Source organism: Macaca nemestrina, chromosome 7 (genome assembly GCF_043159975.1).
Source record: "Macaca nemestrina isolate mMacNem1 chromosome 7, mMacNem.hap1, whole genome shotgun sequence".
NCBI lineage: Eukaryota > Metazoa > Chordata > Mammalia > Primates > Cercopithecidae > Macaca > Macaca nemestrina.
Window position 1 is genome coordinate 6,532,072 of NC_092131.1, and position 71,887 is coordinate 6,603,958.

Below are 71,887 nucleotides of genomic sequence, written 5' to 3' on the forward strand. Positions count from 1 at the left end.
TCTCCTGGTACAAAAAGCATTTTCAGTGGGGGCATTTATTGGAAATATTTATAGGCAAATGTTTAGCTTCATGGTAACCAAAGCAGAGGACAAGAGTTTGAGAAACAATAAGGTAGCCAACAAGTTTCAAATTAAAAAGCTGGGGAATGATATGTCTACAGGAGCTGCGAACCAACATCTTTCCGGGAATCTAGATGGCCACGTGCATGTTCAGGAAAGGCCTGAGCTCTCACTTCTACCTCTGGCTGGTCTTGAGGCTCTAAAGAAGTAAGAAGTAAAGGCTCAGCACTTTGAGAGGCCAAGGCCGGGGGATCACCTGAGGTCAACAGTTCGAGACCAGCTTGGCCAACATGGTGAAAACTCATCTCTACTAAACATAAAAGATTCTCTGGGCGTGGTAGCAGTAATCCCAGCTACTGGGGAGGCTGAGGCAGGAGAATTGCTTGAACCTGGGAGGCGGAGGTTGTAGTGAGCCAAGATCACACCAATGCACTCCAGCCTGGGAGACAGAGCGACAGTCTGTCTCAAAAAAAAGAAGTAAAGACTAAGGCAGAACTGCCTGGCTGGACATTTTAATACTAGAATGTGCTCTCTCAGTCTTTGCCAAGGAGCTCTGTGTGTGTGTGTGTGTGTGTGTGTGTGCTGTGTGTATGTGTGTATGTGTCCGTGTGTGTGCATGTGTGCGTGTGTGTGTGTGTTGAGGCACTCTGAAACTCATGGGATGCAGTTCAGCACTTAGAGGCAAACTTACGGTTATAAATGTTGATGTTAAAAAAGAAGGAGGGTCTTATGTCAATAACCTAAACTTCAATTTTAAGAAACTAGGTAAATGAAACCCAGAGCAAGAATAAGAAAGCACATCATCTAGATTAGAGGTGAAATTAATGAAACAGAGAATAGAAAAGTAAGAGAAAGTCAGTGAAGCCAAATATTGGTTCTTTGAAAGACTGACAACACTGACCAACTTTTAGCTAGACTCATCAAGGAAAAAAAAAGACTTAAGTTACTAAAATTGGAAACGGAAGAAGGGATATTAGTATCAATTTTACAAAAATAAGAAAGATAAGGAAATACAATAGTCATATGCCTGCAAATTTGGTAACCTAGAAAAAATGTACAAATTCCTATAAAGATGTGAACTACTGGCCAGGAGTGGTGGCTCACTCCTGTAATCCTGGCACTGTGGAAGTCCCAAGCCGGCAGATCACCTGACGTCAGTTCAAGACCAGCCTGGCCAACATAGTGAAACTCCGTCTCTACTAAAAATACAAAAATTAGCCGGGCGTAGTAGTGGGCACCTGTAATCCCAGCTACTTGGCAGGCTGAGGCAGGAGAATCGCTTGAACCCAGGAGGCAGAGGCTGCAGTGAGCCGAGATCACGCTATTACACTCCAGCTTGGGCGACACAGTGAGAGGCCATCTCAGAAAAAAAAAAAAAAAGACATGAGCTATTGAAACCGACTCAGTAACAATAAAAATGTTGAATAAATATATAATAAATAAAGAGATTAAATTCATAATAATAACAACAACATTATATTTGCCACAAAGAAAGGCCCAGGATCAGGTGGCTTCTTAAAGAAGCATTAACACCATTTACAAAGTCTTTTAAAAATAGAAGAACAAACATCTCCTAACTTATTTTATATTAATTATCCTTATACCATAGCCCGACAAAAACATCACAAGCCAATAAAACCACAGATCAATATCTCTTATGACAAAAATGCAAACATTCTCTACAAAACACTAGCAAAGCCATTCTAGAAACATAGAAAAATTTATATACATTATCAAAAAGTAAGATTCATCCCAGGACTACCAGGTTGCTTTAACATCCAAGAGTCGATCAATGTAATACACCATATTCATAGAATAAAGAATAAAAAATACATGATCATCTGGAGAGATACAAAAAAGAATGACAAAATTCTAACACCATTTCATAACCCCTTTATATGTTGTTTCACTTAATAAACTTGGAATACAAGACAACTTTCTCAAGCTAATAAATGGCATCTAGAAAAATCCCACAACAACTGTCATGTTTAATAGTGAAAAACCAAAAACTTTCTCTCTAGGGTCAGGAAGAAGACAAGGATGCCCACTATCTTCACTTCTACTCAACATTACACTAAAGGTTTTAGCCAGAGAAATTAAGCAAGAAATAGAAATAAAGGCATTCAGATTTTCAAGGAATAAAATCTCTATTTACAAATGATAAACTCTTATATATGGAAAATCCTACAGAACACACACACACATACACACGCACACAATTAGACCTAATAAATACATTTGGCGAGGTTGCAGGATACAAAATGAATATGCAGAAATCAATTTTATTTCTTTACAATAGCATTGAACAAACAAAAAATGAAATTAAGAAAATGATTCACTTGCAATAGTAGCAAAAAGGATAAAATGCATAGGAATGAATTTAACAAAAGAAGTATAAGGACAATACACAGAAAACTATAAAATATTGAAAGAAATGAATGAAGTCTTAAATAAATGGAAAACTACCCCAAGTTCAGAGACTGTAAGTGCTAATATTGTTAAAATGGCTACACTCCCCAAATAGATACAGATTCAATGCAATATCTACGAAAATCCCAGCTGGGTTTTGCAGACACTGACAGGCTGATCTTACGATCCATATGGAAATGCAAGCGCCCAGACTAGCCAAAGCAATTCTGAAAGAGAAAAAAAAAAGTTGAAAGACTTACACTTCCTGATTTCAAAATTTACTACAAAGCTACAGTAATCAAGAACGTGGCACTGTATAAAAATAGACATATAGATCAATAGAATGGATTTGAGAATATAGAAATTAGCCTTTACATTTATGACTTTTGGAAAGGGGACCAAAAAAATTCAATGGGACAAAAACTAGTCTTTTCAACAAATGGTGCTTACAGAACTGGATATACCTTTATAAGAGCTCCGGCATGCAGGTGAGAGTACCATCTTGATGGAGCACAGAAATGAGAAATAATGCATTGAAAAGGATAAAAGTAGTTTCACTTGACCTGCATCGCTTCTCTTGCAAGCTCACACAGTGCAGCACCAAGAGACAGCTTGTTGGTCTACAAGTTCTCCTGTGAGGAAAAGAGAGATCAAAGTGAGTGTCTGACTTCTCCAGCCTTCTCAGAGAATTTTAAAAGAAAAGTGACTTATTACATATAAGGGAATCTTCATAAAGCTATCAGCAGATTTCTCAGCAGAAACCTTGCAGCACGTAAGAGTGAAATGATTCAAAGTATTGAGGAAATAAAACTGCCAATCAAGAATACTATACCCAAAAACTGTCTGTTAAAAATTAAGGAAGATAAAGACTTTCCCAGATAAACACAAATTAAGGAATTTTGTCACTACTAGATCTGCTATATGAGCAGTGCTAAGATGAGAGTTCAGGTTGAAATAACAGGATGTTAAACAGCAACATGAAAGCATATGAAAGTGTGGATCTCACTGATAAAGGTAAATATGTAGACAAATACGGAATAATGTGATACTGTAATGGTGGTATGTAAAATCACTTTTAACTCTAGTACAAAAGTTAAAACATGAAGTATTATGAAAAACTATAACCATAAATATTTGTTAATGGAAACAAAATATAAAAAGAAGTGAGGCCGGGTGCGGTGGCTCAAGCCTGTAATCCCAGCACTTTGGGAGGCCGAGACGGGCGGATCACAAGGTCAGGAGATCGAGACCATCCTGGCGAACCCGGTGAAACCCTGTCTCTACTAAAAAATACAAAAAACTAGACGGGCGAGGTGGCGGGCGCCTGTACTCCCAGCTACTTGGGAGGCTGAGGCAGGAGAATGGTGTGAACCTGGGAGGCAGAGCTTGCAGTGAGCTGAGATCTGGCCACTGCACTCCAGCCTGGGTGACAGAGCGAGACCCCGTCTCAAAAAAAAAAAAAAAAAAAGAAGTGAATTCCTGCCGGGTGCAGTGGCTCACGCCTATAATCCTAGCACTTTGGGAAGCTGAAGCGGGTGTATCACTTAAGGTCAGGAGTTCAAAACCAGCCTGGCTAACATGGGGAAACCCCATCTCTAGTAAAAATACAAAAAATTAGTGGGGCATGGTGGTTCATGCCTGTAATCCCAACTACTCGTGAGGCTGAGGCAGAAGAATCACTTGAACCCAGGAGGCTGAGGTTGCAGTAAGCCGAGATTGTGCCACTGCACTCCAGCCCGGGCAACAGAGACAGACACTTTCTCAAAAAAAAAAAAAAAAAAAAAGTGAATTCCAACATCAATAACTTAAAGTGTATGCACACGTTGGAGGAGGAGTTTTTTTTTTTTTTTTTGAGACGGAGTCTCGCTCTGTCCCCCTGGCTGGAATGCAGTAGAGGAGGAGTTTTTCTACATGTAATTGAATTCAAGTTGTTATCAGCTTAAAATAGACTGTTACAACTATAAGAAGCTTCATGTAAGCCCCATGGTAAACACAAAGAAAAAAGCTTAGATGCAAAAAAAAAAAAAAGAAAAAAAGAGCAAAGTATATTACCATCAAACCATCAAATCAGAAAGCAACACAGCAAGATGAGAAAAGAGAAATGAAAGAACTACAAAACAGACAGAAAAAAATTAACAAGTGGCAATATTAGGTCCTTACCTAGCAACAATTATCTTACGTATAAATGGATTAAGCTCACTAGTCAAAATATGTAGCATGGCTGAATGAATAAAAAAACCCAATCCAACTATTACTGTCTATAAGACATTTACTTTAGATTTAAGGACACACAAATGCTGAAAGTGAAGGTATTGCAAAAAGATATTTCATGCAAATAGTAACCAAAACATAGCAGGGGTGGCCACACTTAGATCAGACAAAATAGAGTTTAAGTCAAAAACCACTACAAGAAACAAGGAAGGAAATTACAAAATGATAAAAGGGAGTATATATACATGTGTATATACATATATATGCACATACATATACATTATAAATGTGTATGCACCTAATATCAGAGCACCTAAATATATAAAGCAAACATTGACAATTTGAGAGGAGAAATAGAGAGCATAAAATAAGAGTAGGAGACTTTAATACCCTGATTTCGGTAGCAGATAGATCATCCAAACAGAGAATCAATAAAGAAACAGCAGTGTCGAACATTATAGGGTAAGAGGACCTAACACACACAGAACATTCTACCCAATAAAAGTAGAAGACACATTCTTCTCAAGCACACACAGGAAATTCTCCAGGAGAGATCACATTCTAGGTCACAAAAGAAGTCTTAACAAATTTAAGAAGATTGAAATCATTCCAAGTTCCTTTTCCAACCACAATGGAATGAGACCAGAAGTCAGTAACACAAGGAAAAAGGAAAAATTCCCAAATACACAGAAATTAAACAAAACACTCTTGAGCAACCATTGGGCCAAAGAAGAATTCAAAAGAGAAATTAGAAAGTATCCCAAAACAAATAAAAATGAAAATACAACGTAACAAAATGTATGGGATACAGCAAAGGCAATACTAAGAGGGAGGGTATAACAATAGATGCCTATATTAAAACAAAAGAAAGATCTCAAATAAACAACCTAACTTTACACTTCGAGGAATGAGAAAAACATGAACAAATTAAGTCCAAAGTTAGCAGAAAGAAGGAAATACCAAAGAGTAGAGAGGAAATAAATCAAATAGAGAATAGAAAAAATAGAAAAAATTCAACAATAAGAGTTAGTTTTGGAAAAGATAAACAAAATCAGCAAACACTTAGGCAGACTAAGAGAAAAGGAAAAAGACTCAAATAGATGAAATCAGAAATGAGAGGCAAGATATTACAATGATGTCACAGACATAAAGAAATTATGAGACTATCATGAACAATTATATGCCAACAAATTGGACAACCTAGAAGTGGATAAATTCCTATAAATATACAACCTACCAAGGCTGAATCAAGAAACAGGAAGCCTGAATAGGACAATAGCAAACAAGGAGATAAAATCAGTAATCAAAAACTTTCAAAGAAAAAAGAGTCCCAGGGCCAGGTTTCTTCACAGGTAAAATCTACCAAACATTTAAAGAAGAATTAATACCAATCCTTCTTAAACTCTTCTAAAAAAAAAAAAAAAAAAAAAAAAGCAAACAACTCCAAACTCATTTTATGAGGCCAGAGTCATCCTGACACAAAAACCAGACAAAGAGAACACTAGAAAACTATTGGCCAATAGCCCTGATGAAAATGAATATAAAAATCCTCAACAAAACATTAGCAAGCCAAATTTAACATCACATTAAAAGGATCATATACCATGATCAAGTGATATTTACCCTGGGATGAATGTATACTTCAACCCATGCAAATCAATCAATGGAATACAACACTTTAACAGAACAATCACATGATAAAAAGTACATGATATTCTTAATAGATGCAAAAAAGCATTTGACAAAATTCAAATCCTCTAGTAATAAAAACTCTCAACAAATTAGGTAAAGAAGGAACTTATTTCAGCACAATAAAGTCCATATGTGAAAATACCACTGCTAACATCATACTCAATGGTAAAAACCGGAAAGCTTTTCCTCCAAGATCTGGAACAAGACAAGAATGATTATTCTTGCCACTTCTATTCAACATAATGCTAGGAATCCTAGCCAGAGAAATTGGGCAAGAAGAAATGAAAGTCATCCAAATCATAAAGGAAGAAGTAAAATCATGGTCTTTTTGCAGATGACGTAATCTTATATGCAGAAAGCCCTAAAGACTCAACAAAATAACTAATAAATGAATTCAGTAAACTCAGGATGCAAAATCAGTATACGAAAATAAGTTGTTTTTATGCATTAACAATGATCTATTTAAGAAGGAAATGAAGAAACAATCCCATTTGTAAAAGCATCCAAAAAGAATAAAATACTTATTATTCATGGATTTATAGATCCATAAATGGATAGGAAGAATCACAGATAGGAAGAACCAATATTGTGAAAATGGCCATACGGTCCAAAGTAATTTATAGATTCAATACTATCCCCATCAAGCTACCACTGACTTTCTTCACAGAATTGGAAAAACACTACTTTAAATTTCCTGTGGAACCAAGAAAGAGCCCTCATAGCCAAGACAATCCTAAACAGAAAGAACAAAGCTGGAGGCATCATGCTACCTGACTTCAAACTATACTACAAGGCTATAGTAACCAAAACAGCATGATACTGGTACCAAAATAGATATACAGACCAATGGAACAGAACAGCAGCCTCAGAAATAATACCATACATCTACAACCATCTGATCTTTGACAAATCTGACAAAAACAAGCAATGGGGAAAGGGTACCCTATTTTATAAATGGTGTTGGGAAAACTGGCTAGCTATATGCAGAAAACTGAATCCAGATCCCTTCCTTATATCTTATACAAAAATTAACTCAAGATGGATTAGGACTTAAATGTAAGACCTAAAACTATAAAAATTCTAGAAGAAAATCTAGGCAATACAATTCAGGACATAGGCATGGGAAGACTTCATGACTAAAATGCCAAAAGCAATGGCACCAAAAGCCAAAATTGACAAAGGGGATCTAATTAAACTAAAGAGCTTCTGCACGGCAAAAAAAAATTATCAACAGAGTGAACAGGCAACCTACAGAATTGGAGAAAAATTTTGCAATTATTCTTGCCACTTTTATTCAATGTAGTGCTGGGAATCCTAGCCAGAGAAAATGGGCAAGAAGAAAAGAAAGGGCTGACAAACGGCTAATATCCACAATCTACAAAGAACTTAAACAAATTGACAAGAAAAAAACAACCTCGTCAAAAAGTGAGAGAAGGATATGAACAGACACTTCTCAAAGGAAGACATTTATGCAGCCAACAAACATATGAAAAAAAGGTCATCATCATTGGTCATTAGAGAAATGCAAATCAAAACCACAATGAGATACTATCTCATGCCAGTTAGAATGGCAATCATTAAACAGTCAGGAACCAACAGATGCTGGAGAGGATGGGGAGAAATAGGAATGCTTTTACACTGTTGGTGGGAGTGTAAATTAGTTCAACCATTGTGGAAGACAGTGTGGCTATTCCTCAAGGATCTAGAACCAGAAATACCATTTGACCCAGCAATCCCATTACTAAGTATATACCCAAGGGATTATAAATAATTCTACTATAAAAACACATGAACATGCATGTGTTCTGAAGCACTATTCACTATAGCAAAGACTTGGAACCAACCCAAATGCCCATCAATGATAGACTGGAAAAAGAAAATGTGGCACATATACACCATGGAATACTATGCAGCCATAAAAAAGGATGAGTTCATGTCCTCTGCAGGGACATGGATGAAGCTGGGAATCATCATTCTCAGCAAACTAACACAAGAACAGAAAACCAAACACCGCCTGTTCTCACTCATAAGTGGGAGCTGAACGATGAGAACACATGGACACAGAAAGGGGAACATCAACCACCAGGGCCTGCTGGGGGGTGGAGGGTTAGGGGAGGGATAGCATTAGGAGAAATACCTAATGTAGGTGACGGGTTGATGGGTGCAGTAAACCACCATGGCAAGTTTATACCTATGTAACAAAACTGCATGTTCCAGACATGTACCCCAGAACTTAAATTTTAAAAAAAAGAATGAAGTTAACCAAGGAGGTGAAAGACTTGTACACTAAAAACTAGAAAACATTGATGAAAGAAATTAAAGTGGACACAAATAAACATAAAGTCACCCTGTTTTCATGGACTGGAAAAAATATTATTGTCAAAATGCCCATAAAACCCAAGTAGTCTATAGATTCAAGGCAATTCTTATCAAAATCCCAATGGGATATTTTACAGAAATAGAAAAAACCCCTAAAATTCATATGAAGCCATAGAATACCCCATATAGCCAAAGTAATTTTGAGCAAGAAGATGAAAGCTAGAGACACCACACTTCCTTATTTCAAAATGCATTACAAAGCTACAGTAATCAAAACAGTATGTCAAGAATTTGCCCTTTTTCTAACTTTTTGTTCCACCTGGGTCCCAGCAATTGGATGGCACATGCCCACACTGAAGGCTGGTCTTTCCTACTCAGTCTACTGACTCACTGCCAATCTCCTGGCAACTCACGGCCAAGCTCTTCTGGAAATACCCTCACACACCCACCTGGGGCAGCCCAGTTGTTCTACTCAAATGCAAAACCACCTGCATTTCCCTTTCAGCAGAAGAGGGAAGGGCTCAGTGTCTACCAAAGCATTGGGAATAATTAATGCAAAAATCGAGGCTAAATAATGCTTTACTAGCTATCTGGGTATCCCTTAATCCAGTCAAGTTGACACCCCAAAATCTACCATCACATCACTTATATGGTGAGCATAAAAGGTAAAGTTCATAGAAGCAAAGGTGGAATGGTGGTTGCCAGGGGCTGGGGAAAGGAAAACACGGAGATATGAGTCAAACAGTACAAAGTTTCAGTTATGCAGAATGAATAAGTTCTAAGACATACTTTAGAGCATAGCACCTACAGTTAACAATACTGTATTGTATATTTAAAAGTTTGCTAAGTGGGTAAATTTTATGTTAGGTATTCTTATCTCACACACACACACATACACACACACACATAATAAATAAAGAAGACAAGAGGAAACTTTTGGAGGTAACGGATATGTTTACAGCATAGATTTGGGTGTATACTTACGAAGGTGTGTACTTACTTCCAAACTCATCAAGTCATAGACACAAAATATATACAGTTCTTTGTATGCAAACCATACCTCAGTAAAGTGGTTTTTAAAAAGAAGACCAACAACCCAATTTAAACATGTTTTGCATGGACATTTCTTCAAAGAAGGCATCAAAATGACCAACGAGCACCTGAAAACATGCTCAATGTCATTCACTATCAGGGAAATGCAAATCAACACCAAGGATCCCACTTCACATGCCCTAGGATGACTATAAGCAAAAGGACATAAAAGATCTCATTTTGGTGAGGGTGTGGAGATGTCAGAACCCTCACAGGGGTCTGGGTTTCCTTGGAAACCATTATCACTGCTGGGAATGCAAAATGGTGCCGCCTCTTTGGAAAACGGTTGGGTAGCTCCTCAAAGATTTCAACATGGAGTCACTACATGAGCCAGCAATTTCACTCCCAGGTATATACTTAAGGGAATTGAAAAACATATTCACACAAAAACCTGTACTCGAAGATTCATAGTAGCATTGTTCATAATAGCCAAAAAGTGGAAACCGCCCAAATGTCCATCAAAAGATGATTGAATAAGCAAAATGTAGTAAATCTCTATGATGGAATATTATTCAGCCATAAAAAGGAAGAACGTCTGACGTGTGCTACAGTGAGGATGATGGCGGGACAGATCATCCTGCCTGCAGGACCACATGGTCCAATGGAGGAGGCAGAGCAAAAACACCTGGGGCCGTTGGAGGTAGAGGGGAGCTCACGGGAGCTTGGAGGAGGTGAGGCAGAGCCATGTTCTACAGGCCTCATCTCAACAGTCAATGACAGAAGAGACAGAATTTACCCCAGAAAAGACACGTGTGTGCCCAAGCTGATGGGAACGTTCCCTAGGCACAGTGAGGATGCCAGGCCCCACGAGCTTGGCCTACAACCTGCCTGTGGCCAACTGCGGTGCTGATGGGGAGGCTCCATGGGCCTGGGTGGACATCATGCCTTCAACACATGAGATACCAGATTAGAGATAAAGCCTCCGTGGAGGACGTTGATTTTTAGGTACCTGGGTTGAGAAGTCACAGATACAGTTTGTTTGAAATGATCGTGAGGTTCCGAGAAAACCCAGACCTCTGTGAGGAAAGGCTGTCAGCGTGGCCGAGGCGGACCAGGACAGACGGAGGGAGGGGAGTTCCTGGCAGGCCCCCACTTCGATGACTGCTCAGTGGCCATGGGGTCAACTGGGCTGTCTCTGGCACAGCGGCATGGGCCCTGCCGGCACAGGGCTCCCAGAAGATGCCAGGCCCCCAGAACTGCCCCTGTCATCCGGGCTCCTCTCCCTGCACTTGTGGTCTCCAGCGGCGTTGCTCCCTGGTTCAGAGAAGATGCGCTTGGCTCTGACTGACGAGGCACTCCCGTCGGCTGAGCCTCCCCATGCTGGCGCTTTCTCCAGAAGCACCTTCTCAGAGGCGTGGTTCTGCGTCCCCAGCACCCGCCCGTAGGCCCTCGCCACATGCTCAAGCCTCCAGGCTTTCTGAAAGAACTCCCCAGCAGGGCCGGGTTGTGCCCCGCAGAATAATGTCCAAGATACTTATGCCCTTTCCCCCACCTGTACAGATGTGATCCTGCAGGGCGAAGGGACTTTGCAGGTGTGATTAAGCTGAGGATCTTTTGAGTTGGAGAGATGAGCCTGGATCACCTGGTGGGTTTGATGTCATCACAGGGTCCTCCTAAAATGACGAGTGAGGCAAGACTTTCAAGGTCAGAGCCACGTAGTGGGAAAGGCTTGACCAGTCAGTGCTAGCTTTGAAGATGGGGAAAGGGCCACTGGCCGAGGGATGTAGGTGGCCTCTAGGAACTGGAACAAGCAAGAAGTGAATTTCCCCTTCCAGCCTCCAGAAAGCTCAGCTGATGTCTTGACGCCAGCACATGCCATCCATTTCAGACCTCTCCTCCGCGCTGTAAGGCAAGACATTTGCGTTGTAAAGCCACTAAGTGTGTGGTCTTTTGTCACCGCAGCACAGGGAAACCAGTACACCACCCAAGGCTGAGCCCCCATCCCGTGTGAGCAGGGCAGAGTCCAGAACACTGGGACGGCATTGAGGATGGGGCCCGAGAAGTTGGTGACTCTCCCTCCCAGCTCGCATGAGGATCCTGAAGCCCTGGAGGAAGTGGCCGTCATCTAGGGCAGCAGCCAGGCCCACAGGCAGTCCTGGTGCAGCTCACCGCTTCTCCAAATCAAGGTCATATGTGTTGGGATGCAGTGGGGAAGCAGGATGCCAGGGTCACCTCCTCATGCCTCTTCTCAGTTTGGGCTCTTTGAAAGCACATGCCATCTTCCAGGCTCAGGAGGGTGTGCAGGTGGCCCATGCCCTCCAGGAAAGAGGTGCATTGGGTGGGACTATCTCTGAAGCGCAGAGAGGCAAGAGCAGGAACCATGTGCAGGGAATAAGTAGTGAGAAAACCTTGCCAACTCATGCCAGCTGGGTTTTGTTGGGAATCCAGAGAGAAACTCTCAGTGGTGGCTGGAGATACCAGTGGCCAAAGAGCCACAGCGAAGGCCAGGCTGGGACAGACATGAGGCATGCCTGGATCAAGGGTAAGTGAGGGCCCAGCAAGCAGGGTCCTGGCAGTGCCCAGGGGAGCTGGCTGCCGGAGGAGGTGGTCCAGTGCTTCCTTCATGCGACGGATCCAGGAAACTGGGATGGCATGAACAAAGGCCAAGAGTGGAAGATGCCAGAGGGAAGTCACTTGACTGGAGGCTGAGCTGTGTGGGGAGTCCTGAGGCCCCAGGCAAATCCCTGGAGGGCTGAGCATGAAACCCAGAAGCTTGGGCTTGTCCCGGGGGCACTGGGGAGCCAAGACAGTTCTCTAGGGCTGTCTTTGGAAGCCCCACATGGACAAGGATCCGGCAGGGATGAGACTGGAGACAGGCCAGGGAGGAAGCTGGAGTCTCACTCACCCAAGAGGGGACGGGCTCAGTCCACAGGGGGAGTGGGATGGAGAACGGGTGCCAGCCAAGACCCCTACCTGAGGTGGGCAGCTGGGGCAGGGCACTGGGGCTGCTCTTCCAAGAAAATGTCACTCACAATGCAACATTGAGGGAAGGAGCCGGAACACTCCCCAGGGCGGTTCCCATGTCCTGGAGGCCTGGCCCTGGCCCACTTCTCCCTGCTGCCCCATGAACGGAGCCCCCACTCCCCAGCCCGAACAGGGCTCTCTGTACCCCCTTGCTTCTCAGGGGTGTTTTGCTTCTGAAGAATCCCATCTGCATGGCTCCCTGGAGGACAGCGCACCTCCACCTACCCTGGGCTCCTCGATTCCATTCCCTCTAATGAGCCCATCTGAGCCTGGACAAGGCAATGAGGAGCGCCAGGCCTTCTCCGAACCGCTCGCACAGCCAGACAGGCAGGCGGCCCCAGCATGCCGCCCACTGCCTTGCCGCCTTGTAATGAGCGGGAGAAGTCCAGGAATTAATGAGAACAGGAAAATTAATCGCAGGTTGCTGGGCAGCACGCTTCGCCCTGGGAGGCCGGCTGCAGGCTTGGAGCTCGGACCCCAGGTCCAGGTTTGGGAGCGGGGAGAGGAGATCTGGGCTCCAGAATCATACCATAAACATGGAACCTTCCTTCGCCTGTCTCACACTAGGAAAGGAGGCCACCCGGGGCAGAGTTAGGGGAAGAGCAGGGGCCTTGAGGATGGAGTCTGAGTTCTGGCCCTGCCACCTGCTGTGTGACCTAGAGGTGTATGTGTAAGCTCTCTGAGCTCTGGAGTCTGCCACCTTTTTTTTTTTTTTTTTTTTTTGAGATGGAGTCTGACTCTGTTGCACGGGCTGGAGTGCAGTGGCTCGATCTTGGCTCACTGCGACCTCTGCCTTCTTGGTTCAAGTGATTCTCCTGCCTCGGCCTTCTGAGTAGCTGGGATTACAGGCGGGCAGCACCATGCCCGGCTAATTTTTGTATTTTCAGTAGAGACGGGGTTTCACCACATGGCCAGGCTGGTCTCGAACTCCTGACCTCAAGTGATCCGCCCACCTTGGCCTCCAAAAATGCTGGGATTACAGGTGTTAGCCACCGTGCCCGGCCGAGTCTGCCATCTCTTAAAGGAAGAAAATAACCTGTCACGACTCTCATGCTGATGAGGTGTCACACGTTTTACCAACCCCAAAGCACACAGTCAGGCTCCCCTCCCAAGGAACTCACAGTCTCACTGCCCAGAGGACTAAACAGATGTCCACATGGTGATGGCCCAAAGCAGTGTCCCTGGATACAGAGACCATGGACCCGGACTTCCGGGGCTGCTCTCAGCAGCCCACAGCCCTCCCAAACTGCTTCTCAGGAAAGGGGAAGTAGGGAGGGCAGGGAAGGCACAGCGATGGGAGAGCACAGCTGTGTTTCCTTTTCCAGTTTGTTGGGGCGACTTGAAGGGGAGAGAGGAGACACAAGCTGTGGATTCTGGTTGGGGCCAAATGAGGGTGGGTGCAGGTTACCAGGCTGAGAGTGCAGCTGTGTGTCCCGACATATATGGAGGGCAGGCATCGCTTCACTCTGTGCCCCCCACCCCCTGCCCCCTGCTCCCTGCCTGGCCACGGCCTGCTCTGGCCTGTGGTCAGCACTGGGGTTGGCTGTGGAGTGACATAAAGTCTAGTCCAGATATTGTCGGAAGGCACAAACAACACGGCCCATCCAGAAACAGCTGCCGGAGCATTTTTTATTCAGGACAAAGATTTTCAGATGTGTTTTCAATCCCCTTCTAAGAAAGTAAGTCTATACAAAAGCCATGTGGCCTTCTAGCCTCCTTTGCTTATAACAGACTCTTTGTTTACAGCTGGGTATGGTCAGTGCCTGAGAAGGGGGTGGCTCTGACTTACGATGGGTGCAGGCGGGCACAGGTGGGCACAGCTAATTTCGAGTGAGTGCAGGTGGGCTCAGCTCAGAGGTGGCCTACGGGAAATGCCATGAGCAGTGGGCTTGGAAGGAAGGGAGACGCAGTGTGGGGCCCTGAGGTCTCTCCCATGACTGGGAGCTGTGGCCAGGTCACCTCTAGGGTCCTCTGAGCTCCTGCCGCAAGCTGGCTCTCCGTGGGGAGCGAGGGCCACAGGGGTCAGGAGGGAAAAGCTCTCGTGGGCCCCAGGAGGCTTCCGAGGGGCTGGCTGAGTCAGTGCCTGCAGTCCCCCCAGCAGCGACTGTACCGACCCATCTGTCTGGGGGCACAGAGGAGCGGCCGGAGGAAGGGGACTCCTGACAGCAGGGCTCACACAGAACTAAGTGGGAGACTGAGGCTGCGGGACCCAGGCTGGGGCTGAGTCCAGGACTGAGCCTCTCGGCTATGGGGCCGTTGTGGTGCTCTCAGTATCCACCCGAGAAGACCCTCATGGAGGAGCCAGGCGTCCTTGCCTCAGCCCTGCCGGAGAGGCCTTGGTGGCTGGCTGGCTGCCCAGAGGCTGCAGAGGTGGGTTGCCATGCTGCTCCGGGCTGCTTTCAGCACAGGCCTGGGCATCCCTGCCCAGCTTAGGCCAAGACCCAGCAGGACCTGCCCACACCCCAGGTGTACAACCTGGGCACACAGGAAGTGCCACCCCAGGGACCCACAGGAAGGCCGCTTCCTGCCGCAGGTTCACGCAGCTTCCCTGAGGTCCTTCAAGGCTTCCGAGAGCAAAGACTCGAGCCTCATGGCGCCTGGTGAGCTCAGGACCACCTGCCCTCTGCTCACTGGCCTCATTCCTTCCTGCCCTCACTCTCCTCTCCTCCCCTCTGCTGCCCGGGAACTGCGCTCTCCCTCCAAGGTGACACCTCTCTTTCCTTGGCCTCAGTGAAGATGTGGCCCAGGGCCTGGGGGCTTACATGGAAGGGAGAGGGTGCTGGGGAAACCAGGTCTTCCACTGTGGGTGGGGAGAGAGCAGGATGGAGGAGGAGGCAGCTGAGGGAGAAGACAGAGGCCAAGCAGGAGCAAGCGCTGCACCCGGGTCTCCAGAGGGTAGAAGACCCCCTGGTCCAGCAAGGTCCTTGGCTGCAAACAGCAGAGACAGCCCCTCCTGCCTCAGGGGTAAAGGACATGTAGGGACACCCAGAGTGGGAAGGCATCAGCTAGGTGGAGCCCAGGTCACCGCCCATGGCCTGGCTTCCAGGAGGTTCCAGCGAACTCCCCCACCCAACTGTCTCTATTCCACCCTGGAGACCCAGCCAGGCTCTGTGGGCCCCGGAGATCCCTCTGTGCACTTATCTGTGCCCACCCATGCCAGTCTGCTCCTCATCAGCCCGGGAGCTTCCCCACGGAGGGAACAGCATCCCACTCCTCTCCCTGACACAGGGCCCAGCCCAAGGTGAGGCACAAAAGCAGACAGGCGGAGGTGGAGCCACTGGTAAAAAGCAAGTGAGCGCCAGAGGCCTGCACTCAACCCTTCCCGGCTGAGAGGCTGCGGTTTGGGCCAGGCCTCTACTTGACGTCTTGGCGCAGGAGTGGGTGGGCCAGTGAGGATGGGGGTGGGCCATGTTCCTGCTAATTGGGTAAGCCTGTTGGCCATGCCTCAGGAAAGGTTTTCCTGGTTGCTTTCATAATAAAATGTTTTATGACATCAAATATTCCTCGTCATTAACCCAAAAGGTCAGGGAACTGCACCTCTTTTGTTTCCTGGGCAATTTGGTCTGACCTTTAGTTAGTGAAAAAGGCCTGCTGCTGCCTCCAGTGGCTGGTGAGAGGGGCCCTGCCCTTCTGTTGTGCCTATGGCTCCCCAATTGCCTCTGGGCCATCCCAGCCTCAGTTTCCCCATGTCTGCCATGAGTTAAGTTGGACTCAGTGGAGGGGCAGTGCGAGGGCTCTTTGGCTTCCTTGGAACTGGGAATGAACGCTCAGTTTGTTTGGGAAGCCTCTTGGGAAAGGGTGGGCGTGGGTCTGTTCCCCTCACCCCAGCCTTATGTCTACCTGCTCCTGCCTTGGGTCCCCTAGAAGGCTGGCAGAAGAGGGGACTCTTTTACAGCCCTCATGCTTGGAGAGCTGTAGCTTGCTAAAGACGAGTTTGTCTCTTACTTACTTGTCCACCTGGTTTTAATAACGCTTTTCCCTGCAGAAATACTCACCCCTCAAGATTCTCACCCCTTGTGTGAGGCTCCAGCAACATAAGTAGAAATTAGAGCACTGGGAAGCTCCGTTTGTTGGAATAGCATGACAAACAGGAAAAGAACGAGTGGGCCTGCCTTTATGGGTGGCTCACCCCGTGCCAGACACTCATTTATCTGTGCTGAAATGTTCTGTGATGTGTGCTGTTATGATTCCCATTGTACAGATGACACAACGGAGATTCTGTGAGGTTACATGTGATCTCACAGTTTACATTTGATGGAGCTGGGCTTTGAACCTGGGGACCGCATCCTCTCACCCCTCCCCTTTTCTGCCACCTTGGCTGGGAAGTGGAGGAGTTCTGACTCACAGCCCAAAGTCCTGTCTACACCGGATGCCAGGAGAAGAAACCCAGCATAGAGCAGACGGTGAAGATGCAGGCTCAGCCGTGCCAGGGGGCGGGCAGTGGGGTGGGGGGAGCAGACCTCAGAGCCTCTGGGGTGGCTGGGCTCGGTAAACAGAGGAGGGGTGGAAAGGTGGTGGGGCCCCCAGTCTGCCCATGATAAATGTGGTGATTTGTGGACAGCCGTCAACATGGGCTAGAGAAACCTAACGAGCCCAAAAACGCCCTGCGCAAAAATCTCTTTGGAAAAATCAACGGGAAACCAAAGCCTGCCAAAGACTTAAGCTTCTACCACTCACTTCTTTGGAGCTCATCGGGCCCAGTTATTTAAGAACAACCACCCAAGATCAACTTTAGAGCCACTTTTCCTTGCAAGGAGAAGGCAGAAAGCTGAGAGGAACATAAGGAGGAGAAAAACACGGAACCTTCTTTGACGGGATCCGTGTGCCTCTTGCCAGGTTTACACTTTGAAATGAGAAGCAAATGTTGGGAAAACATGTCAGACGATCCAGGCTCCGAAACCAGTGAGAGGCTTGGAGGAAACTAAGGAGGGGCGGGAACAGCCTGCATGAGGCCAGCGGCTCCTGTCAAGGGGAAGGGACCTGAGCAGGAGAGCTCCCACGAGCCCCCAGATGGGTGGTGATACCGTCCGTCCACATCTGGGCACCTGGCTGAGGAACTTGGCCAGAGCAGGTGGCCACGCTGTCACACGGAGATGGGTCCCAGGACTGGAGATGGGTCAAAGCCTGGAGCCAGGAAGGCTGGGGTGTTGGGCTCAGGACGGGCATGAGAACTGCCCTCCCAGGTCTGCAAAGCTCCCAAGGGCCGAAGGAGCCAGAGAAGGTTCTGGAATTAGAGGGCATCTCCTTGTACTCAGCAAGGCACCCAGGACAGCATCCTGTTAGCACCTCTGACCTGGTCATCTTGTCTCCCACTTTCCTCTGGGAACAAGTTCCTGGGAGCTCCTGCAGGTTTTCCTAGCACATTGCCCTCTCCTGGGATCAGGCCAAAAGCCACTTTCTCCAGAAACAACAGAAGGATTCCACCTGTGCTCCTGCAGCTCCCAGGTTTGGGAGTGAACCGTGGGCTCAGGTTCCTGGGGGCGCTGGAGGTCATCCCCTTCCTAAGGGAGCCATCTTCTGGCTCTGGTGTTTTCTCTGTCCCTGTATGTAACCACACCTCCACAGAGCCACCCTCCCACAGGCCTGGGCACCCACCCACTACGTGGCACCAGGCAGCAGAGCACATGGGCAGGGGCTATGGACCAGCTCGCACCTCACCTTCAAATGGTCCATGCGCTTAGGGGCACCGGAGCTGGGAGCAAATGCCTCATCCCTGGAGGCTGCCATCTTGCAGGGCTGTGGGAAGAGAGGGTAGGAAAATTCAGATCCTCTCAACTCAAATATTTGCAATGCTCCGGCCGGCAGTGGGCTGGGAGGTCTGGAAGACCTGGCTTGGCCTTGCCTCTTCGTCACCTTCCTATGGGGCAGACTCGGGGATGAGACCACCCAGAGTCCAGCGTTCACGGGCATCAGAGGCGCTCCCGCCTCTCACTGCGGGGCTGGGTGGTGCTGGCTGTATCTAAGCGCACAGCCCCCAGCCTGGAACCCAGCTCTGGGTAGAGCAGCAGGTGAGGGCTACAGGGGCTCTGACCCCGGGAAAGCCTCTCTCTCCTCCCCTTCTGTGTCTCTCGCGGGCCTCCGGGGCAGAGGCTACTTGCATGGCTGCTGAGAGCACTCGGGCACCCCCACGCCGGCAGGTGTGCACTTTCCCACCTGCTTTGGGCACCCAGGGCCTTCTGGCAGCCAGTGCCACACTGACCGTGGCAGCCCCACGGCAGGGGGCCGAGAAGCTGGTGGGAATGCTAATGCCAGCAGCTGGATGCCAAGGTGACAGCGTTTATGTGCCCGGCCCCCTGCCAGGCCACATGGCTCAGCTGATAACCGCTCATTACTCCAGGCAGGCGCTCCACCCTCCTAACGAGCCTCTCGGGACTGCTTCCTGCAAGGAAAGTGCTTTCCTGTGCTTCAGTGGAGATGGAATAAGAGAAATAGGTGCGCGTTTGGGGCGGGATGACAAATCGTTCCGTGAGCTGGACTTTCTAAGGTGTTGTCAGAAGTGCCTGAACCCAAACAGGAACGCTTAGGGAGAGCAAGGTCTGCCGGCAGAAATCCAGGCCTGGGGCAGACAAGCCGGGGCAGTACATGCTCCTTTGCTGCCCACAAGCTGACTGTGGCCTCTCAGGACGTGCCCTGTCTCCTCTGCAGAGGACTGAGTGAGCCCCAGCCTGACGATGCGGTCCTGAGAATGAAACAAGAAACTGAGGCACGAACATCCTGCAGAGTCGAAAGTGCCCATGTGGCCCCAGAAGGACATGGTAACTCCCTTGGCAGAAGGCTCCATCCACACGCCCAGCTCCTCCAGCCCGTTAGCAGTGGGAGTGCAGGAGCAGGAGTCATGACTTGGTTCAGGCGTGATGAGACTCCGCGGGCACTCTGAAACCCCACCGGCCCCCAGCACTGAGCCCACTGCCCTCCTGGTGTCTTGCCCTCATAAACAGCAGCACTCACTGTGCATGCAGGCTGGCAGCGGCTCTCCTCCGGCCAGGTGCCAGGGGCCAGGGCTCCAGCAGGATTCGTACACCTAGGCCCAGGGCAGACAGGGCTTTCCAGACCATTTGTCTGCTCACCTCCAGGAGATGGGTAAATGAGGGCCAGCGTGGCCGTGGACCAGGCTGAAGGGAGAGGGCTGTGACCAGCCAGGGCACTCCTGCCTGCAGCTGCCATAGTTGGGGGAGACCGAAGGCCAAGGGGCTCTTCAAGGCAACATGACCTTTGCCTTTGGAACCTGGGGCTTGCTGCCTCAGAAACCAGCTGGGGACGGTGGTCACTACTTCTGTTCTGCATAGGAACAATGGCCACTGGTCCCTGGGGTGCCGAGGCTTCGATGAGACCTGTCTCACCCAAGGCCCAGGGTGTCAGCAGCCAGCTACCTCTGCCACAGGGGAAGCCATGTGACACAGCTGCCTGTGTCAGCCCCGAAACGGAGCTTTCCTAGCAGATGGGAAAAGGCGTCTTGCGGGGAGAAGGAGGCGTCCACTTCTCCCTGCAGTTCATTAAATCTAGACATGGGAATGCTTGTAGCAGTAGAAAGCTGAGTGATTTGTAATAACAGATGACAAACTAACACAAGTTGTTTTTTAACGACATTCTAGTAAAGTTGTGTCCCAGAGCCCTGGGCTGGGTTCGTCTGAATGACCCACTGGAGCCTTCTTCATGGGGAAAGGCACAGATAACTTTGGTATTGAGCAGAATTTCTGTTCTTACAGCAGCTCATGTGTCGCGGGGCCGAGGGAGCTGGGAGCCTGTGTGAGGACTGCCCCCCACAGCTGCCGGAAGCCGCTCGAGTTCCCTGGCTGGTCCCCCTGTGGGAGTGGATGGCCGAGTGGATGTGCTTGCTGGGTGAGGATGGAATGGCACGGCACCTCTCTCACCCCATGAAGACCCAGCTCAAAGACCATGTCCTCCAAGAAACTGTCCCCAGACCGTCTTGTCTTCCCCAGCCCCTGCCAGAAATGGCCATTCCTTCTCCTCCGTGGCTTCTTTGGACCTCTCTCAGATGGGTCACCCTTGTTCCTCAGCCTTTGTTCCACCCATGCTGTGCACCCTACGGAGTCCTCTGGGACAGGACAAGATTTAAGGTTGAAGGTTTCCATAGGAATCATCCACATCCCAGGAGGTCCCCTGGCAAAGCTCTCTGGTGCTTCCCCACCAAATTCCAGGAGAAACATGGTAACAGATGGCCTGGGAGCAGGACTCAAGCCTGCTTCCTGCCTTGTGGAGACTGCTGAGCTGGTAGCCAGTAGGGAGGCAGACAGATCATCTCTGGCTTCCAGAGAGGCACCGAATTAACAGGGTTCCTTGGGCAGCCGTGGGAACGAGATGGAACCGTAAGGCCTTTCAGTGAAATCACAGAGGAACTGTAGATCCATGACTGTGCCCAAGGATACAGCGTGGACCCTGAACAGAGTCTCAGCATCAGGCCCGCCCTGCCTTTTCCTGCCCCACGCTTTCCTCAGTCAGGTGGGGAAGACAGAAGACAGGTTTCCCAGCCTGGCAATGCCCAGACCTAGGAGGAGAATCTCATCTCACGGGTGACCTGTCAATGGTTTACGAGTGCACGATGTGGTCGTGGACTTGGCTGGTCCTCGATCTGTGTCGATCAGAATCTGCATCTGGGTAAACTGAAGTGAGGGGCTCCTGGACACTGGAGTGGGGAGGCAAGGTCCGCACTGGAAGAAATGTTCCTGTTCGCCTCAGCTGAAGCCCCATTTCCAGGTGACCAGGGGTGACATCCCTGCAGAAGCCACCCACCCACAGGCCACCCTGCTCTTGGGGACTGAGTCACATCCTACTTAGTAGCTTAGGGATGGTTTTACTTTGCAGTTAAGTAATCTTTAATAAGGTAATTAAAAAGGAAAAAGAGGAAAAACAAGGGCAAATGAGGTAACCACGCAGCAGCATTATTGCCAGGGAGGGGAAGCCCTTCCAGGTTTGGCCTCAACACCAGCTATGGCCCCTGGTGCTTCTGAAAGGTCTCTGATTGACACTGTTCCGGCCTCAGTTCATCTCTACTTGCCAAAGGTGGGGTTTGTCTGCTTTCCCCCCACAGATGCTGCCAGGGTCCCGAGAGTCAGCCTGGAGAGGGTGAGTAGACACAAGGGTTGGGAGGGGAAGGTGGATTCTGGGCCGGGGTTGCACTCAGGCTAGAGAAGCGGGTGGATCCACAAAGGCAGGCTCTGGGGCTTGGAGAGGATCCTGGGCCCCATCTGCATAATGAGTTCTTGACAGTGACAAATGGATACTGACAAATCACATCCGCTCTCTCGTTTCATCCTTGCAGTGGCTCCAGCATGGAGACAGTGTCGGCTCCACTTTAGGAGCAGGAAACTGAGGTCCAGGAAAGTTGGGTGACTTTCCAAGGGCATCCCCCATGGAGGGATGTGGTAAGGGCTGGCCCAGGCCTTCCAGCTTCATCCCTGCTGCTCCCACTCTACGGGAAGTCTTGTGGGACATATCCTGTGGCTGAACCTCTTCCCATCCAGCAGCATGGGAACCTCTTTCCATCTTCTTTCTCATGAAGAAAACCAAAAGCAAGGATTTCCACTTCTTGGAGCAAGTCTCTACCACCCTCTTCTAATCCACTGTGTCCTGGACCCCACCCGTATGGGGCCATCCTCCTGTGCCCAGCACCAACTCCGTCCCAGGGACCTTGGCTGCATTCACCTTCCTCTCTCACAATTCACAATTTTCTGGAATTTTTCCTGGTGCTGTTTCCACTGACTCCTCACCAAAGCTCATCTCTCTCATGCTTCCCAGCCCTTGATCTGGACATCATAAGGTTGTAGAAAAATCCCGGAATAGAGACTGAGAAAACTGAGTTCTAGAACTTTCCATCAACCAAAAGCATTATCTTTAACAATAAAAACATTTGCAGGTTTGAGGATGGCTTCAGAGAAAGCTTCAGGATTCCAAAGCAGAATGTAGTCTTTGGAAGCCCAGGTGAGTCTTCACCTGGTTGTGTCATGCTGCTTGCATCACATGGCTGCTCTGAGTCTTTATCTTCTCACCTAAAATTGATGTGGTTGTGATGAAGACTGAGCAAGGAAATGCAATACTGAATTAAGTGCTTGGCAGTGTCAGGTGGATTGGCAATACAAGCACCTGCCCTTCCTTCATGACAGGCAACCAGGACCCAAAACTTTCATCCATCTACCTTTCCATCCATCCACTCACGAGTCCACCCATCCATTCTCTTATCCATTCTGTCATCCATCCATCCATCCATCCATCCATCCATCCATCCATCCATCCATCCATCCATCCATTCCTCCACACATCCAATCATTCCTCCATGCATTCAACCATTTCTCCATCCATCCATGCATCTGTTCCACTCATCCACCCATCCATCTATCCACTCATCTATTCTTCCACCCATCCAACCATTTCTCTACTCACTCAACCTTCACTCCCTTCCCTTCTCCCTCCCTCCCTCCATCTAACCATCCATCCATCCATTCACCCATTTTCCTACCTATTCTCTCATTTATCCATCCATGCATCCATCCATCCATCTATCCACTCATCTATTCTTCCATCCATCCAACCATTTCTCTATTCACTCAACCTTCACTCCCTTCCCTTCTCCCTCCCTCCCTCCCTTACTCCTTCCCTCCATCTAACCATCCATCCACCCATTTTCCTACCTATTCTCTCATTTATCCATCCAAGGATCCATCCACTCACCCATCCACCCCTCCATTCTCCTATCCCTTCTCTCAACAAACCTTCCTTCCTTCCTTCCTTGCTTCCTTGCTTCCTTCCTTCCTTCCAATCCTTAGCCCTAGATTATGTCACAGCTCTGAATTTCTGTAGCATGAGTTCACTGCTCTTACAGTTCCTCACAGGGGCCTCTCAAATTCAACTTCCTCCTCCCAAACCAACACCTTTTCTGAGAACCCCCTCAGAAGGCCCTCTCCACTGTTCTTTGGCGAAAAGACTTTCCATGGAGAACTTCATGCTATTCTTCAAACTATGGTTTGTTCTTCCTGCCTCCCCCCGGGCCCTCCCTCCTTACATACCCACATTACTAAGCATGTTGCATTATGGGGCCAAGAAGTAGAAACAGAGTAATTACCCAACCTTTTTTACTTTGTTTCCTGAGAGACAATTGAACAAAAATAACCCATTGTCATGTGGTCCCTGTCACAGCTACAAAAGCTCTGGAGGTCTGGTGTTCTGGGTCATAGATGCTTGCTTGCTTGGCACCAACTGCCATTGAGAGGGACAAGTTTAGGGTTAGAAATGCACAAACAACCCAAGATGAGTTGGGAGTATTTTTCTTTTTTTCTTTTCCTTTTCTTTTTTTCAGTGGTGCTCAAGACTGAAGTTCTTTTCAATATGTCAGGCTTTTCAAAAAATGATTAAAATGCACCGGATTATTAAATAGAGCTGCTTCAGACTTAATTTAGCAAACTGTAACATTTTTATCATTTTTATAAAGCCCTTTTTAATGAAAACCGTCTGCAAGGAGACCAAATATCGAGGCTGAAATCATGTTTTCTCTATATTTGTTATCCCTGAAGATGTTGTTCCCAGATTTTACAGAAATAATAAATTTCATTTAGAAGTTTGGGCCTCCGCGGCCGTGCCACACATCTCTGAATTTTCCAATTTGCAGTGCGAGAAGCTAATCCCACTGTAATTTTTCAGACTTGCCAACTCCTGACCACAATTTCATACCTTCCTTGCCTCTTTGTAAATGTAGACCTTGCAGCAACATTCGACCCGATATGTTTATTTTACATGAGCCCAAAAAACGTTGTTCTAATAAGCACAAACATATCTTCTCAGTGACAAAGTGTTTTTGTCCTGTAGCTCCTAATTTCACAGGTCACTGCTTTGTGCTATTTCCCACAGGTCGTCCCCTCAGCCACCAGGAATTAGGCAGGAGGTGTCCGAGCTGGCTTTACACCATACAGGGTGTCATCTGTTTTGGTGTTGTGTGTGCCTGTCAGACATCCAAACCTGTTCTGGACACCCCTCCAGTGACACCTCATTAACAGAGGTGAGACTTCCAGTCCCAGAAATTATGTCTGCCATAAAACTACCTCGAAAGTGATTTCTCAGGTCCAAGGCCTGTGACCTGTCTTGGTGGCCGTCTGATGGCCTGTCTCCATGTTGGAAGCAGAGGTGGCTGGAGCCCGAGTTGCCCTGTGAAGTGGGCCAGGCCCTGTGGCCACAGCTGGCAAGGTCGTGACTGGCAAACAGCCAGTGAGAATTACTCCTGAGAGCTGAGGTAGTGGGGCGTGGCGGGGGTGGGAGTGCTCACCTGGTTTGGCCCCTCTGGCTTCTGGAGTCTGGCTACAGAAGCCAGGTGGGTCATGGGACCAGGTAGTTCCTCCCTGGCTCCTCCTGGAGGGCGTTCTGTTAACTCAGATCTTTGGAGAGCAGAACAGGGTTTGATGAGAACAGTGGAGCCCACAGCATAGAAAGGGCATCTGTCCATCGGATCCCCAACGCCAACATCCTAACACTAGTCAGAGTCTGTGGGCCAGTCCGGTTCTGTTCAGCAATTGGGCTTTGGCTGGATTCTGAGAGCACCCTCAGCCCCTCCTCTCTGAGGATCAAGTTGGGAGGCAAGCTGTGGCCAGGGGCACCCCTCTCTGCTGTGATTTCAGCCTCCAGGTGCTGCTGGTCCTGGGATGGGTTTGTGTCTCCTGCTTTGCACATGGATTGCAGGCATCACAGGTGCAATTGCTCTCAGTGCACTTTGGGGGCCCAGTTTTTTATCAAGGACTGGAAGTAGGGCCACCAACCATCCTGGCTTGCCTGGGACTGAGTTTTCTGGGATGCAAGACTTTCAGAGTTAAAATCAAGAGAGTTCCAGGCACACCAGGGAGGCAGATAAGCAGTGTTTACGCCAGTGCCTTTGGTGAAAAGTCATTTTCTGTTGGGTGCCCAAGTGGAACGTATCTCTCCTCCACCATGCTGCAGGAATGTGGACACCAGGGCACATCCTGTGTAACACCATAAGTGTTCCCCAGCTGCTTCCAAGTGCCAAGGGATGTTCTCTCCACTTCTTCTCCCCATCAGAGTTAGGCACACCAGCGCATTACTGTCTGGGGCCGTTCTCAGTCCTCAGCACCAGGGGACTGGCACCCAGGGGCTTGATTCCATGAGTAACTGGTCTTCCCAAGAGGCCAGTGCCCTCAACACACTTGGGAAGAGACCAAGGCCAGAGGGGACAAGACTGGCCGACTGTCACTCAGTGAGTTGGTGACACTGTGGGGATCTGGACAGACCCCAGGGCACTGACCTCCCAGCCCAGGGTTTTTTCTACCACGCACCATGCCCCAGCGTGGCTCCAGCAGACCCCCTATGCTCTCCTCCCAAGAAGTGAGGCCGACTTTCAGTTCAGCTGAGGTCACCCAGAACTCCCGGCAGCTTTTGTCACATCCATCCTTACGCTCCCATCAGTGCGAATGCCCCCAACTGGCCCTACCGCCAAACTAGCAATCTTCCGAACCCCATGCTGCGAAGAACAAAGGACCAATTCAGCCTCCCGGGCAGGGAAGGGGTCTCATTAAGGCCCTGGCAGCCAATGTGGGGGCTGAGGTATTGTTTTTAATGGAAAAACAAGAATTTGCTGTTATGTGTTACATTAAAGGCTTTGTCCTGGGGAATTAATCGGATTGTTACTGGCCTTGAGTCGGTAGCCTTTGACTTCCCATCCTCAGAGAAGTCACAGACCAGGTCCGTGAAATTGGTTCATTTCTCTTTCTGGTATTTAATGAAGCCCCAGACAGCCGTGGCACGGCATCTCCTCCCCAGGGCGGCTGTGAATTACCTCTCACCTGCACTGGCGACAGTCTCTGAGCACTCACCAGCTCACCCCCCTCCTCCGCTAATCCATCCAAGACACACTGCCAGATTCATCCTCGGAAAACACAGCTCTGGTCACGAACTGCTCAGAAACCTGGGTCTGCCCACCGCCTCCAGAATAATCTTCAAATTCTCCCATCCCCTGAGCTCCTGTTTCAACAAACTTCAACTTTTTATTGGAGTATAATACACAGGCGGAATAGTACATGGATTGGAGGGGCACATATTGAATTTTCACAGAGTAGCAGCGCATGCCTCTAGCCATCCCCCAGAACAAGAAACAGAACCACGCCAGCGCCCCGGAAAACCTCCCACCACACCTCCCTTCCAGTTGGCAGCCTTCTGTCCCAGGGGTGACAATTACCCTGCTTTCCACACTATTTTTAAGTGGTTTGTACATGTTTATACATGAAATTATACAGTACATTGTGTATGCTTTTGTGTTCAATATGTTTTAAAAAGGTGGCGTCTCCTTCCAGCTTTGCATACCCCACACAGCCGGGAAATAGTACACACCTCCCAGACAGGCCCCACCATGCGACCCTGCTCCCCTGGGCATCACTCATGCCTCAAATTCTTGACCTTCCAATCAGGAGCCTCCTCTTCCAGGAAGCCCCTTTGGATTCCCCTGCAGGCTGAGAGCTGCCTCCTATGGGTAGAAACTTCCCCCTTGTGAATCTCTGGTTAGACAGGGAGCTGCTCAGGGATGAGGACTCCTGGGGGTACCTGTCTAAGGACTTGCCTCCCCAGGGGAAGTTTGTCCATAAACAATGGTGCTTGCCACTCCATTGTGAGTTCCCGTTTCTTCCTCTATTGTAGTGTTTCCTGACCCAACGCATGAGTTTGCTTGTTGTTGTCATCATGGATTTCAGATGATGGTAAAGTCTCCTAGGAAAGAGCGGGAGGAACCGAGGAAGAAGCGGGAAAGAGAGGGAGGGAAAGAAGAGGGTGGCTAAATGTTTGAAGGCCTACTATGTGCAAACCCTTGTGGTCACTATGCTGCTATTGCCTGGTTCCATCGTCTCAACCATCTCCTGAGACGAGTTCAATTTCCCTACAAACTGTGTGGCCCTGCACCGTTTACTTGACATCTCTGAGCCTCTGTTTTCTCCTCTGTAAAGTGGGGATCATGGAACCACCTTGCAGGCTGCTGTGAGGACAGGTGATGGAGAAGCCAAGAGCTGGCCTGGAGCTGGGGGAATGGGAGGCCACCAAGTCACAGCTGTGATCACAATCTCGATGTCCTGTCTTTGCATATCACCTTGGAGGGAGGAGGAAAGCCTGAGAAGCTCTTTCCACCTCTGGAGGAAGCTGAGCAAGTGTCTGGAAAGCTGCCTGCAGCCCCAGCAGCCTCTGGTTCCCCTGAGGAAATCTCAGCACCTCTTTCCTCCTCTTGTGGACCCTGCTGGGTCCACAAGTGTGATCCAGTGTGATCCAGCTGAATAGCTCTGGAAGCCCCCGCAGCTAAGCAGGGGCCATTCCATTTCTTCCAATCTTGTCCAAGGTGAGGGTCTGGCCCAGTGGAGAGGACTGGGCCGTGGTGGCACCCCCATGCACCCCCAGCACCCCTTCCCTGAGGTCTGCATGTCTCCAAGAGGAGGGGACACACTGGAACTGCCTGAGAGCTGGCAAGAGCTTTATATCTCCGCGTGGCACAAGACACAGAGGTCCGGTTGCTGCTCAGCTGGGGTGAAAGCCAGGGTCGGTGGGACTTTGGGTGCAGATTCGAAGGAAACGTCTCCACCACACCTTCACTGTGAGTGACTAAGACCCCAGAGTTCCATCTTTCATTTGGCAGAAATCTGCGAAAGTTAGTTCCTATTTCATACCCAACAAATACCCTAAAAGGACTGAAGATGTAATAAAGGACAAATAGCTAGAGCATTAGAAAAGAGAAGAAAAATACTGGACCCTCAGATGGGGAAGGCTTTCCAAGCAAGATGCAAAATCCAGATGCCGTGAAGGAATATAATAACCAATGTAAGATCACAAGACCACTGAGTGTCGAAAGACACACACATGCACGCGCACGCACACACAAGCACACACACACGCACACACACGCACACACACATGCACACACACACTAACACACACAGACACGCACACACACACAAATGCACACACACACATACACACATACACTCACACACACAGACACGCACACACACGCACACACACACAAATGCACACACACACATACACACATACACTCACACACACAGACACGCACACACACGCACACACACACAAATGCACACACACACATACACACATACACTCACACACACAGACACGCACACACACGCACACAGAGATGCACACACACACAAATGCACACACACATACACTCACACACACAGACACGCACACACATGCACACAGAGATGCACACACACAGATGCACACACACATACACACACACACGCCACACACACAAACACGCACAGACTAAAATTAAAAGATAAATAACAAACCGAAGGAATGTAGTTGAACGTTTCTGATAGACAAAGGAGGAACACCCTTAAAAAACAAAAAAGTTATAAATTAATTGAAACAACTCTCAATAGAAAAATGGACAAAGGCTCCGAGGAGGCAATTCACAGAAGAGGAGTAAAAATAGCAAGAAACATCTGAACAGCTTCCTGACCACAGAATTTTACATTACAATATGAAACAATGCGATGTGGGGTTGCTTATGCTGCTGACATTGGCCCAAATGTTCCTGTTCGACAGTAGCCAGGGCTGACAAGGGTGTGAGCAGCGGGCACGAGCATGTGCATCCACGCTGTGTGCATGCCTGTCTCAGGAGTGTGCTTAGGAAGAATCTTCCGTGATGAAAAATGCAGCAACCCCCGGACGCAGCCATGGGTTGTAGGGATCTGGCATGACTTGCTGCAGTGTCTTTCTCTGTGTCTCAGCAGGACACGTCTTGTCCACTCATGCCTGTTCATCTTTAATGCTCTCACCTTAGAGCCCGTAAAACTGGGGCATCCCCCCATCACCCGTGTGAAGAGAGGTGGGGCCCAGGGCAGGGCCAGTGCACATGGGGGCACTCCTGCTGTGACCACTCCCTGCAAAGCCTCGTCCCCCACTGGGTCCACCTCATTCTGGAGGACACCCCCAGATCTCAGGCCGTGCATGTGTGTCCAGGCCTGGGTGCAGTCACAGCTCTCAGGGTGGTCGCAGTGGCAGCTGCTGGGTCTGGGGTTGGGGACCTTGGCAGGGCAGGCACTGTGAGGCTCTCCTGTGCATGAGCTGACTCACATGTATGCCTGTGGGGCCTGCCACACGGGTTCTGGGGATGGGGACCTGGGATGAGCGCCCTTCAGCCTTTCCACGGCACCCAGGGCCTGCCAAAGGTGGCAGATACTTCAGGCCTGTGGTGGGGTTGCTGTTGGCCTCCCAGCTGGTGGCAACCTCCTAGGAAAGGCCCTCGCTTTCCCTGCAGGTGACCAATGTGCTCCCCACCCACGTGTGTGGCCTGGGCGAGCTGGGCCAGAGGTCCCGGGCATCCCCGCCCCACAGTCCTAATGTGAAGGTTGCGATGCCCACCAGGTGGCCTGGCTCCAGGACTGGAAATTCGAGAAGACCCTTCCTGCCCAGGGTTTCTCTCCAAGCCCACAGCGCCTGGGGAAAAGCAGCCCCTCATCCGCAGCCGCAGCTCACGGTGCCCCCTAGCGGGATCCGGGCTGGCGGCGTCTGCACGAGCAGGGTTTTGGGGTGGGTGGGAGCAGCCTGGCTCTACTGTCCCTGCAGCCTGGGCCTGGCGCCTGGGGCCTGTTGTGCAGGGAGGAGATGCCCCTAGAAATGAATGGAAATGAGAAAGAGTGAGGAGGACCCCAGGACCAGAGATGCAGAGGAAGGAGGGAGAGGGAAAGGAAAAGGAAGAAAGGGAGTGGGGTTAAGGAAAGGGACAGAGACCCAGAGATCGAGAAGGGAGAGGATAGCAGAAGAGGGGAAGGGAAGAAGGAGCAGTGGGAGGGAGGGAAAGAGGAGAAGCAGGGGGGAGGGAAGCCCTGAACAAAGGCAGCGAGAAACGGAGCTGGGGAAGATGCCAACAGTGTTCCCCATCCCCGACTCTTCCATTCATCCTGCAACTGATTTGGACACAAATCTGCCTCACTCTCTGGAGGCAATGTTTTTCTTGTTTATGAATGAGTTTGAACACCTGACCCCTCCCTGCCCCACTGCATCTTGCAAGTCCCTTAAACTTGTGGGGAGATGCAGTTGCAGCCTCTGAGATGGTCTCTGAAGAGTTTGGCCTCCTGGTGTTCACACCCAGTGTAATCCCCTCCCCTTCAGTGGGAGCTTAGTGACGGCCTCTCATGAGTACCATAAGCAGACATGATGGCACATCACTTCTAAGATGAGGTTTTAAACACTGTGGCTTTCACCTTCGGGTCCCCCCTCCATTAGCTCTCTCACTCTTGGGGAAGGAAGCTGCCATGTTCTGAGGCTGCCCTGCAGGGAAGCCCCTGTGACCAGGGACCAGAGCCTGCCCATAGCACATGCATGGGCTTGGGAGTAGAGCATCCCCACACCAGTCGAGTCTCTGATGAGACCACAGCCTCAGTCAACAGGCTCACCGCAGTCTGTGACAGACCCTGGGACAAAGGCACCCAGCTGAGCCATCCAGGTATTCCTGGTGCTCAGAACCTGTGAGACAATGAATGTTTGTGATCCCCAGCTGGTAAGTTTTGGGGTTGTTACAAAGCCACAGACAGCTAATACAGGAGACCCCCAGGGAGAACAAAGGGCTCTGCCTCTGATGGAGTGTGGGCACTGGCCGGTCACTCTCTGGACACTCTCTGGCCTTGGGAGCTCTCTTGGTTCCAGCCTTGGAGTTCTAGATGAGGAAACTGAGGCCTGGAACAAGGTGGCATTTGCCTGAGGTCTCTCCTGCTTTGGCCAGGGGCTGGAGTACCTTCCTTGGCAGGCCTGACTTTGGGACTTGGAGACACTAGGTCCCCAAGGGCTCTGCTGGGGGAGACGTGCTGCAGCCTGCTGGTGCAGTCACATGAAAAGGTCCTTGGACCCTGGCAAGGGCAGGCACAGGGCAGGTGGTGACCAGGAGGGCAGCTTCCTTCGACCTCCCCTGGCCCCCCACTCTCCCTTCCTCATATTGGAAGTGATTTGGGGCAGGCACGGTTGGACGGAGTGGGGCCAGGCTCAGGGCAAGTGTTTGCACTGTTCTCTGTGATTTGGCTAAACGGTGGTCCCACAGGTGGCTTAGAAGGCTTAATTCCCCACCCACACCTCCCACTATAAGTGAGGAGCTGGGGCCCGGGAGGGAAGGAAGTGGCTCAAGCTCACAGCAGAAGCTCTGCACAGTGGTGAGCAGGGCCACTGAAGCCTCCAAACACAGGAGTCCTAGAAACAGCTCCCCACTTACCCCACAAACCCTCACTACATCTGGAGACCAGAGCTGGCCAAGAAGGAGAGGGAAGTGGGGAGCCCGACATGCCCACATCTGCACCTCAGGTCTGAGACTGATGGGTCTCCCCAATTCCCCACACATCCTCTTTGGGCCTCAGTTCTGAGCCATGGTGAGCACTCTGGGCATCCCACTCAAGAAAAATCATTTAGGCTCACCAGGTAAGACACAGGATCCCTGATTAAGTAGGAATCTCAGATAACCAATGAATAACTTTTACATATAAGTATATTCATGCAATATGTGGGATATACTTATACTAAAAAAGTATCTATTGTTTATCTGAAATTCAGACTTCATAAGGCATCCTTTTTCTCATTTGCAAAATCAGGCAATCCTATGACAAGGGCAGGCAGGCTCCATACAGATGGCTGTGAGCCTCTGGCTTTGGGCCAGGTCACACTATTCCTTTCTTGGGTATGGGAGTTGGGGACTTAGCAGGGAAGAGCCAGAAGTCTGATAAATAAACACCAGCACCCCTTGTTGATAACTAAACACCAGCACCCCTTGCTGATAACTAAACACCAGCACCCCTTGCCATCTTGGGCTGGATTTCAGCCCTCGCCTTTTCACACCCTGGGCCTTGAGCAGGCAACCAGTGACACAGCCCTTTGAGGGCAAGGTGAATTGGGATATCTTTTTTTTTTTTTTTTTTTTTTGAGATGGAGTCTCGCTCTGTAGCCCAGGCTGGAGTGCAGTGGCACGATCTCGGCTCACTGCAAGCTCCGCCTCCCGGGTTTATGGCATTCTCCTGCCTCAGCCTCCCGAGTAGCTGGGACTACAGGCGCCCGCCACCTCGCCCGGCTAGTTTTTTGTATTTTTTTAGTAGAGACGGGGTTTCACCGTGTTAGCCAGGATGGTCTCGATCTCCTGACTTCGTGATCCGCCCGTCTCAGCCTCCCAAAGTGCTGGGATTACAGGCTTGAGCCACCACGCCCAGCCGAATTGGGATATCTTGAAGGGTAATGAGCTCCCCGTCACAGGAGGTGTGTCAGGACTGAGAATGCGATAGCAGGAGAAGAGAGGAGAGCATAAGCCATTCAGCTCACCAATGGGTCTAGAAAGAAGTTACCAAGGACTCTCCTGGGAGTGGTGCCCTTGGAATAGATCTTGAGCGCTGAGTGGAGATGACCCAGAGGAGAGCAGGTAAGGGAGGTGCAGGCAAGGGAGCAGGCCCTGCAGGGGCTGGAGGAGGTGCAGAGAAGGTTGTGTGGCTGGGAGATGGTGACAAGAGGCTGGATGAGTTTCCTATCGCTACTGTAACAAATCACAACCAACTTAGCAGCTAGAAACAACACAAACTTTTCTGGAATCAGAAAATCAACATGGGGCTTATGGGGCTAAAATTGAGGTGTGCTCAAGGCTAGGTTCTAGAGCCTCCTCTGGAGGCTCCAGGAGAGAATTCACTCCTGAGGCTTTTCCAGCTGCTAGAGGAGCCTGCATTCCTTGGCTCATGGCGGCATCATTCTAATATCTTATCCATTGTCCCATCTCCTTCTCTGACCCGGAGCCTTTCCACCCACTGACCTCCTTCTTACCTTATAAGAACCCCACAATCTCACTGGGCTCGCCTACATAATCCAGCATCATTCCAGATCATCCCCCACCTCAAAATTCTGAGTCACATCTGTAAAGTCCTTCCGTTACACAGGGTGACAGATTCACAGGTCTCAAGGGCTGGGACATGGGCATCCTTCAAGGGCATCCTGTGATTTTCTCAACAAGGGCAACTGGCAAGCCCAGCAGGTGCTAGTCAGAGGCAGCCTTGGAGCCCAGCTTCAGGGATGCAGTCCTTGTCTTGAGGCCCTGGGGAGCCACTGGCAGGTTGTAAGCTGGGCCCCCTCCCCAGAACCCTGCACCTAATCTGAGTAGAGCCAATTTCAGGCCCTGCTGGTGGAAGCCGGTGTGGGTCAGGGGCAGCCCGACCCCCCTGTGACCCTGGTGTGGCCAGTGGAGGTGGGTGGCTGTGTGCTGGGACAGACCCCCATGAGCAGCAGCAGCAGAGCTAGGGCAGGGAGGGGGCGTGGGCAGCTTGCCTTCATGGGCGAGGCGTGTAAAACATGTGCTTCACATTACGGCTGCGAGAGTGTGATTCCCATCCCAACCTGGCACACCAGGGACGCCCGCTGCATGCAGTCCTGGCGGGGCTCAGCAGCTGCTGCAGAATTCCGAGGCTGTGAGCTCTGCCTGTGGAGAGCGAGGCCTTTGATGCTGACGAGGCAGTGGGGAGGGAGGAGGGGGCTGAGCCTGAAGTCCCCCGGTCCCCAGCCCCAGCCCCAGCAGGCAAGGTCTGCTTTCCACAGAGCCTGGCATTTGGGGCCCTGCTGGGGGAATGCAGCCCACACACACGAGCCCTGCTAGCTGGAAAGGTTGAGGTAAGGTCCTCAGCGAGGCATGACTGAGGCCTTCTCAGACACAGCACAGTGGGAGGCTCAGCCTGTTCGGGCCTCTGCCTCCTCTCCTCTACTTTTGCCTCATTTTGGCCTTCACCTTTCATCAGAGTGGGTTGGGTCTCTGTGGGGACTCCATGGGGAACCTGAGGATGCCCCTGTTTCTCTGAGTCTGAAGACAGTTCATCGAGGCCCTCATCAAGCCCCAGCGTGCTGACCATGGGGTCTCACTGTGGTCTAGAGGAGAGGTTCTGCTTCCCCCACCCCATCTAGACTGATTTTCTTTATCATTGTTATTATTATTTTAATTTTTTATTTTTTGAGACAGAGTCTCACTCTGTGTCCCAGGCTGGAGTGCAGTGGCACAGTCTCAGCTCACTGCAACCTCTGCCTCCCAAGTTCAAGAGCTTCTCCTTCCTCAGTCTCCTGAATAGCTGGGACTACAGGCGCCCGTCACTATGCCTGGCTAATTTTTGTATTTTTAGTAGAGACAGGGTTTCATCATGTTGACCAGACAGGTCTCAAACTCCTGACCTCAGGTGATCCACCTGCCTTGACCTCCCAAAGTGCTGGGATTACAGGCGTGAGTCACCGCGCCCGGCCTAGACTGATTTTCAAACCCTGTTCTGCCTCCTGTGCCCACTCTGGTCCTTGCTCTTGAATCATCCTCGAAGTTTCTCACCTCAGAGACTTTGTCTGTGCCATTCCTTCCCCACAAGAACATCTTGCCTCCAGCTCCACCCCAGAGCCCCGCTGGCCTTCACTGCCATGTGCTCATCTTATCTGAGTCTTTTCAGGAACCCATGTCTTCCTGCTGCCCAATCTAGTCTGTCCCATGATGTTCCGGGTTCTCAGAAGCCTGGGTCTCTAGCTTGGATGCGGCAGTGATCGCTCTTCATCTTGGAGGATGGCTGGGAATTTGCATGTCTGGGTCATTTTGGACATTGGTGACTCTGACATTGAATACTGTTGCTATGACACCCGCCCTTACAGTCCTGTTTCCTAGAACAGCCCCTGGTACCTGGAAGTGGCTCCCTCCAGCTACTGAATAAAACGAGGAGTCTGGAGATGAATAACGCTGAGAGGGGTGCCAGGGTCCCGGAGCCCTGCTGGGCCAGGGAGCAGTTCTGGATTTGTAGGTGCCTAGGGGAAAAAGCTGGGGAAGAGCTCATGCAGAAGGGGACATTGGAGCTGGGTTGTAAAGGCTGAGTAGGAGTCTATGAGCGGGAGAAGTGGAGAAATTCGTGCTAGAATGAACATTTGTGTCCCTGTGGACCCAGGGTCAGCACATGACAGCCCCGAGTCCACGTTCTGCCTGAGACCTCTGTTTGCATGGCCTGTGAGCTAAGAATGGCTTTACATGTGGGAAAGCTTGTTTTATAAAAAAGGCAAAGAAGAATATGCAGCAGAGACCATATGCAGCTCCAGTGCCTGAAATGTTTACTCCCTGGGCCTTTACAGAAAAGTTTTTTGAGCCCTTTCTGCACAGGGGGGAGGATGTACATGGGGCTGACCCTCTCCTAGGAGCTCCGGGAGGGCTGAGGATGGGAGCTTGAGCTGACTTGCACGTAGGGGAGAGAGCCATGAATGTGGATCCACCACCCATTACTGCACGAGCAAGGCAAGCCCCTACCCATCTCTGGCCTCAGTGGGTGATGGCCTGTTTCTCACAGGAAGGTGGGAGGGCTGGATGAGATCACTGCTGTCACAGAGTTGAGCAGGCCCGGCTGGGGGGCCCATCATCTCTGCAGCCAGATCCGTGACCCTCGGGCCTGGGAGGGAGAAGACTCCCACACTCCGTTTTGAATTAGCCGTATTTTCCACCGGCTGCCTGAGTCTGGAGGGACCCAGCAAGACGACGTTCCAAGCTTAGTAACGTTTCAGCTCTAATGAGCTGGAATTCTGGTGGTTTCTTTTAATCCCACTGTGTTTACCTCAATCAGCAATCGAAGGTTGGCCGGGATGGTTGTCATTTTTTTCTGTGATTAGGGCTCTGGCAGGCGGACCTGTTTTCCAGGAAAGGCCACTCTTTCCCATCTCCACGCGGACTCACAGTGTATTTGGAGGCCCCAGATTGCCAGACTGGGATGTGGGTCACAGCAGCGGACACCGGGTGGACACCAGGCTTCTCGCGCAACTCTGGTGCTTTGCATCAGCTCCTGTTGTATCCAGTTGTAACTGTTGGTTACACTTTCTGAAGACGGGGGCCGTTTCTGAGTTATTGTCTTAGTTTGGATTCCCCCAGAAGCAGAACTTGAGACAAGGTTTTCGTACAAGCAGTTTCTTTGGACGGCGATCCCAGTAAACACAAATAAGGGGCAAGATGCATTTCCAAGCAAGCTCCCACTGGGAGAAACTGAGACAATCCTCCTGGGGAGCCCCAGGGGTCAGTGTAGGGCATGTGCCCCAGAGCTACCCCATGCAGAAGTGGGGTCCTTGAATGACAGCACTGCTCCTAGAGATGTCAGCTTCCTAGTATTTTGGGCCAGCCATGCGTGCATGGAGTAGACATTAGCAACTTCAAAGAAAGCACCTCAGGCAGAGAGAGGCAGCAACTGGCAGCTGGACGGCGGCTGGCACGCTCTGAAATGTTAAATCCAAGGGGATGTAGCAGGCCCAGTGCATCTGCTACCATCATGTTTACATGTCCTACCATCCATGCCTATGCCACCACCACGTGCATGTCTGGTCCTTCAAAACTCTGCAGTACATCATGGCCAAGTGACTCCCCTAATGGACAGGGAAATGGACCAGAGTCCTGAGAATACATGCACATGACTGTTACCCGCCTGGATTTCTTAAATGCCTGCTCTGTACCAGGCCTGGGAATGCCTAGAGGACGTTGACACAGGCAGGCCCCTGGTTCCCCTGTGTCACCTCCAGGGCTCAGAGGGACACCACCCAGAGAACGTGTTCAGGAAGCATGTGCTGAGTTCCAAGGTGCGGAGCAATGCCCTGCATAAGGAGCATTCAGGAGGGCCAGGCTGGCGACCTTCAACAGCAGGCCAAGCAGATGGGAGCGGGGGCTTCTGATGTGCCACAGGGGCCAGGCAAGGTCTCTGACTTGGAGTGGGAAGGGGTTGGCCTATGTTGTAAAGCTCATACTGGCTGATGGGCTAGAGTCCTACGGGTGCTCATGACCCTAGGCACACACTGTGCAGCCCAGGGACCTGGCCTGAGGGGAGGTCCAGGTGGGTGAGGGAAACGCAGGCCATGTCACTTGCTGTACAGTGGCCCCAGTTACCGATGCTGAGGCAGCAGCATCCCTTCCCTCCCTAACGGCCTAAGTCTGGCTCAGGAGACACCCGCCCTTCTCTTATGGTCTTTGGTCTGCACAGCAACTGTGAAGATTCAGGCCCAAGAACTCCGCTTTGCGGGTGACACTGCCGAAGTGGCCTTGCTGGTGAGCGGCCCATCAGACCTCACTCCTGAAGATGTCCTGGCCCTTTCCCTTGCTGTCAGCTAGACTCTGCATTGCTTCATGCAACACACGTTTCTGTTCTCACAGTTCCTATGGGGCAGGAGTCCAGGCCTGGCTGACCTGGGGCCCCTGCTCAGCATCTCATGAGGCTGCAATCAGTGTTGGCTGGGTCGCATTCTCATCTGGAGGCTTAACTGGGGGGAAATTGGCTCCCAAGCTCACTGAGGTTGCTGGCAGAACTCACTTCCTTGTGGCTCTAGATCTCATGGAGGCCTGCTTCTTCAAGACCAGCAGAAGAGAGCCTCTGACCCTGAGGTCCAGACCCTCCTTTAAGGGCTTCCGCCTGAAGAACGCAAGCTCACCAAGTGTGATATTAACACTTCAAAATCCACCAGCCTAGATCTGCTATAACTCATCTCCTTTGCCATGTTCTGTTGCTTAGAATGCAGCCTCGGGTCTCGTATACTGAGGGACTACACAGGCATGGATAGTGTGGGGAGGGAGGGACGACTGGCGTCATCTTGGGGTCTGTCTGCCACACCATTCTTCATTCATTTGGCCAAAAAATGTCCCAAGATGCTGGCCTTAGCTCACACCAACTAGAATGGGCACTTGGTTTTGTCACCCATGGAATGAATATTGCTTCCTGCTGCCATCTGAGGTTCCTCTAGTGATGGTGCCTTGTCGGGGGCATGCAGCCCTGGGGAGGGGCTGGGTTCTGTGGGAGGGAGGTGCGGAGAGCCCTGAGTGAGCCTCACCTCTCACCTGCACGTATATTGCCTGACTCTGACCCAGGAGCCCACGTGGAGTGCAGACCTGGAGGCATGTCTTTAGCGAGGTACGCATCCTGCCCACACCTCCGGCCTCCTGCCCACACCTGCCAGGCAGAGCCTTCTGTTTGGATCTGCCCCACTACACCTGCTTTGTGACATGAGGGACATCACTCACCCTCTCTGCGCCCACGCTGGCCCTGCAGTGAAGTGGAAGTGGATGGACTGGGCAGGGCCCAGCGTCCTCACCTGTACAGGGGAGACAGTGCCAGCCAGGAGGGGACTCTCTCTGAGACTGTGGTCCTGGTGGCAGGGGAATCGAGGGAAGGACCGGCTGGGGCCCAGCAGAGGAGACTCAGCAGAAGCCAGCATCTCCACATCTGCCTTTCCTCTCTCTCCCAAAGCTCGTGCTGTTTTGTAAAAAAAAAAAAAAAAAAAAAAAAAAAAAATTGCCTTCTTTCTTTAAAACAACAGAGCGGCAATGAGCCTCCTGTGCCAGGGCCTGGAAGAGACCTGCGGGAAAGTGCAGGAAACAGAGCCCGAGGGGTCACTGTGAAATGCCAGCCCTGCCACCCTCACCACCGCGGGGAACACAGAAACCAGAGCCTGTGGTGGCAGAGGGGAGCTGTGGGCCGTGATGGCAAGCGCTTGAGCTCTCCGCTGGCCTCTCATGTCCCCGTGAGCCCTCACTCAGACATGCGCCAGCCCACGCATCAGCCATCGCCGGCCTCCACCTGCAGGCTGGCAAGGCAGCTGCCCGGTGTGTATTTTACATTTGCCTTTTCCAAAGCCAGCCCAGCGTGTGGCCTCCAGTGGCGCTGGCCTCCTGCCGCCTCCGTGCGGCTGACCGGCATTTTGGAAAAAAGGTGAAATTGGAGATGTTCTCTTTCCCTCTTCATGAGAGAGTCCTGGGGTGTGGGCTGGGGGGTGAGGGGAGCTTGAGCATTGGACTGGGGTGACACAGGCCAAGTGGGGTGCCAGCCATGTCCTGAGTCAGGCAGGAGCTCAGGAAAGCCCCTTGCCCTCTCTGGGCCTCGTCTGCGAACTACCCTGTGCCAGACTTCTTGGAACTCTTAGAACGGAGGCCCAGGGTGGGGATGGGGGAGGCTGCAGCTCAGAAGATGAGGTCCCTGCTTGGGGCATGCACATCTGCATGGGGAAGTGCTCCTTTTTTATAAGTGGACTCCAACTTATTAAATTTTACAGCAACAAGAAACTTGTAACCTCACTTAGTAATTACATGGGGCCTACAGTGAGCACATCCCATAAAATTCCATTGCCCGTGGGAATCTGGTGAGGGGAAGAGCTCCTGCCACCTCCTGTCTGCAGGGCAGGCGATGCCCAGGCCCTCAGGGGTATGGACATTGCAGGCATCTTGAGGCCCCATCAGAAGGGTGGCTCCGTGCCAGGAACCCCCAAGAGTCTGCTGGCAGGCTGGCCAATTCAGTTTTCTCTCGGAGGACTGAGGTCATGCAAGAGCCACATCACACATGGTGGTGAGCAGCAGTTGGGTGTGGGCAGCAGAATCATGACCCCTAAAGGTGTCCAGTACCCAGAACCTATGACTGTGTGACACTACCTGGCTCAAAGACTTTGCAGATTTAATTAAGGATTTGGAAATGGAAAGGCCTCTCTGGAGTATCTGCAGGGCCCAATGTAATTGCAAGGGTCCTTATAAAGGAAAGAGAAAAGCAAGAGGGTTGGAGTCAGAGGAGGAGAGGTGACCATGGAGCAGGTGTTGCAGTGATGAGACCACAAGCCGAGGAATGTGGGCAGCCTCTAGAGTTGAAAAAGACAAGGAAACAGCCTCCAGGTGGAAGGAAACCCAGCCCACACCTTGGTTTCAACCCCGTGTCAGACCTTTGGCCTCCAGCGTTGTAAGACCAATTTGTGTTATTTCAGATGCTACATTTATGGAAGTTGATTACGGGAGCAATAGGAAAAGAATCCACCAGTGCTATAGACTAAACGCATGTATCACCCACCTTAGCTGATGTGGTTTTGATATGGTTTGGCTCCATGTCCCCTCCCAAATCTCACCTTGAATTGTAATAATCCCCTTGTGTCAAGGGCAGGATCAGTGGGAGATACTTGAATCATGGGGGCAGTTTCCCCCAAACTGTTCTCATGGTCATGAGTAAGTCTCATGAGAGCTATGGTTTTATAAATGGGCATTCCCCTGCACAAGCTCTCTTGCCTTCCGCTATGTAAGACATGCCTTTTCGCCTTCCCCCATGATTGTGAGGCCTCCCCAGCCATGTGAAACTGTGAGTGCATTAAACCTCTTTCTTTATAAATTACCCAGTCTCGGCTATTTCTTCATAGCAGTATGACAATGGACTAATACAGATTTGAAGTTATGTCCCCTGCAAATCTATTAGATTGTAATCCCCAGTGTTGGAGGTGAAACCAGATGGGAGGTGATGGAATGAACCCTGGCGGTGGGTTTCTCATGAATGGTTTAGCACCATCTCCTTGGTGCTGTCCTCACAATCATACGTGAGTTCTTGCAGGACCTGGTTGTTTACAAGTGTGTGGCACCTACCCCACACCCTTGCTTCCTCTCTCACCAATTGATGTTCCTGCTCTCAGTTCACCATCCACGATCAGTAAAAGCCCCCCGAGGCCCCTCCAGAAGTGGAGCAGATGTCAGCACCTGCTTGTATAGCCTGCAGAACCACGAGCTAATTAAACTTCTTTTCTTTATAAATTACCTGACTCGAGTCTTGTCTTGTCTTTTCTTCTTTCCTTTTTCTTTCCTTTTTTTTCTACTCTTGTGACCCAGGCTGGAAAGCAGTAGCATCATCTTGGCTCATTGCAACCTCCACCTCCTGGGTTCAAGTGATTCTCCTGCCTCAGCCTCCCGACTAGCTGGGATTACAGGCACTTGCCACCATGCCCGGCTAATTTTTGTATTTTTACTAGAGATGGGGTTTCACCATGTTGGCCAGGCCGGTCTTGAACTCCTGGCTTCTGGTGATCCACCCACCTCAGCTTCCCAAAGTGCTAGGATTACAGGCGTGAGCCACCTCGCCCAGCCTTCGAGCATTTCTTTACAGAAACACAAGAACGGCCTAACACAAGAGTCATAGGCTGAAATCCTAATCCCCACGGCGAAGGCAATAGGAGGTGGGGCCTTGGAAAGGTGATCAGGTCATGGATATTTCACAAACGGGATTGATTAGTGCCCTTATAAAAGGGGCCCCAGAGAACACATTGGCCCCTCTGCCATATGTGAACACAGCAAGAAGGCACATCTGTGAACCAGGAGTGGACCTTCACCAGACATCAAATCTACCAGCGCCTAGATCTTGGACCTGCAACCTCCAGAACTGGGAGAGAAATTTCTGTTGTATCGAAACCTCCCAATCTACGGTAGTTTTGTTATCACAGCCTGAATAGACTAATACAGAAAATGGTAGCAAAAAACAGGGTGCTGCTGCACCAAAATCCTTAAAAATGTAGAACTGGGTCATGGACAGAGGACAGAAGGTGGGTGCTAGAAAAACAGATGCTGCTGGGAATGGACTGTTGAGCTTGCTTGGATCTATCATCTCTTCCTTCTTTCCTATTTCTTCCTTTTGCAATGGGAATGCCTATCCTATGCCTGTCCCACCATTGGGTCTTGGAAACACGTAACTCATTTGGCTTGGTCAGTTCACAGGTGGAGAGAGATTGGCCTCTGGGCAGTTGTACCTTGAGTTTCACCCATATCAGATTTAGATGCTGTTTAGATGAGACTTTAGATTTTAGACTTCAGAGTTGGTGCTGAAACAAATTAAGGCTTTGAGGGTTGTTAGGATATAATGAATGTATTTTGCATGTGAGAAGGACATGAACTTGTGCGGGGCACGGAAAGGATGCGATAGACTGAATGTTCATGTCCCTCCAAAATTCTGGTTGAAATCTCATCCTCGGAGTGATGGTATTAGGTGTTAACCTTTGGCAGGTGATTAGGTCAGGAGGGCAGAGCTCTCATGAATGAGATTAGAGCCTGATAAAGAGACCCCAGAGAGCTCTCTTGTCCCTTCTGCCATGTGAAGACAGAGAGAGAAGACAGCTGTCTATGCACCAGAAAGCAGAACCCCAGCAAATTCAGCATCTGCTGGTACCTTGATCTTAGATGTCCCAGCTGCTAGAACTGGGAGAAATCCATTTCTGCTGCGGATAAGCCACCCAGGTTATGGTATTCAGCCTGAAATAGACAAAGACAATCAGGTATGCAGTAGATGCTCAATAAATGTCTACCAAATGTGTTGAAGTGTGGGCACAGTCAAGGAAAACTTGAAGGATTTGTTCAAAGCCCTGATGCAGTCCAGAAAGCTAGAGTCAAGGGGACCCCAGGGGCAGCTAAGGAATGGCTGCTAGAGAAGAGTCTACAATCATGAGAAGGGTCTATCCAGGCAGAAATGACATCATGCACTATTGAGTGATGGCTATAGCCCTGCCACTGTGCTGGGCTCTTTTTTCATCCATTCGAAAAACATTTCTTGAGAACCCACTATTTGCCCTTACATTCTCATCTTTACATACATTTTTTAGCTGAATCATCACAGCTACCCCATAAGGTTTGTACGGCTCTTATCCCATTTTCACAGAGGAACAAACCCAGGTACAGAACAGTTAAGAAACTGCCCCAGCATTACTCAGCCAGTGAGTGGCAAGACCAGGAACTGAACCCAGCTCTTTGTCACCCATTTGGCCCCACTGAGAAGAGCTAGAGGTCAGCAACCAGAAGGAGAAGGAGCATCAGGTTCAAAACGCCAGCAACTGGAGGGAGGAGGTGAGGGGCACTGGAACATGGGCCAGGACTCACATTTTGCTCCTTAACCAAAACTGAGATCTCTGGGACTGGGCATGGAGCTTCAGGAGTTTGAAAATTCTCTGAGGACATTTTTGACGTATGTTTTCTTTTTAATAATAATCTGAAAAGATTTTTACTAGTTATACAGGGAAAACGCTTTGCGGTGATTTATTCAGTGTCTTCCATGCTGAGGACTGTAGTCCCTGAGAGCGTTCACTGATGTAATTTGGGAGATCTTTGAGAATTTTGTTTCCTTATTAAAGGGTTGGGGAAAAAATTAAAGGTAGAAACTTCCGGTTCCAGGCAAGATAAAGTGGCCCCCCTTCTTCTCTAGTTTCTTTTTTGATTAAAAATATCCCAACAATTCCGGACATAACAAACAAGCTTGGTAAGGTTCTGAAAGACGGGAAGAAGGAGATGGATGGCCCAGGGACCTCAAAACTATAGGAACAGCATGGCAGTGAGTGCCCAGCTTTTCTTTTTACCTCCTATATCTCCTGTACTGGGTGCTAGAGAAGCTGCCACCCCAAACACCAACAGGCACAGAACGAAAACAAAAAAAACAACAAAATAAAAAGCCATAAGAGAAGACTTTCCTGTAGCCAAAGATAAAATGGCAGCTTAGCAGAACAGAAAACCTTTTTTAAAATACCCATCCTGCTGCAGCCAAACCAATGAAACGATTGCCTCCCTGCCAGACGGACCAATCAGGAAGCTCAACCTCCATCCCCACCCACCCAGCAGCAGCAAGGCGGAGCAAGCAGCCCACGCACGTGCATTTTGGTTCCATCAGCCAGTGGTGTTGGTGAGGTCCGGCTGAGAGCTGAGTATATCCTCCCTACCCAGAACCCGTGAGGCAGCATAAGGCTGAATGAGGCAGTGCTAGCTGAAGCTTTGCCGGGATCCTGCTGATGTCAAGGGGTTTAACAGAGAGCCATACTTCCACTCCCACTCAGCAGCAAACAGGCAATGCAAGTTTAGTGCTCTGCTTTCAAGAGCAGGGTCAACTTTCAGCCTCGCCCTTCAGCAATGAGGTGGGATGAGTCAGGGAATTGCTGTAGCTGGGTTGTTGTTGTTGTTGTTGTTGTTGTTTTAGATGGAGTCTCGCTCTGTCGCCAGGCTGGAGTGCAGTGACATGATCTCGGCTCACTGCAAGCTCTGCCTCCCAGGTTCAATGGATCCTCCTGCCTCAGCCTCCCAAGTAGCTGGAACTACAGGCACGCACCACCACGCCCAGCTAATTTTTGTATTTTTAGTAGAGATGGGGTTTCACCATGTTGGCCAGGATGGTCTTGATCTCTTGACCTCGTGATCTGCCCACCTCAGTTTCCCAAAGTGCTGGGATTAACAGGCGTGAGCCACTGCACCTGGCCAGCTGGAATGGTTTTAAAAGAGCAAGGTGCAGAGTAAAACCTTCACCCAGGCCTGAACACTACACCTGAGCAGCATGACTGCCTGTTAAAGAGGAAGATTAAATAGGGTACAGAGTCTCCTGACACAGTACTCAAAATATCCAGAACACAATAAAAAAAGCCATATTGTACCAAGAACCGGTGCAATCACAGCTTGAATGAGGAAGTCAACAGATGCCAACATAGAGATGAATCAGATGTTGGAATTATCTGATAAGAATTATAAAGCAGCAATCTTAAGAATACTTTAGCAGCAATTGTGAACATGCTTGAAACAAATGGAAAAATAGAAAATCTCAGCAAAAAAATAGAAGATATTAAAAAAAAACACAGGGAAATTTCAGGGCTGAAAAAGTATAGTAATTAATTTAAAAAAAAAACTCACTAGATGGGTTCAGTAGTAAATTAGAGATGGCAGAGGAAAGAAGTGGTGAACTCAAAGATAGATCAATAGAATTCAAAGACAGACCAATCTGAGCCACAGAGAGAAAACAGACTGAAGAAAATGAACAGAGACTCTGGGACTATTACAAAGGTTCTGACATTCATATCACTGTAGTCCTAGAAGGAGAGTGAAAGTAAGGTGAGACTTTAAAAGGATCTGAGTAAATAAAGGCTGAAAATTTGCCAATTTTTTTTTTTTTTTGAGAGACAAGGAGTCTTGCTATGTTGCCCAGGCTGGTCTCGAACTCCTGGCCTCTAGTGGTCTTCCCACCTTGGCCTTAATAAGTTGTCAAAAGCATAAGATTATAGATCCAAGACATGAAGAGAACCCCAAACAGGATGAACTCAAAGAAATCCTTGCCAAGAAACATCATAATCAAATTTCTGACAATTAAAGACAAAGACAAAGAAAAATTCCTGAAGGCAGCCAGAGAAAAATAACATAGTCATGTGCTGCATATGATGTTTTAATCAACAAACTGCATACATGATGGTGATCTCATAAGATTATAATACCATATTTTTACTGCAGCTTTTCTACATTTAGATATATTTAGATACAAAAACCCTTACCAAAGTATTACAGTTGCCTACAATATTCAGTACAGTGTCATGCTATACAGTTGTGTAGTATGTGCTATACCAGACAGTCCATGTGTGTAGTAGGCTAGGTTTGTGTAAGCACACTCTAGGATATTTGCATGATGACAAAATTACCTACTGACTAATTTATCAAAATGTATCCTCACCATTAACTGATGCATGACTGTGTTGTGCTTAGGGGAACACCAATCCAAATGACAGCCGATTTTGCATCTGAAACCATGAGGGCCAGGAGGAAGTGGCACAACATTTTCCAAGTTCTGAACAAATGGAACTGTTAACTCTCAAATTCTATATCCTGAAAAAATAATTCTTCAGTAATAAAGGGGAAATATACTTTGATGAAATCTTTTTTTTTCTTCTTTTTTTTTTTCAAGACAGAGTCTCACTCTGTCACCCAGGCTGGAGTGCAACAGTGTGATCTCGGCTCACTGCAACCTCCACCTTCTGGGTTCAAGTGATTCTCCTGCCTCAGCCTCCCAAGTAGCTGGGACTGTAGGTACCCACCACCATGCCCAGCTAATTTTTGTATTTTTAGTAGAGACGGGTTTTCACCAGGTTGGCCAGGCTGGTCTCGAACTCCTGATCTCAGGTGATCCACTCGTCTCAGCCTCCCAAAGTGCTGGGACTACCGGCATGAGCCTCTGCATCTGGCTGAAATCTTTTAAAGACCTAAATAAATAGATATTCCATGTTTGTGGATTGGAAGATTCAATATTGTTAATCTATAGATTTAATGCAATCCCAATCAATTTGCCAGAAAATTATTTGTTGATATCAGCAAACTTATTTAAAGTTTATATGTAAAGAGAAAAGGCACAAAATAGCCAACACGATACTGAAGAAGAACAAAATTGAAGGACTCACACTACCTGATTTCAAGTATAGTAATCAGGCTATAATAATCAAGATAATGTGGTATTGGCAGAAAATAAACACAAAGGTCAGTGAAACAGAATACAGAATGCAGAATTGGACCTACACAATTCTACCTGATTGGTCTTTGACAACAGAGCAATGGCAGTCCAGTGGAGAAAGAGTAATCTTTTCAAAATATAGTGCTGGAATCATTGGACATCCATATGCAAACAAATGATTCTGAACACATACTTTACACCTTTCACAAAAATTAACTCAAAACAGGTCATAAACCTAAATGTAAAACGTAAAACTATAAAACTCCTAGAAGAAAACACAGAAGGAATTCTACTTGACTTTGGGTTTGCTGATAAATTTTTAGATACAACATCAACAGCATGATCCATGAAAGAAAATGATGATAAATTGGATGTTATTAAAAATTAGAATCCTGTGTACTGTAAAAGACAATAAGAGGAGAAAAATAAAAACCACATATTTGGGGTAAATATTTGCAAAATGCATACCTGTTAAAGAACTTGTATCCAAAAATTTTTTAAAGAATTATTAAAATTTAGCAGTAAGAAAACAAACAACCTAATTTAAAAATAGGGAAAAGATCTTCATGGACTCCTCATCCAAAGAAGATATATACATAGCAAATAAGTATATGGAAGGAGCTCAAAATCATTTGTCATTAGCAATGTGCAAATTAAAACAATAATGAGATACCAATACACACCTATTAGGTTGGTTAAAATCCAATACCAATTGCTGGTGAGGATGCAGAGCAACAGGAACTCTCACTCATTTCTGGTTGGAATACAAAATGGCACAGCCACTTTGGGAGACAGTTTGGCAGTTTCTTACAAAGCTAAATATAATCTTACCATATGATCCATCAATCATGCTCCTCAGTATTTACCCAACTGAGTTGAAAACTTATGTCCACACAAAAACCTGCATATAAATGTTTATATCAGCTTTATTCATAATTGCCAAAAACTGGAGATAACCAAGATGTCCTTCATAGAACGGATAAACAAACTGTGGTTCATCCATACAATGGAATATTATTCAGCAATTAAAAAAATGACCTATCAAGTCACAAAAAGACATGGATAAATATTACTCATTTCTAAGTGAAAGACTACTGTTAAGCATATTGCTAAATGAAAGAAACCAGTTTGAAAAGGCTACATTCTGTGAGCTTCCAATTATATGGCATTCTGAGAAAAGCAAAACTATTGAGACAATAAAAAACTATCATTTCCAGGGGACTGGGGGTACAATTGAATAGGTGAATCACAAGAGATATTTCAGGGCGGGAAAACTATCTTGTGTTACACTGTAATGCTGGCTACATGATACATACATTTGTCAAAATCAATGAAGTTTTACAGCACAACATTAACACATAATTTTTTTCCATATATGCAAATTTAAAAATCATTTAGGAGGTTGGGACAGCCCAGAATGGAATGCAGTTGGTGAAAAAATCATCTAAATGCATTACAGATGTATAAAACAGCCTAACTGAAGGGAATGGGAGGATAAGGTGCTCACTTAAGTAGCTTTGAACATAGTAGAGTCTGAACACTAAAGGCAAAAGAACTGTACCTAAACACTGCATTCTAGTTGATAAAGTTGTTCCCACAGAGTGTAGAGGTTGACATGAAACTGCTATAGATGTACACTGGAAGAAACAATTAAGTAAACAGATGACAGAGATGGGAGCCAAGTTTTTTATTGTTAAGTAGTAAATTACAGATAAGCCAGGAGTCTAAAATGATACATGTAGCAATGGATTAGAGTTGACATCAGTATAAATTCATATTTAGAATAATGTAAATACATATAGTTACATACAGAAATATGTAAAGATGTGTACATACATGATTTAGTATAAACAAACATATCACCTTGCTCCATCAGCTAAGAAGGCCTAGAAGCAATGACACTACAGTAGCAATAAGCACATCTTTCACCCAGATCTTGGTTTCTAACACCATTCTCCAATAAAAGGAACCAGGAATTCTTGGAACAATGATTGATTCTAGGACTGGGTCAGGAAAGTGCAAGATGGGCCTGGAGTATCTTGTAGTGCCAGGAAGAAACAAAGTGCAAAACAAAAACAAAATGAAAAAAAACCTCAAATAGGGAACTCACAGTGATATGAGATATGTCAATGGGTTAAAGGAACCAACTGAAAGAGCTTCTGACAGTCAAAGCTAAAACAATGAGTGATAAAATAAATGTAGTATTGGGTTATAGCCAAAAATATACAATAAATACTGATCTAAATAAATGATTGAATACATAAATAAATGACTACAATCTCCTGTGCAGAATTCTAAATAATGATGTGGGTATCGTGCCCTCAAGGAGGTAGAAGAGCGCTACCAACTCCTTCAGTGTAGGCTGCACATAGTGACTTTTTCCCAAAGATTACAATATGGAAAGGGAGATGAACATAGTCACTTTGCAGTGGAGAAACCTCACAAGCCCTACTTCAAATGAGGTGATCAAGGTCAACATGAGCAGTGGAAGTTACATTGGTAATACATACCCTTGACATGATATAACGAGAATAGCACTTTACTTCTGTGATCTTCCTCCCCCAAACACATTACCTCATTCTTATCATGACAAGAACATCAGATCAATCTCAATTGAAGGAAAGTCTACAAAATACCTCGTGTGTACTCCTCAAAACCCTCCAGGTTATCAAAAAATAAAAACAGAGCCTGAGAAACTGTTACAATCAAGAAGAGCCTAAGGAGACATGATGACTACATGAAACAGAATCCTGGGACAGGAAAAGGATATCAGGGAGAAAGTGAAGAAAGCTCACTTTTAAATAGAAAGCATACAAATAAACTACAGACTCGAATCAACAATAGCATATCAGGCCAGGTGCGGTGGCTCACGCCTGGAATCCCAGCACTTTAGGAGGCTGAGGCAGGTGGATCACCTGAAGTCAGAAGTTTGAGACCAGCTTGGCCAACATGGTGAAACCCTGTCTCTACTAAAAATACAAAATTAGCCAGGTGTGTTGGCGCACACCTGTAACCCCAGCTACTCGGGAGTCCGAGGCAGGAGAAACACTTGAACCTGGTAGCAGTGAGCTGAGATCACACCAATGCACTCCAGCCTGGGCAACAAGAGTGAAATTCTGTCTTTAAATAAACAAACAAACAAACAAACAAATAAATAAATAAATAAATAAAATAACATATCAATAGTGGTTCATTAATATCATACTAATATAAGATGTCAAAAACACGGGGAAATTGGGTGTGGGTATATGGCAACTCTCTGTACTATCTTTAGAATAATTCTGTAAATCTAAAACTGTTCTAAAATTAAAAGTTTATTGTTAGAAATTCAAAAATTTCAAAAAGAGAAGAGAAAGAAAGAAAGGAATGAACTGTTGGTACATACACCAACCAGAATGGATGTCCAGAGCATTGTATTTTATGTATAAAGTCAATCTCAAAATCTTCATACTATATGATTCCTTTTATGTAACACTTAACAATAACAAAGATATAGAAATGGAGAACTTGCTAGTGCTTCCCAGCAGACAGAAATGGAATGGGTTGTGCAAACTGCTTGAATAGTGAATAGTTACGTGAGTCGGTTGTATGAAAGGGGCAGCACAAGAGAGCTTCTTTGTATAATCGGTGATTACACAAATTTGTGTATGGAATCAAATTGCACAGAACTGCATACACATACATATACAAAAATAAATGCCTGTGAAAATTGAATAAGGTCTGTAGTCTAGTTAACAGCATTGCACCAATGTCAATCCCCTTGTTTTGATACTGTACTAGAGTTAGCACCATTAAGGGCAATTGGGAAAAGGGTATATTGGAGTCTGTGTTCTATTTTTGCAATTTCCTACAGACTCCTGTGAGTCTATAATTATTTTTTAAGTTAAAGTAAAAGTCTGAGTACTCCAATAATGGCAGAATAGCTTGTAACAGACTCTGTTTTCTCCTGACAATAATTACACTCTGGACAAAATATAAAAACAGCCATTTGAATGAACATTTAAGAACAACCTGAAACAGGCTGAAACTTAAGAGGACGTGACACCTAGAACAAGGAAACATTAGATGAGATGTATGTTTAAATGATGTTTCCCCGAGAGACACTATCCAGTGTGTATCACATGCAGGAATAAGCTCAAGCAGAGAGTGACAGTCTAAAGAGGCTGCTGAATCAGACGCCTGAGTTCAGAGAAACCACAGAAGCTGAAAGTGAGGGAAGAAAGGAGAGAGTCATGGGGTGGAAGGAAGTATCCCCAAATCTGCATACAAATGCCTCTTACAAAATCTTGGCTAACTCCTAAACTGCTTATGTATAAGTAAAAACTCTAAAAATCTCAGTGAAAAGCAGCACCTAGAAGTCTGAAACATCCAAGCAGAGATTTAATCAGCTGCCCAGTTCAGGAGAGATAGAACTTGAAGTTCCATTTTTGAAACGTTATCCCTTTAACTGAAGCCAAAGAAGAGCCACACCTTGTGTATAGGGACCGTGTTCCAGGACTAAGGACCACACTCTAGGACTAAGGGAAAAATGGGAAGGAACTTGCCCTTTGAAAATCTTAAAGCAAGCTTCTCCCAGACCAAAGTAATGACTGCCACTGATTTATTTGCCTGCCAGAAAAGAGGGAAACACTCTTTAAAGGAAAGTAATAGAATCCAGAGCTTCTATGATGTATCGCCTATAATGTCTATTGTATGGTCAAAAATTTTTTTTCTTTTTAATTAAACCAGTATTTATTAACAGCATGCCTGATTCTGTGGAAAGCAGACTTGAACCCTGGTCATTCCTACTCTCAGGGGCAGCATGTTAAGGATAGCAGCCTGCAAGTCTATCTCTTAAACTCCACTTGTGTGTACACCTTGGTGACGTCACTGTACTTGCCTTCACGGGGCTGGTAGTTAGGGATCGGTGGTGTGTAACATGGCCCTTCCCTCTCAAAGGGGAACAGGTTGGGATCCCGCTTGATGGCCTCAGCATGGAGCTTCGGGGACTCGAGTCGCAGTTCCTCCAGAGCTTCCTGCTGGGCTTCTAGCATGGCCCTGATGGTGTCCCTCTCCATCTTATGCTCTTGCTGCTTGTACAAGGACCACTTCTTCAGAAGCAGAGCTCTCCTCTCAGTCTCCTCAAAGGTGAGCTCCACCTGAGGCCGCTGTCTTGCTTTATCCAAGAACTTTAGAGGGGTAATAAAATCTTCAATAGGAATTAGCTCTTGACTAGCCTTTTCCAGTTTTCGGATCCTTCTTTTCAAGCGCTCCTTTGCTGCTTGGTCTTTTTTAGGATCTACCTTCTTCTTCTTTCGAAGAGGTTCTGATCTCATGGGAATGAGTTCCCAGAAAGACAACAATGATGCTCGCTGGTATTTCTAATCTGCATCTGCCAAGTTCCCAGAGGCCCGCTAGTCGGGCGCAGGGTTAGCGAGACACCTCTGTATGGTCAAAAATTAATAGTGTAAACCAAACATAAAATTCTATGTGTTCTCCAACCAACTGAATGGACTCCTCTCTTGGCCAAGGGGATCCCAAAGAAATCTGAAAAACTAGTTTAGGCCATGACAGCAAGTGGAGATCAGACATGGCCCATTATACCCTTCCCCCTTTGGAATTAAGGCACAATGGATCAGCATTAACATTACAATGGAGATCATAAGAAAAACAAAACAGACTCTTTGTACCCACTCCAACCTGACTCTGGTATAGCATCCCATGACAGATAATAGACCCTGAAGGAAACCAAAGTATTTTACCCCAAAATATATTTTCTTTAACATATTTTGAAATGCTCCTGCAAAGCCATCTTTTGTAGGGGAAATGTTCATTCTGTAGAGAATCTCTTTTCCTTACTAGGTCTTTTCCAGAGAGTCTGACCCCTTTTAAGGTCCTGTAGACACTTACCATCTATTCTCTCTGAAGCCTGTTACTTGGAGGCTTCACCTACATAACAAGAACCTTGGCTTCTGCAATCCCCCTTATCTTAACTCAAGCATTTCTTTATTCTGACTTCAACTCTTCAGGGAAAGTTTAACTTTTTCAACCAATCACCAATCAGGAAATCTTTTAATCCAGCTATGACCTGTGAGCTCCCCTACCCTTCTTCACTTCAAGAAGTCCTGCCTTTCCAGACTGAACCAATATATACTTTACATATACTGATGTGTGTCTTTGCCTATAACTTCTGTCTCCCCAAAATGTATAAAACCAAGCTGTAACCCAACCACCTTGGGCACATGTTCTTAGGACTTCCTGAGGCTGTGCCACAGGACATGGGCACTCAAATATGAGACTCAGAAGAAATCTCTTTAAATATTTTACAGAGTTTGGCTTTTTTGGGGTCAAAAGTAGGCATGCAAAGCAGCAGAAAAATGTGACTCATAATCAAAAGAAAAAAGCCAGTCAAAAGAAGCAAACTAACAGATGACCCAGATATTTGAGTTAGTTGACAAGAAGTTTAAGTAAATTTTTTACAGGAAAAAGATGGATATATTATGTATATTCTCACTGTAATGAGAAATATCAGAAGAGAAATAAAAAAGAAAAAACGAATCAAATAATACTTTGGAAACTGGGCAATCCAGTATCTGAAATGAATACCGTATTAGATGGCAGACTGGAGACTCCAGAAGAAAGCATCAGTGAACTTGAAAATAGGTCAATAGAAATTAATCAAATTGAAACCTAGAAAAGAAGTTAAAACTTCAAACAGAACTCAACGTGAGACAATGTTAAGAAATCTAATATATATGTGATTGGATTCCTAGAAGAAAAAAAAGAGAAAATGAAACAGAAAAATATGTGAAGTATTAATAGCCTCCCCAAAATCTAAATTTAAGTAAAAACACTAATACACAAATCTGAGAATCTCTGTGGGTCTAAACAAGACACATACAAAGAAAACCACACCTAGATATACCACAGTAAAATTGGGAAAACTGAAGATAAGAAAAATCTTAAAAGTAGTCAAAGAAAAATGGTGCATTACATACAAGGTAGACAATGATAATAATAAAAATGGACTTCTTGTTAGAAATAATAGAGGTCATAATGAAAGGTTCTTGTATCGGTTCCAACCTCCAGAGTGTACCAACAGACAATACGAGGTGGTGTGGAGCAACATGCTGTTTTAATGAGCCCCTGGGTTCAGGGAGGCTGAGGCCTAAAACAGCGTCAGCCCCAAATGAGGAAGGGGCAGGGATTTTATAGACCTCTGCAATCAGGAAGTGTCCCAGTCTCACGTGACTGCTAGGTAGTATCCAGACGGCCTCTTTCTCGATCTTCAGGGGTACCTGTCTTCCGGCCAGGGTAGGCGTCTTCAGGTGAGCTCTCTTTCTGCTTCTGCTATCTTGCTGACGTTCGCTGCTGGAGCAAGCGGCCTTGCGCCTTGGGACTGGGCCTGAAAAGGGGGGAGTTACTCATCCCTTCAAACTTTCAAGCCCGGGGGAGAATCCTTCACATAACAATAGAAAAACATCTTTAAAGTGCTAAAAGAAAAATATGACCTTCCAGAATTCTGTCTCCAGCAAAAATATCTTTCAAAAATAAAGGAGACTTTCAGTTTCTAGTCAGGCATGTAAGAAGCTTAGAAGTTGCCACTCTATCCCAACATGTAAAAAAACTGAAAAACTGCTTTCAAAACCAACAACTTGTTTGAAAATCAACAATCTTCTTACATCTGTACAAGAAGTGAGATACAGGGCCCTCCTCTTGCCCCCTGATTTGGAAAGATTGATAGGCAAATTCAGATATTCAAAACTTACTGGAACAGAAACCCATTCACTGAAACCTCATATGAACCAGTGCCAGCACAGAAAAACCTAAAGTAAAATAACTAAAATAAAAAAATTGCTGGAGCCTTAGTCTGGACAAATCTGAGAGTTAAAAATTCCAGAAAGACCCAGTTATGGGAGCAGGAGGGAACTATTTTGTGAGTTTTACCTCGAGAACCTCTATCAGGTCCTCATAGTGAATACTGGAGAAAAATTCCCTCCTGCTTCTGGTAAGGAAAGGGGAAAGGGAACCATTTTGACATATATACGAGAGCATTATATTTTTCTTAACAAGGTCTGCCCTCAGGAGAAACTGTTTGACCAGAGCTTAACTTGCTGGGGTTTTATCAGAGCCTAACTAACCTGGGGAAAGGGAAATACCTATTTTCATCCAGCTCTATCCTTCTACATGGAGGAAGGGAAATACCTAAGTCCAAAAACTGGTTCTTTGAGAAAAAAAAAAAAAAATCAATAGAATTGGTAAATCTCTAGCCTGGTTAACTAAGAAAGAAGACACAAATTACTAACATCAGAAATGAAACAGAAGTCATCACTACTGATCCCATGAAAATGAAAAGAACAAAAAAGGAATGCTATAACAACTCTATACCTATAAATTTAATAATCAAGAGGAAATGAACCAATTCCTTGAAAAATACTCTGCCAAAACTCACATAACAAGAAATAGATAACCTGATAGGCCTATATCTATTATGGAAATTGAATAAATAAATAATAACCCTCTAAAACGGAAAGCACTAGGTCCAGATGGGTTCACCTGTGAATTCTACCAGTCATTCAAAGGAGAACTTCTAACAGTTATCTACAGTCTCTTTCAGAAGATAGAAACAGTAAGAATACCTCCTAAATCATTCCGTGAGGCCAGCATTACTGCACTACCAATTCAAAGACATTGCAAGAAAAGAAAACTACAGACCAATATTGCTCATGAACAGAGATACAAAAACCCTAAACCATACTGGCAAATCAAATGCAACAATGTATAAAAAGAAGTATATACCACAACCAAGTGGCATTTATCCCAGGTATGCAAGGCTGATTCAACATTAAAAAATCAATCAAATGTAATCCATCATATTAACAGGTTAAAAAATTATGTGATCATATCAATAGATGCAGAAAAACCATTTGACAAAATTTAACACCTATTAGTGATTTTTAAAACTCTCAGTAAACTAGAAATAGAGAGGAACTTCCTTAATAAAGAATATCTGCAAAAACCCTACAGCTATCATATTTAATGGTGAGAAATTTGAAGCTTTCCTGCTAAGATTGGGAATAAGTCAAGGTTGTCCCTATCACCACTGCTTTTCAGCATCATGCTAGAAGTTCTAGCTAATACAACACAAGAAAATGAAATTAAAAGTGTAAAGTTTGGGAAGGAAGAAATAAAACTGTTTTTGTTTGCAAAAGACATGATTGTCTCTATGAAAAATCAAAAAGAATAGAAAAAAATCCTCCTAGGCATAATAAGCAATTATAGCAAGGTTGCAGGATACAAAGTTAATACCCCAAATCAGCTGCTTTCCAATACACCAGCAATAAACAAGTGAAATTTGAAATTTAACACCCTGAACATGAAATACTCAGGTATAAATCTCACAAAATATGTAGAAGATCTATATGAAGAAAATTACAAGACTCAGATGAAAGAAATCAAAGAATGGCCAGGCATGGTAGCTCACACCTATAATCCCAGCAATTTGAGAGGCTGAGGAAGGTGGATCATATGAGGTCAGGAGTTCAAGACCAGCCTGGTCAACATGGTGAAATACCATCTCTACTAAAAATACAAAAATTAGCTGGGCTTGTTGGCACATGCTTATAGTCTCAGCAATTTGAGAGGCTGAAGCAGGAGAATCACTTGAACCTGGGAGGCAGAAGTTGCAGTGAGCTGAGATTGCACCCCTGCACTCCAGCCTGAGTGACAGAGTGAGAATCTGTCTCAAAAAAATAATAATAAATAAAAAAATAATAACCCAATAATGGAGAGATATTCCATGTTCATGGATAGGGAGACTCAATATTGTCAGTTCTTCCCAAACTGATCTGTAGTTTTAATGTTATCCCATTAAAAATCCTAGCAGGTTATTTTGTCGGTATCAACAAATTGAATCTAAAGTTTATGTGGAAAAGCAACAGATCAAGATAGCCAACATGATGTTAAAGGAGAATAATGTAGTTGGAGGAATGATACTACCTGACTTCAAGATTTATTATAAAGCTATAGTAATCAAGACAGTGTGGCATTGGTAAAAGAATAGACAAGTCAATTAGTGAAACAGAATAGAGAGCCCAGAAGCAGACCCATACAAATGTAGTCAACTGATCTTTGAAATAAGCAAGAGCAATATAATGAAGAAAAATAATTCTTTCAACAAATGGTGCTGAAACATCCGAATTTCCACATGCAAAATAATGAATCGAGATACAAATCTACATCCTTCACAAAAATTAACTCAAAATGGTCACAGACTTAAGTGTAAAATGCAAAACTATAAAACTACTAGAAATGACACAGGAGAAAACTTCAATAACCTTAGGTTTGGTGATGACTTTTTAGATATGACCCCAAAAGCATGGCCCATGAGAGAAAAAATTCGTAAGTTGGACTTCGCTAAAATAAAAAAATTCCCAGCTTGGGCAACATAGTGAGACTACATCTCTTAAAATTTTTTAAATTAGCCAGGCATGGTGGTGTATGCGTGAAGTCCCAGGAGGCTAAGACAGGAGGATCACTTGAACCCAGGGGTTAAAGGCTGCAGTGAGCTATGAATGCAGCACTGCACTGCAGCCTGGATGACAGACTGAGACCCTGTCTCAAAAAAATAAAAATAAAAAATTTCTGCTTTGCAAAAGGCATTCTCAAGAGAATAAAAAGAAAAGCCACAGACTGGGAGAAAATATTTTCAAAAGATATATCTGATAAATGTCTTTTATTCAAAATATACAAAGAACTCTCAAAACTCAATAATAAGAAAATGAACAACTTTATTTTTTAAATGGGCCAAAGACCTTAATAGACACCTCACCAAAGAAGATATACAGTTGGCAAATAAGCATAATGAACTGATGCTCAACATCATACATTGTCAGATGAGTGCAGATTAAAACCACAACCAGATACTTCTACACGTCTATTAAAATGGCCGAAATCCAGAACACTGACAACAGCACGTGCTGGTGAGGATGTGGAGCAACAGTAACTCTCATTCATTGCTGCGGGAATGCAAAATGCTGCAGTCATTCTGGAAGACAGTCTGGCACTTTCTTACAATGCTAAACACACTCTTACCATACAATTCAGCAATCACGTTGAATTTACTCACAGAAGTTGAAAAGTTATGTCTATGCCAAACCTTCACATGGATGTTTATAGACTGTTTATTCATATTACTAAAACTCGAGAGCAGCTAAGATGTCCTTCAGGAGGTGAATGGATAAGTAAACTGTGGTATATTCAGACAATGGAATATTATTTAGTGCTAAAAAGAAATGAGCTATCATAAAAAGACATGGAGGAACCTTAAATGCATATTACTAAGTGAAAGAAGTAAATCCACTGAAAAGGCTACATACTGTGTGATTCTAACTGTATGACACCCTGGTAAGGGCAAACTATGGATACAGTATAAATAGCAGGGGTAGGAGAGAGGGAGATGAGTGGGTGAGGCACAGAGGATTTTTAGGGCAGTGAATGTTCAGTATGATACTATAGTGGTTATTATATACTATAGTGTTATTATAAATTTGCCCAAATGCATAGAATGTACAGCATCATGAGTGTACCATAATGTACACTACGGGTGGAATGATGTGTCACTGTAGGTTCATCAGCTGAAACAAGTGGACCGCTCCAGTGGGGGATGCTGATAATATGGGAGGCTGGGCACGTGAGGGGCGCTCAGGAGGTGTATGTACCATCTCTGTACCGTCTGCTCAATTTTCCTGTGAAACTAAAACTGCTCTAAAAAAAAAGTAAAGTCTAATAAACATGAGAGAGAAATAATGACATTCTTGGGGAAATGAAACACGAGAAGATTCTTTGCCAACAGACTTGCACTACAAGAAATGCTAAAGGAATTTCTTCAGTCCGCAGGGACATGATAATGAGTGAAAGTTGTGCTGTGCAGGGAGGAATGCAGAGCGTTGGAAATCGTTACTACGTGCATCAATGGAAAATTGTATTTTTCTAATTCCTTAAAAGACCATTGATTGTTCAATGGGTGAACAATAGGGCTTGTAACTTATTGAAGTAAAATTTATGGCAGCAATAATTCAGAGGATGGGAGGGAAGAAATGGAATTATACTGCTGCATCTTAGCTTATACATGAGATGGTATAACATTCATTCCCATTGGACTGTTATGTGTTAAGAATGCATATTGTAATCCTGTAGAAACAAGTAAAACTAATACAAAGAAATATAGCTGAAAACTCATAAAAGGAAATAAAATGGAATACAAAAAAAAACCAATTAACTCAAAAGAAGGTATGGAAGAAGAAAGGAAAGAATAAATAAAAGGAGGTAAATAGAAAACAAGCAGTGAGATAGCACACTTGAACCCAACCGTATCAATAATTTTACTAACTGCAAGTAGACTAAACCCCCTAATTAAAAGGAAATATTTCCAATCCAGATACTAAAAGAAAGGTGTAGGATTTCTGCTTTCAGGCCTGGTGAGGCAATACCCTACTGAAAGACTCCCACCCCTACACTCACCCTACAGAAAACAATTGTAAAACCTGGACATAATAAAGAATTTTAAAGGTACTGGGGAATAAAAACAAGCACAAATATTTGGAGGAAGTGCTCAGAAATCATGGCCATGTGGTGCAGAATGTTGATAATGGGCAGGGAGATTATGTGTGTGGGGGCCGGGGGTATATGGGAACTCAGAGCTTCCAACTCAATTTTGCAATGAGTCTAAAACGGCTCTAAAAAATAAAATCTATGAAAAAAAAAATGAGCACATGCCAAAAAAACAGGAACCAGATGAAAGGAGCTACCACTGGCCAAATTCAGGATAATTAGAGCACAAAAATAAATAATGATAGTAATGGGTTTCAACCCATTGAATATAAGAGAAATCCACATGTATGCTGAAATGAATAAAGAAATAAATGTGGGGAAGGGAAAGTTCTTCCTTCAGAAGAATTAAAACTAATAAATATGGAAGGAAAGATGAAGTTAGAAAATTATCAAAAACTATCCATGAGGAAAGACATTTAGAAATTAACAGTTTCTAAATGTTTGTGTGTATTTATCTGTTCTCACACTGCTAATAAAGACGCACCTGCGACTGGGTAATTTATAAAGGAAAGAGGCTTAATGGACTCAGAGTTCCACGTGGCTGGGGAGACCTCACAATCACAGCAGAAGGTGGAAGAGGAGCAAAGTCACATCTTACATGGCAGCAGGCAAGAAAGTGTGTGCAGGGAATGCCCTTTTATAAAACCATCAGCTCTCGTGAGACTTATTCACTATCACAAGAACAGCATGGGAAAACTCCACCCTCACAATTCAATTACCTCCCTCTGCATCCCTCCCGTGACATGTGGGGATTATGGGAGCTTCAATTCAAGATGAGATTTTGGTGGAGACAGAGCCAAACCATATCACTCTGTTATGAACTAAATTGCATCCCTCCAAAACTCACATGTTAAAGCCCAATCCCCAGTATCTTAGAATGTGACAGTATTTGGAAATAGGACCTTTGGTGATTAAGGTTAGGTGATTAAGGTTAAATGAGATTGTATGGGGGAGTCCTAATCCTATATGACTGGAAACCTTACAGGAAGAGGAAGAGACAGCAGGGGTATGTGCACACACCGACAAGTGCTGTGAGGATGCAGCGAAAGGCAGCCATCCACAAGCCGAGCCAAGGAGGGAGCCCTTTGGAGAAACCTCTTACTTGGTGAAAGCTGTCAGACACACAGAAAATGATTCTGTTCTTGTGAAGGTCTAGGGCAGGCAAAGGCAACCCATGGCGATTGAGTCAGAGCAGCGTCGGCCTCTAGAGGGGAGGGGTGCATTGACTGGAGATGGGGTGGGCTTTCTAGGGTGACGGACACGTTCTGTGTCTTGATTTGTGGGCTAAGGACATGGGTGCCTGCATTTTCAAAACTCATCAAGCTGTTTATTTGAGATCTATTTTGTTGTATATTGATTCTACTTCCATTGTAAAAATTGCAAAAAAAAAAAAAAAAAAAGAAGAAGAAGAAGGAAGAGGACTGGGGTTTCCATATTAAAATAATATATTAAATTAATTAAAATAAAGAGTCTGAATCTTACTGACTTGAGACACCAGGGTGTCAGAGGCAGTAGGCAGGGACCCAGAGGGGTGACCCCCTCCCCAGCATGGGTCCCACAGGCCCTGGAAAGGGAGTTGGCCCATCTGCAAGGCTGAGTTCCCACCTCACATTCCCTGGAATAGGAAGAAAGACCTCACATGTAAAAGTTATCTGAGCTCTTCCTCTGCTCTGATAGGGTGCGGGGGAGGCTGCACACCTCACATCCGGGTTAGCCAAGCATCTTCTCCCACAGAGCGAAGCAGGAATCTGCCATTATGTTCAGCACTAGGCTTGTCCCAAGGCAATGTCTCTAGGATTCCCCAGCAGAGAGGAAGGAGAAGGGAAGACTCCTGAAAGGGCCTCGTGGCCAGGTGCACACAGCAGCAGGAAGTGCCCCCAGGGCACTGAAGAACCAGACCCCACCAAGGTCAATGTGAGCTCTGGGTCTGGGGTAAGAAGGACAATGGGGCAGCAAAGTGGGCCTGGAGGGAGGCCTAGGGGAAGGGCTCAGGGGGCAGTTCTAGACCTGGCGAGAGGGTTGGGAGCCCAGGAACCCTGAGTGTCTGAGGGCTGCTGACCAATGGACTTGGAGATTTTTCTGGAAGTGCCTGAGCGAGGACGGTCAGGGTGTGGGCTGGAACTGGGAGGGGGCTGAAGGTTTGTGCCCAGGCCAGAGTCCCAGAGCTCAGGGAAAGGTCATCCCCCTGAGAATGGGACAGCTCAGCCAAGTGGTCTTGGAGGCCAGAGCTAGGGCCAGGGGTGGGGCTGATGTAAGAGCATTGACCTGGCTTTGCCCCTGTTCAACCCCGAGCAAGTCACTGTCCCTTTCTGGGCCTCAGTTTCTCCATCTTTGAAATGAGGAGGATTAAACCGATGCTATGCAAAATCTCCACCAGCTTAACAGAAAAAGCCTGTGACTGTCCTGTGTGAAGTGCAGAGAGGCAAATTTGGCTTAATCTAAGGAAGAACATTCCAATATTCATAAGCGGCTCCTGAGATGACTGTGGGGTGAGCCACGCTCCCCTACATTGCTCACGAGGTTGTCCGGGGGCGGAGGTGAGGTCCTAGGTCAGGTCTCTGAGGCCCTCACATACCCCTGATTCTCCTGGTGCACCCATGAGATGCATCCCAGGCTGGCCGCTGCCTCTCTAGGAATCAAGCCCCGGGAGACCAGCCTTTCACTTCCTCGGAGGTGTCTGCAAATGGCACCTGTGAATTCCATCACTCGGCCTAAGATTCTTCCTTTTCCCAATGAGGACATCCAAGTCATTTTGAAATGCAGTTCCAGATACCACACCTTGATGACAGCACGTTCATAACTAACCCCCGTTTCTCCTTGCCTTGGGGTCCACCCCAAGACCTGCTCCTCTCTCCCTCCAGCAGTGAGGCTACGGAGGGGGAGCCTTGGAACAACCCAGGGTCACTTAAGTTCGGAAGGACTTGGCCCGGCACGCCGCCCCTGGCACCGCGCTATGAACATAGCTGCACTGCCCGAGGTTTGCTTTGCTGAGGAGCTTTGCTAAGCGGCGAGAACTCGCCAAAGCAGATTTCCAGGTTCCAACTGGCTTTCAGAAAAAAAAAAAAAAAGTGGGGGGGAAGATTTTTTGGGGGGTGCTGGCAAAGACACTAGCCGTGTTCACGCCTGCTGGTGGCAACCTATTCAGGGGCCACAACTTCCGCGGTCATTTATTTGCTGTTTCTTTGAAAGCCCACCTCCCTGGCAGTCTCAGCGAAGCTTTGAATCCCACCGCTCCGATCCATTTGGAAGGCGTGGAGAGGTCCAAGGCGGGAGGGCCGTCTGGGCACAGGCTCCACTCCATCCCCACTGCCCCTGGTGATGGACGCCATGGGAAATGGTGAGCAAGGCAGGGAGGTGGAGGGAGGTGGGGCGGAAGAGGGGGAGCTGCAGGAGGGAGTGAGGGAGTGGGCACTGGGAGGGAGGCAGAGACCCCGAGTGGGAGCGGGACCTCAGCTTCTTGCCCCTCAGCCAGGAGTCCAGGGCAGCAAGCCCAGGAGTGTTCAGGCAAGAGCCCACACTCCGACCTCACCCGGTGAGGTGGGTGGCGCTGCCATGACTCACTCTGCCCCACTCCAGCCCAGTCTGGCCTCCCCTCCATCAGAATCCCTTGCCAAGGACTCAAAGGAAGCAGCGTGGTCAGTCCCAAGTCCTCCCCGCGCTGGCCTCAGGTGATACACAGTGGGTGTCAGGTTGCTGTTAGGCTGAAACCCTTCTCAGTCCCTGCCTTCCTACTGCCTGCTCTTCCCCTGGGACTGCAGCAACCCTTTCCCTATGGCAAGATGGGTGAGCATTTGCAGCCCAGGCTCTCAGGAATCCCAGGTCTGCAGCGGCCTCCCTGAGCGCCTGGGGCAATTCCATGTCTACAGTTCTTCAATTCCACGGTGGTGTCAAAGCCCAGGGTTCATGGGGACCCAGTACTTTCCTCTGGCAGAGACCAATTGGGACTCCCAGGTGGAGGTGCTGCAGTCAGCCATGGAGGCAGGAAAGGGAAGGTAAGTGGAGAATTGAGGTGAATGACACAGGAGAAGAGGAGAATTAAAATCAGTCTCCCTCAGTTGCAGGTAAAACTCCTGACAATGGAGACAGAGAGGGAGAGGCAGAGAAAGAAAGGACAGGGGGAGGATAACTCCTTACAACAGAGACAGAGAGGGAGAGGCACAGAGAGAAAAAGAAGGGAGGGAGGGAAGAGGGAATGAAGAGAAGGGAAGGGGAGGGGAGGGGAGAAGAGAGGAGGGGGAAGGAGGGAAAGAGGGTGGGAAGAAGGGAAGGAGGGAGGAAGGGAGGGAGGGAAGAAGGGAGGGAGGGAAGGAAGGAAGAAATAGGGCAGGGCAGGGCAGGACAGGGAAGGGGTAGGGGGTAAGAGAGGGACAGCAGTATCTTTGGTGCAGGGATTATTTCCATTTTATAACCTTGAGGCTCAGCCATGCAACCAGAAACTCTCCAATGATTCCAGACTTATTGTGACCCAGTTTAACTCTAGGTCAGATGCTGGGCAGGAGACCCCAGACTTGGAATGTCACAGACAGAAGGCAACTTGGAGGGCAACAGGGTCACCCACCCACTCGCCTCAGGGAGACTGAAGCCCCAGACAGAGGGGAAGTGACTTGTCCAAGACCACACCAGTGTTGAGCTTGCTCTCTTCATAGACCTTGCTCCCTCTGGAGTTTGTGCCTCAGTGTGCAGTTCTGTGACCTAACTGGATCGATCCAGATGACTCAAAGTTCCTCCAAGCTGAGATAACTGCTTTTGCTCATGGCTTATTCCTGAGAAGCCCTGGAAAGGGTAGCTGCAGCTGGAGCTGGCCCCCTCCTCCTAGGTACTCCAAGACCAAGGGACCTCTCCCTCCTGACGCAGGAGACACCCATGGAGACAGAACGGGGGGATTTGCCCACACCTGCAGCAGAGAGCAGGAGAAGGCAGTGGTTCACCTGGGAATGGCTCACCTGCAGCCTGAGTGGCCCTGCTGGGGCCTCGGAGGGTCTTGTGAGCTCCTTGGATCCAGATGGGAGCAGCCTCGATGCAGAGCTCAGACAGTATCTTCCCTGGGGAAGTTTAGACAACCACGCTGGTAAGCAAACTTCTAGATTTGATTAAAAGAAGCTTGACCCTTGCAGGTTCTGCTGCTGGCAACCAAGAGCCAACTTGGCTCCTGCTCAGCAAGGTGGGGGCCACCGAGGCATCCTTTCTTTTAAGAAGAAAAAACAAGAATACCATGGTGACAGTGAGGGTGTGGAGCGATTGAGATACTCTTTTTCATTTTTGCTGATTGGAATGCAAAATATTACAACTGCTTTGAAAACAAGATTGCAATTGCAGTTTCTTATCGCTTTAGACACACTTACCCCACAACCCAGCAATCCTCCTTCAAGGTATTTACCCAGGGAAAGTGAAAAGAAGTTATGTTCACACAAACACTTAAATGTATAAGTTTGCGGTGGTTTTATTCATAATCACCAAAAATTGGAAATAACACAAATTTTATTTAACCAATGAAATGCGTAAACAGACTGAAGTAGATCCATAAAATGGACTTGTACTCGAAAATATAAACAAACTACGGATATGTGGAACGTGATGAAACTGCAAAGTGTTGTGCTGAACATGACGTGACTAGGAAATTCCATAAACCCGCTCTCCCCCAAAAGCAGCAAAAATACTTGCAAAACAATAACGTTTGACCATTTTAGAATTCTGGAAATTAACTACACACAAGGACAAGCTGAAAAACACCAATTACCAATTACTGAACCTTAATACCCGTGGGTCTGTGGCATATTTAACTTGGGGCTATTCTCACACTCTCTCACGCTCCAGCTCAGAGGTGCAGTGGTGGTGAAAAGCCAACATTCTCGCAGCCAAAAGAGGACTGACCGCTTTAAAACCCTGTAGCTGGAAGAGAGGATATTGAATGTTCCCAACACAGAGAAACAATAAATGTTTGAGATGATGGCTATTCTAATTACCATGATCTGATCATTAACATTGCATGCATTGAAACATCTGTATATGTATATACACACACACACACACAATCACTATGTGTCAGTTAAAAGTAATTTTTATTTTGTCAGGCACAGTGGATCACCCCTGCAATCCCAGTACTTTGGGAGACTGAGGCAGAAAGATCACTTGAGCCTAGGAGTTTGGGACTAGCCCTGGCAACATAGCAAGATCCTGTCTCTACAAAAAAGTTTTTAAGAATTAGCTAGGCATGGTGAAATGCACCTGTGATCCCACTTACTCAGGAGGCTGAGGTGGGAGGATCACTTGAGCCCAGGAGGTCGAGGCTGCAGTGAGCCATGATCGGGCCACTGCACTCCAGCCTGGGCAACAGAGTGAGACCCTGCCTCAAAAAAAATTTTTTTAAAAAGGGCCTGTACTCAGAGAACAGTCAGTAGTTTAACTCAACCAGAAGCTGCCTAGAAAATCTCTATTCCTGTGATGTTGTTGCTATGTGACTTGTCTGTGAACTCAGCTCTGCAAATAAAACTTCATGCCCAGGGCACTACTGAAAACAGTAAGAATCTGCTGGCAACATTGCTGTGGCCTAAGGCTGTGATTTCAGTTGGGGCTAACGAGAGCCTGGCCAAAAATTGAAAAGGAAGACCTATAGAACTAGAAAGCCACAGGGAACTTGAAGAGCTCTGTATTCCTACGTGCGCAGGGCTACATACATGGCCAAGAAAGACCTGGGGAAGGAGGAGGCCCTGTCACTCACTGCTGACCTTGAGGCCCTACAGAAGCAGGAAGTGGAAACGAGAGGGTTTTTAAACTACTTGAAGTTTGAAAGTATGTACATTCCCACACAGGTAACTTCGGCAAAGGATGGAGAACCGATGCTCAAGGCAGTTAAGAAAATCTGATCGATCGCTTGCTGAGCAATAAATTGTATTGACAGAGGACTGAACCCTAGGAGGCCAGGCTTAAAGATATAAACAAACTGAGAAAAAGGTGGGGACCAAGGAATTTAGTGGCTGCATAGTACAGGAAACAGAGTTATGCCAGGAAAGCCACTAAACAAACAGGCAGCAAAAATAAAAACAAAAGCAAGCAAAAAGAGAAAAGAAAGACCCATCCAGAACAATTCCTGGAAGGGGAGAAACTAATGACAGATTGTTACAGTGTGTTATCTAAAATGTCCAGTTTTCAACAAGCAATTATGGCATATGCAAAAAAAATGGAAACACAGAGCCCATTCAAAGGAAAAAGACCAACCAACAGAAAATGTCCCTAAAGGCACCCAGATGTTAGATTTGGGAGACAAATAATTTAAATAAATGCATACATTTGGGAGCTTAAAAGTACAACACCTAAAATAAAAAATTCACTAGAGAGATCGAGAATGAATTTGAACTCACATAAGAACGAATCAGAGTCCAAACATTTTTAAAGAATGAATACCAATTCTTCACAAACTCTTCCAAGAAGTAGAAGAGGAGGAAACACTTCAAAAATTATGAATATTCTGAGACCAGTATTACCCTGATACCAAAACCAAAGAAGGACATCACAAGAAGAGAAAACTACAGACCAGTATCTCTTATTACTATGCATGTAAAATCCTCAACAAAATAGTGGCAAACTATATCCAGCAACATATAAAAATAATTCTACGCCATGACCAAGTGAGATTTATCCCAAGAATACAAAGTTGGTTTAACATACAAAAATCAGTTAATACAACACACTATATCAATAGAATTAAAAAACAAAAACTACCTGACCATCTCTATGCAGAAAAACATGACAAAACCCAATAAACATTGTGATGAAAACACGCAAAAAGCTAGGAATGTAAGATATTTTTTTCCGAAACTGACAAAGGGCATCTTAGAAACACTTACAGCTAACATCGTATTTAATGGTGAAAGACTGGATTCTTTCTCTATAAGATCAAGACCAAGACGAGAATGTCTGCTCTCCTTATTTCTATTCAGCATCGTATTGGGGTTTCCAACCAGAGCAATTAGCAAGGAAAGAAAACGAAAGACATTTAGATTGGGGGAAAAAAGGTAAAACCATCTCTATTTGCATATGTCATGATCTTGTGTGTGTGTGTGTATATATAGTATATATACAATGTATATACAACAGATAGATAGATAGATAGATTATGAATAACCCACTTTAAAAAACTATTAGAACTTGTAAACAAATTCAGTAAGGTTTTAGGATATAAGACCAATACATAAAAATTACTTGTATTTCTATACACTTGCAATAAACAATCTAAAAATGAAATTAAGAAAATAATTGCATTTACAAAAGCATAATAAAAATGAAATAGGACTAAGCTTAACAAAAGAATTGCAAAGCTTATACTCTGAAAACCACAAAACATTGTTGAAAAAAAATTAATACAACTCTAAATATATGGGAAAACATCCCATGTTCCTGTATTGAAAGACTTAATATTGTTAAGATGGCTATACTCCCCAAATTGATCTATGAATTCAACACAATCCCTGTCAGAATCTCAGAATCTCAGCTTTTTTTTTTCTTTCTTTTTTTTTTTTTTTTTGTAGAAACTGACAAGCTGGTTCTAAAATTCATATGCAATTCAAGAGATTCAAAATAGCAAAAATACTCTTTAAAAAGAAAACCAAAGTAGAAAGGCTCACACTTCCTGACTTCAAAACCTACTACAAAGCAAGAATAATCGCTATAGTACAGTACTGGGAGAAGGGTAGATGAATAGATTAATGGAATAGAATTGACAGTCTAGAAATAAACCCATGTTTCTATGGTAAACTGATTTTTGACAAGAATCCAAGTCCACCCATTGGAGAAAGAATGGTCTTTTGACAAATAGTGCTGAGACAACTAGATATCCACAGGCAAAAGAATGAAGTTGGACCCTTACCTTACACTGTATATAAAAGTTAACTCAAAATGGATCGAACTTCTAAATGTAAAAACTGAAACTACAGAATTCTAGAAGGAAACAAAGGGGGTAAAATCTTCATAATCTTTGATTTGGCAATGGATCTTAGATATAACATCAAAAGCACAAGCAACCAAAGTAAAACCAGACATATCAGACTTCATCAATGGTTTTTTTTTTGGTTCAGTTGTTTTTGTTTGTTTGTTTTGTTTCATTTTGGTTTTTGTTTTTTCCAAAGGGTGCTATTAAGGAAGCGAAAAGACAACCCACAGAATGGTAGAAAATATTTGCAAATCATATACCTGATAAAAATTTTAATAGCCAAAAGGTGGAAACAATCCAAATGGCTGTCAACTAATGAATGGATAAACAAAATGTGGTATATCCATATAATGGAATATTATTTGGCCATAAAAGGAAATTAAGTATTGATACATGCTATGATATGGGTAAACCTTGAAAAAAAGTATGCTAAGTAAAGAAAGCCTCACAAGAGGTCACAAATTATATAATTCCATTTATATGAAATGTCCACAATTGGAAAATTTATAGAGACAGATAGTACATTAGTAGTTGCTTAGGCCTGGGAGGAAGAGCATATGGAAAGTAGGAGGATGATAGTTAAAGAATACAAGTTTCTTTCTGAAGTAATAAAAATGTTCTGAAGACTATACTTTCAGGGATCATTTCTACAGTTCATTACTAGAGAAGTTTCTCTGAATGTGTAGAGCACCAGAAACTATGAGGAGGAGGCACAGAGTTCTCTTCTGAGCACGAAGCTGGTGCTTGGTGTTGCTTTGCTGCAGCTGCCATTTACCATTGGTGATCGTTCTTGTCTTCCTCTTGGAGAGTAAGAGAAAGGCAATGCAGTCTGAGTGGTTCTTGTTTTACCAAAAAAAAAAAAAAAAGTTCTGAAGTTTATTGTGGTGCTGGTTGCACTTATTTGTAAGTATATTAAAGACCACTGAACCTGAACTTTTTTAATGGATACATTTTACATTATGTGAAGTATATCTCAATAAAACTATTTTTTTAAAAGAAGATGGATGTAGATGTGTGGCATTATTTCTGAGGCCTCTGTTCTGTTCCATGGTCTATATATCCATTTTGGTACCAGTACCATGCTGTTTTGGTTACTGTAGCCTTGTAGTATAGTTTGAAGTCAGGTAGCATGATGCCTCCAGCTTTGTTCTTTTTGCTTAGGATTGTCTTGGCTATATGGGCTCTGTTTTGATTCCACATGGAATTTAAAGTAGTTTTTTTCTAATTCTGTGAAGAAAGCCAATGGTAGTTTGATAGGGATAGCATTGAATCTATAAATTACTTTGGGTAGTATGGCCATTCGCAATATTGATTTTTTTCTATCCATAAACATAGAATGTTTTTCCATTTGTGTCCTCTCATTTCATTGAGCAGTGTTTTGTAGTTCTCTTTGGAGAGATCCTTCACATTGCTTGTAAGTGGTATTCCTAGGTATTTTATTCTCCTTGTAGCAATTGTGAATGGCAGTTCACTCATAATTTGGTTCTCTGTTACTGGTGTATATGAATGCTTGTGGTTTTTGCACATTAATTTTGTATCCTGAGACTTTGCTGAAGTTGCTTATCAGCTAAAGGAGATTTGGGGCTGAAATGATGTGTTTTTCTAAGTATACAATCATGTAATCTGCAAAGACAATTTGACTTTCTCTCTTCCTATTTGAATACCCTTTATTTCTTTCTCTTGCCTGATTCCCCTGGCCAGAACTTCCAATATTATGTTGAATAGGAGTGGTGAGAGAGGGCATCCTTGTCTTGTGCTGGTTTTCAAAGGGAATGCTTCCAGTTTTTGCCCATTCAGTATGATATTGGCTGTGAGTTTGTCATAAATAGCTCTTATTTTGAGATATGTCCCATCAGTACCTAGTTTATTGAAAGTTTTTAGCATGAAGTGGTGCTGAATTTTATCAAAGGCCTTTTCTGCATCTATTGAGATAATCATGTCATTGGTTCTGTTTATGTGATGGATTACATTTATTGATTTGTGTATGTTGAACCAGGCTTGCATCCCAGGGATGAAGCCGACTTGATCATGGTGGATAAGCTTTTTGATGTGCTGCTGGTTTCGGTTTGGCAGTATTTTACTGAGGATTTTTGCATTGATGTTCATCGGGGGTACTGGCCTGAAATTTTCTTTTTTTGTTGTGTCTCTGCCAGGTTTTGGTATCAGGATGATGCTGGCCTAATAAAATGACTTAGGGAGGAGTCTCTCTTTTTCTATTGTTTGGAATAGTTTCAGAAGGAATGGCATCAGCTCCTCTTGGTACCTCTGGTAGAATTTGGCTATGAATCCATCTGGTCTTGGGCTTTTTTGGTTGGTAGGCTATTAATCACTGCCTGAAATCAGAACTTGTTATTGGTCTATTGAGGGATTCAACTTCTTCCTAGTTTAGTCTTGGGAGAGTACATGTACCTGATAAAAATTTTAATAGCCAAAAGGTGGAAATAATCCAAATGCCCATCAACTAATGAATGGATAAACAAAATGTGGTATATCCATATAATGGAATATTATTTGGCCAAAAAAATAGAGGAATTTATTTTATTTTATTTTATTTTATAGATTTTCTAATTTATTTGCATAGAGGTGTTTATAGTATTCACTGATGGTAGTTTGTATTTCTGTGGGATCAGTGGTGATCTCCCCTTTATCAACAATCTGATCTTTGACAAACCTGACAAAAACAAGCAATGGGGAAAGGATTCCCTATTTAATAAATGGTGTTGGGAAAACTGGCTAGCCATATGCAAGAAAACTGAAACTGGACCCCTTCCTTACACCTTACACAAAAATTAACTCAAGATGGATTAAAGACTTAAACGTAAGACCTAAAACCATAAAAACCTTAGAAGAAAACCTAGGCAATACCATACAGGACATAGACATAGGCAAAGACTTCATGAATAAAACACCAAAAGCAATGGCAACAAAAGCCAAAATTGACAAATGGGATCTAATTAAACTCAAGAGCTTCTGCACAGCAAAAGAAACCACCATCACAGTGAACAGGCAACCTACAGAATGGGAGAAAATTTTTGCAATCTATCCATCCGACAAAGGGCTAATATTCAGAAACTATAAAGAACTTGAACAAATTTACAAGAAAAAATAAACAACTCCATCAAAAAGTGGGTGAAGGATATGAACAGACACTTCTCAAAAGAAGACATTTGTGAGGCCAACAAACATATGAAAAAAAGGTCATCATCGCTGGTCATTAGAGAAATACAAATCAAAACCACAATGAGATCCCATCTCACACCAGTTAGAATGGCAATCATTAAAAAGTAAGGAAACAACAGATGCTGGGGTGGATGTGGAGAAATAGGAACACTTTTACACTGTTGGTGGGAGTGTAAATTAGTTCAACCATTGTGGAAGACAGTGTGGCGATTCCTCAAGGATCTAGAACCAGAAATACCATTTGACCCAGCAATCCCATTACTAAGTATATACCCAAGGGATTATAAATCATTCTACTATAAAGGCACATTCACATGTGTGTTTATTGCAGCACTGTTCAAAATAACAAAGACTTGGAACCAACCCAAATGCCCATCAATGATAGACTGGGTAAAGAAAATGTGGCATATATACACCATGG

At 46.2% G+C, this 71,887-nt stretch overlaps 1 protein-coding gene, 2 long non-coding RNA genes and 1 other non-coding gene across 7 annotated transcripts; 2 read left to right on the forward strand and 2 right to left on the reverse strand.

Annotated features, from left to right (window-relative positions):
* Positions 1-2,351: 2,351 nt before the first annotated feature.
* On the reverse strand, positions 2,352-16,882 carry LOC105467404 (uncharacterized). 2 transcript variants are annotated; one of them, XR_011625326.1, is made up of 4 exons: positions 16,743-16,882; positions 10,733-11,625; positions 2,934-3,101; positions 2,352-2,696 (listed from the first exon to the last, which is right to left on the reverse strand). It is a non-coding gene; the product is annotated as an uncharacterized lncRNA (long non-coding RNA). The 2 variants fall into 2 exon arrangements; XR_978807.2 differs by lacking the exon at positions 10,733-11,625.
* Positions 16,883-17,028: 146 nt separating this feature from the next.
* Positions 17,029-24,108, forward strand: LOC105467405 (uncharacterized). 3 transcript variants are annotated; one of them, XR_011625502.1, is made up of 3 exons: positions 17,029-17,150; positions 20,454-21,831; positions 22,028-22,627. It is a non-coding gene; the product is annotated as an uncharacterized lncRNA (long non-coding RNA). The 3 variants fall into 3 exon arrangements; XR_011625503.1 differs by having other exon boundaries at positions 21,797-21,831; XR_978808.2 differs by lacking the exon at positions 17,029-17,150 and adding an exon at positions 24,059-24,108 and having other exon boundaries at positions 17,241-21,831; positions 22,028-22,686.
* Positions 24,109-51,564: 27,456 nt separating this feature from the next.
* On the reverse strand, positions 51,565-52,142 carry LOC105467656 (large ribosomal subunit protein mL40). Its single transcript, XM_024788400.2, has one exon. The coding sequence runs from the start codon at positions 52,082-52,084 to the stop codon at positions 51,596-51,598; it is 489 nt and encodes a 162-aa protein (XP_024644168.2). The 5' UTR covers positions 52,085-52,142; the 3' UTR covers positions 51,565-51,595.
* Positions 52,143-68,908: 16,766 nt separating this feature from the next.
* On the forward strand, positions 68,909-69,124 carry LOC112424243 (small nucleolar RNA U3). The gene has a single exon (XR_003014963.2). It is a non-coding gene; the product is annotated as a small nucleolar RNA U3 (small nucleolar RNA).
* Positions 69,125-71,887: the final 2,763 nt, after the last annotated feature.

Excerpts from the sequence above, each read along its gene's own strand:
- LOC105467656 (XM_024788400.2), bottom strand. The coding sequence starts at position 52,084 with ATGAGATCAGAACCTCTTCGAAAGAAGAAGAAGGTAGATCCTAAAAAA.